Source organism: Phalangium opilio, unplaced genomic scaffold, assembly GCF_054372755.1.
Source record: "Phalangium opilio isolate 3A_F unplaced genomic scaffold, DU_Popi_V2 ptg000039l_1, whole genome shotgun sequence".
Lineage (NCBI taxonomy): Eukaryota > Metazoa > Arthropoda > Arachnida > Opiliones > Phalangiidae > Phalangium > Phalangium opilio.
The window spans coordinates 340801-412889 of NW_028324162.1; the positions used below are offsets into that span (position 1 = coordinate 340801).

Below are 72089 nucleotides of genomic sequence, written 5' to 3' on the forward strand. Positions count from 1 at the left end.
AACTAAAAACTAAGCCTTTGCTATGCAAACAATGGGCGGATTGGCTGGCTAAATTTAGGCCAGGGTTTAATGTTAGTGATGTGAAGTATCATACATTCATCTGCTCCAAGCATTTGAGGGCTGAATTTTTTAAAACCCAAGACTGGCTAAATCCAAGAACTCAGGCTCCTGGTGATTATTAAATATTTTATTGACTCTCAACATAATTTGTTACTGATATGTCTTTATTACATTTTAAAAGCTTTGACAATTATGAAACCTTCAGTTTCTATCTTGACAACCCCATTGAGATCGTCATCAGTCACTGAAACACCTATTATGGACACGGGGACCCCAGATTCTCTGCTCATGACTGCGGAAGCATGTCCAACTAACAGTTCAAATATTTTAAATAAAACACCTGTTGCAACTGAAAGAAAATCTCTACCCAGAAAATCAATATTCATGACTCCAGTTTCAAGTCAAACGTTGAACACTTTTCCTTGCTCATTGATGAGATGAAAATTAAAGAAGATTTAATATATAGTAAGAAGATGGGTGATTTAATCGGCTATACAAATGTTACGGATCCCTTCGATAAAATGGCAGCAATTGAAAACGATTTATTTCATACTAAAGTTAAACCTGTTGCAACTCATGCGTTGGTTTTCATGGTTAGGGGTGCTACAACGAATCTGAAATTTGCGTTGGCACATTTTCCTACTCACTGCTTATGTGGTGATGAACTACATTTCCTAGTTTGGCGATGTATAGCTCTTTTGGAGCTAAAAGGATTTAGAATGATATCAGTTATTGGAGATGGTGCTTCTACAAATAGAAAAGTGTTTACCAAACACCAAGGTGCAGATGGTTCTCATCGCTGCATTAATGTACATGCTATGGATGAAGAGCGCTACATATATTTCATTTTTGATCCTCCGCATTTAATAAAAACGGTGCGAAACTGCCTTCTAAACAGCCGAGATGGTTGTAGCTTTAGGTTAATGTATAAAAATGGCCAGGATTTGGTTTGGACTACAATTATCAAATTGTTGGAAGTGGAACGGAGTAGGTCAACGTTACGAAAAGCTTACAAATTAACTGATGATCATGTGTATCCTACGCCTCAGGCTAAGATGAAAGTAAAACTTGCTACTCAAGTACTTAGTGGTTCAGTTGCGAATGCAGTTGAGGAGGAGTTTGGTGCATCTGTGTCCGAAACAACGCTATTCCTATTCGACTGCATGAATGTTACCAATTTTAAAGAAGGATACTTTACAAGAAATTCTAGAGGGCCGGTAGGCCCTTCTAGATAAGATCCCACACCCTCCCGTAATGTTAAATGAAAATTCACAGATTTTCGCCGATTTTCCCATAGGAATAACATGGGGTTTTTGGTGCTCCTGTACATCGAATCATTTAAAAACTACATGGAAGTTAGCTTTCGGAATACTTTCAAATTAACAAGTTACTATTCAAGGTGTGCCTTTTTCAAGTTTCATCAAATTTAATTAAGTCTAAGTATGTTAATTTAATTAAAAATGTAAGTACCTCAAAAGATTATTCTACAGCAGACGACGCTAATTGTTCGTTACTCTACAGATAGACGACGCTAATTTGCCATTTCACCGCCTTGAAACTTTAACTTGATATTTTTCAATAAATATAACACAATATTTATTAAAAACTTCTCTGGCGGGTCTAATTTTCGTTTAATTATGTGTCTCGGTTGAAATTCTATACTTAAGATACCTTTTTAGCCATATCGTAGTATACGATAGGCTCTTAGTTTGACCCGAGCCGTCGTAGTAGTAGTAGTAGTGGCCGGGGTTGTCGCTTCGTTATCGTCAGATTTTAGCTTAAAAGGAACTTTATATTACCACAACCCACCCATGGGGGTTACTGGGCTCGGTTAGAGATTTAATTATAATTAAAATTTTTTCAGGTCAGACCCGGGAATCGAACCCGGGTCTCTGTCGCAATGGGCAGTTATTCTACCAACTGAACCATAGAGAGTTGATAGAAACCTCGAGTTTTTTATTATTTATTCTTATCTCTAAAATGTCGGGTTGATGTGGGGTGGGGTACCTCTTAATCTGTGGGGTCGGAAACTTTTGAATTTTTATCTGTGGGGTCGGATACTTATGAATTTGTATGTTTGGGGTTTTTATATTTATTTTCTTTTTATGTATGTGCTAATTAAATAGATAACGATTTTCCCCGTTTCCTACCGCGCTCCTCATGTGTTTCGTTCTCGTTCGGTAGCTATCGTCAACTATGTTATGTTTGACTGAAACGTTTTGGCGGATAATTCAAATGTGGGTTTAGATAGAGCTAACATAGTGTTAAATGAGCGTTATGCGTTTGATCATTTTAGCATTGCTAAAGGTAATTCGAGGGGATAATCACTAAAATGCGTAATCACTATAACTAAACTATCTCTTTCAAAAGTTTCTGGGCATAAGTCCTTGTTAGAAATTTATAAGATGCGATAAGTGTGCATCGGCATAAGTCTATGTTGTAAACTCATCGAGGGGATTATCACTAAAAACTATCTGTTCTTCGATTCGCCGGAATATTAGAATTACAGTAAATTTATACGGTTATAATTTAATCACTGTTTAGAGTAGGGAATCGAGGGGCTATTCACTTTGATTTTATGCACGGTAAATCATTTAAGCATTGAAAAAGATAGCGCTATTCACTCATTAGGGTAAGTTATAGAGGGGTTATCCACTCATTAGGGTAGGGTATAGAGGGGCTATTCACTCGTACGATATGGCTACTATTACGAGCCCTTGGGCCGTCTTGTTAATTTATATTTTAGATGTTAGTTTCGACCAAGGCTTAAGTTGCCTTACTTAGGCCATGGATTTATAATAGAAGCTTACGCTTCATGGATATTTCCCTGTAGCCTTCAGTAAGGCATTTTGATTTTAAACACATTTATGTCACAAAATTTCGCGCGGGTGGGGACTGGGGGCTGATGACGTAGAAATTGAGGCAAACTTTTTTCTTTTGGCGCGCGTGCGCGCGCGCTATTCAAAATTACAACTCGATCACGTGAAAAACTTCAACCCCCCTCTGAATTTGCCTCAAATTCTACGTCAAAAACGCGCGTGCCAGGCTGGTACTATTTCAGACGAGGAATAAATTTTGTGCGCGTTTTAAGGTGAGTGAAATATCCAGGAAGCGTAAGCTTCTATTATAAATCCATGCTTCGGCAGACTATTGAGTGAGTCTATGCAATGGGTGATTGTAAAAGCTGGAAGGATAGATGGATCAGTGTTGGAAATAAGGATATTTTTAAAACTGGACCTGTGGCCTAGGTATTTTATTTAAAATAACTGTCCACGGTGCCAATCACTGTAAACGTACAAGGGCAGTGCACGCAATGTCATGGATAATTGCAATCGTAAAGTGGACTGTAAAAGATACGACTTTGATAGTTTAAAATCGTGGCAGGTTTGTTTTGAAGTTGACTATAAAGCTCGGGTTCTAAAACGAATTGTGAGCCGTATCATATAAGAATTAGAAGAAGTGTAGAACCATTTTTAACCTCGTCCTAGAAGTGAAAAATTTCGCATTTCAGGCAAATATTATTTTATAATAGATTAATACAAATAAAGACTGAAGGAACAGATATTATATAAAAAAGGACTTGGTTTGCCCAAGCCTAAAAAACAAAACGATAAGAGTTTTTTCCAGTTGACTGAAGCACGGATATTTTATTTTTCTATATAATTTTAAAGACAATCTGTATTTTACTACTCTTTAATTCAATCTCCTGACTTAACTGGTAATGGATTTATTTCCTATAAATTAATTGAAATTAAAAATTACTTATCTCAGATTTTTCATGATAAAATTTTTACGAAAATGGAATTGTTGTTGAAAAATCTGAGATAAGATATTTTATTTCAATTAATTTATAGGAAATAAATCCATTACCAGTAAAATCAGGAGATTGAATTAAAGAGTAGTAAAATACAGATTGTCTTTAAAATTATATAGAAAAATAAAATATCCGCGCTTCAGTCAACTGGAAAAAACTCTTATCGTTTTGTTTTTTAGGCTTGGGCAAACCAAGTCCTTTTTTATATAATATAATTGGGTGAACTCTTACCGAACCCCAAATGATTTTAGGCTGAAGGTAATTTTAGAAAATACTAATATAAAATGAAATCATAGTTGAGCATTTTCATTTCTTACAGTGGCTCAGAGAAGACTTCATGCAATACCTCACTGACTGGGAAGAGGATGTGCGTCAAAAAAAAACATTCGAAGGAAAACCTTTCTCAAATGAGGCAAGAAAGAAGATGTTACTGAGTCAGGAGACATTATCAGGATTAAAACAGACAAGTGAGGGTTTAAAACTAAAAACCTAACAGGGTTGCCACGGAATTTTAAGATTCAAATTCCCTGACTTTTTGGCCGAATGCCAGACTTTTCAGGTATAGCCTGACCTGTGGTAACTTTGCCTAATATTATTAATGAAAAATAATTATATTGGTTCAAATGATATTTTTATAGCCAAAGCTATGGTGTAAGTTATTCCATTTTTGCTTTCTAAAGGCGCCAAGTTTGTATTGTCGGAAAACTTCAATCAAGATCCGTTGGAAAATGAATTTAGTAGACACAGACAAGCCTGTGGTTCTGGACAAAATCCAACTTAGCAACAGGTGTGCACTAATGGTCCTAAACTAGTAGCAATCAAGAGTGGGAATATAAAAATTAAAGCTATGGGAAGGAATTGTAAATAGATGTGTTTTTATAATTATGAATCTTAGTCATTGTATGAAATTTTATTTTTTAATCTGCTTAAAATAAAAGCAATTTCATTTTGTCACTCCTAACTTAGGAACTTTCATTTAACAACAAACAGAACAAAATAAATATTACAGAGCGGGGGAGGGGAATCACATTTTATTAGAGGCGCAGTTGCTAATATCGGAAAGTTGTTGCCGTAAAGCTTTCTTTGATCTAGCTTCAGCATTTTTATGACGTTGTTCCTCCTTCATGTCATCTTTTTCATTTTTTACGTGTCCATTGGCCACCGTATTAATAAATTTAGAAAGCATTTTGTCAAACAACTTTGTTTGAAGCTCATTTGAAATATGACAAGAATCACAAATTTGTTTCCAATGTGACTGAATAGCTTCGTCCCTTATGATCAGATCTTTCACTTTTCTCGTCCTATCTAACTGCTGCTTATTTTTCTTACAAAACAGATCCGTAACAATATTATGAATTTTCGAGAAGAATTCGAAGCTATCTTTCCTTGCGTAGATTAGGGCTCCCCGATCTTGCATCTCAGTCCATTTCTTAATTGGGCATACTACACAATCCTTATCATCTTTATCACAGGACATTGCTTCGAATGTTGCACAGCCTTCTTGTGTTTTTTGAAAGGACCTCAAAAGTGTTCCCACAACGTAGAATAAGGCTCCGTCATTTCCTTTTTTATCGTGCAGCGGAACTTGAGGAGCAGCCTCACCAAACCTCAAACCTTTTTCTAAGATGTGTATAAGGAAAAAATGGACTGCTCTGGTCTTTAGAAAATCAGATATTTGCGGTTCCTGTTTATATTTGCAAAAGTAGTTATTACTATTAGATCTCTGGGGGTTCGTATAGACGTATTAAGATAAAGTACCCGCTAGACTTACAGTTACACTTGACATTGTGGACAAAATATCATTCATGAATGTTAGAGATGATTTTATGTCTTCACTTTTTTGAACATATCGCTCTTCCGGTGTCTTGGTGAATAGCTCCTTTAGATGCGACTTTAGAGCAAATATAGTTTCATTGTTTTTTAATTTTAACGCCCATAGTAAAACTGTGGAACTATTATCTTCCACTTCCATTTCATCAATAGCAGTTCGTACTGCTCCGATTGCATAATTAACAACATAATCAAACATTAGTTCATAGTCCTCTAAACCAACGATTGTGGCGTTTAATCTCTTCGGTACTTTGATAGCAGCTTCTTCTTCTTTATCACATTTAATTTTTTTCACCGTTTTCTTCTTTGGTTTTGTTTGTTTCGGTGGGGTAATTTCATTACATTGACTTGGCCCTGGTTTCATATTGTCTTCATCCATAAAATTGTCATCAAAAAGTTTATCACAAGCTGCTATTAAATCATCACAGGCGCTATCTGATTCTGAATCTGTTGAAAACAAGCGGTTTCTAATTAGATAATAAGCTTTGTGATGAGATAATCGAATTAAAATGTGAACCTCACCTGCGTCAATAACACGGGGATGATGTTTAATCCCCAAAGTTGAAAAGGTATTAAGACTAAACATTCTAAAATAAACAATTTTTATTGTTTACAAGCGTTTAATATCTTAAATTAAAAGTTAATACTCACTTTATTTTTAATTAAATTTGCATGATACTTCTCGGCTGAGCGTGACAGTCTGACAGAGTGACTGAAGTAATCAGCTCAGCTGCTCTTAGGCCTTGTCACACTCGCGCATGCGCTGAAGTTGGAATTATAATTTCCGGATTTTTGAGCCACGTGATTTGACCACAAAGAGTGACGAAGTTCCGCTTTCCGATAAATTGAGCCGATAGATCGCGCAACTAGTGGCCGTTTTTTCCGTTGGACGCCTTTTCGCGACCCTGCCTAGTCCTCTTACTATTCTTGGCCCATGATGCGATGAAGAAACTATTTCCGTCATCAAACCCATTGATTACGAAATATACAATATATATCTTTATATAATCATTTAAAAATAATGTTTTATAGCGTAGATTTTTCTCGTTTTCTTTCCCTTGGAACACGAACTTTAAGAAGCAAATACGGACGCTTTTTTCGATTTTTTAAAAAAATTCATATTTCTTTTGTTTAAATCGTTTCATTAAAATTTGATAAATATTTTAAAATGTTTAGAATTTTTTTTTAATTTACTTGAAAGTAATTTTTCTCAATACAATTCTAAATTTTCATTTTCCTCCGAATCTTCTTTTTCTTCTTCAACTTTTTCTTCATATTTTATAATTATTTTATTTACTTCATTTTACTGATAATTTGGATCATATTCTCTAAAAATCTAAATCATTCGGACGAAGATGCAAATCTAAATATTTGGATCGCTTCCATTTGGACAGGGCGCTTAAAACTGTATTCTTTAAATAGACATTTGGATCTCCCGCGAAACCTTTACCCAACCAAATGTACATCACTTTCTCTTTCATTATTAATTTTACTTCATGTTGTTTAGTCAATTCTTTTGAGCGGCTATATATATAAATAAAATGTTTTTAAGCCTTGGATTTTTTCATGTTATTTCGAAATTATTTTGTAGATTCAGCAATCGGAAAATGATTATATTGAAATTTTAAAGCCAATATAAATTTTAAGCATAAATTTCACTAAGGTAGTAAATTATCTAGGGTCAACTAATTAGCCCATATATTTAAAGTTAGAATTAAACTCATTTCAAAACTAATTAAAAAGTATTAATATTTGGTAAATATTTCAAACGTTACTCGCAAATTTCGCTTACTATTTTCCAATTGATATTCAGCTAAAAATCTGGTATTACTTGTATATAAACCAATTGTATTGACTAATAAATAAGAAGAAAATTTTAGTAATGAAAAAGGTAGTGACGCTAGATTTTTAGAGAATAAAGTTCTAGAACAAAATTGAAGTGGAAAAAAGCGGTATTTATTTCTTAAAATTAAAAAAAAGAACTGTTAAAATGAAATACATTTCCATATTAATTACATTCTTAATTACATTATCCGGCAATTCAGCAATATCGCCTACAATATTGTTGAAATAATTTTTTGCCCTTTTTGTGACTAAATGAGCGTATTTTGTTGGCGCTGGTAATGAAATTGCGTGCGTGCATCTGAAACCAAAATTATAAGTTGAACAAACAAACTTCTTTCAAAACATCGAGGATTGTAATATTACCTATCAAAAGTGTTGCACAAATAACAACTCAATTTTTCAATTTCATCTTTAACGCATTGAGTCCTAAGATCCAGTATAGTTTCGACCATTTGTTTGATTTGGCCGTAGTTGGTATTGCGTCCTAAGACGACAACGCTCAAGTTGACGTCGGGCAGCTAAGAGTAAAAACCAAAACCGAGGTTTAGATTTAATTTCGAGAAACATTTTCTCGATGAAGACTCCGCTACTGGGGTCTAACTCTTCGTTATCTTCCAGACCCGATACTTTCGTTTATACGTCGTTAAGTGATTAGTCTGAATTTGCAGATTTTCGAACTCCCCATTCAACATTTTGATTTGGTTACCGTTTAAATGACCAATGTCATCGCTACCAATTTTCAAAATGGAAGAAATAAAATCGATAATCGGTCCGTTTGGAACGAAAAGGACACGTATTTATCAACGTTCAACATGGGCTTCCATTGCCTTGGTAACAGTTTGTTGGTAACCAAACCATGTTTCTTGGCCAGACAAAATTCGTTTGTCGGTGTTTTGTACTTGCCCTAATGTAATTTAAACGAATTAACGAAATTCAATTAAACTACTATAAATGTTGATCATACCCTTACCCGAATGCATATTTCGTTGTGAAAAAGTCTTGGATCTTTTGGGGCTGGTGTAAGACTAACGGAAGTTAGGTACAATATAAAAAAAGCAAATGGGCTGGTGTAAGACTGGCGGAAGTAAGGTACATTATAGGTAAATAAAAAAAGCGAAATTATTCACTTCTAGGACGACTTTAAAAATGATTCTACACTTCTACAAATGATTCTACACTTCTACAAACTCTTATGAGGTACGTTTCACAACTTCTTATAGAACCCCAGCTAGCTACTGATCTTCAAAACTATCCCCGTGCCAAAATTTTTGAGATATCGAATCAATCGCTTTTACCAGTCCCCCTTTATGTATCAAATATCTATGGCATTGCTTCCACTGCCTGCATTATACTAAATAACTAACTGGGAGTCAGCGCATTCCTCCGTTGGTGGTAATTACATAACCACACAGAGTTCATGGTATCGTTTGAAGGTAACGCGTCGAGGGACTTCTCAATTAAAACTTTAAAAGGGACTGGAAATAAGGGCTATTTAGATTTTCCGGATATTAATTTTAGCGCTGGAATGTAAAGGCAACTTGACGAGGGGCTGTTCACACAAATTTTCGCCACGCTTGTTAAGTAAGGTACGATGCGACCGTTATTGCGAGCCTAAACCGGGGGGGGGAGGTCATCTTGTTTTTATTTTATAAATTCATATTGCGAATATTAAGTCTAAAGAAGAGTCTTCTAGAAATTATTCGAGCAGTGGAAGGAAAGATATTAAAAATATGACTTACCAAAGAGAGAGAGCGAACATTTTTAATCAACATTAGCGGATCTTCGTTTCTTTTATAGTCCCTAATGGTAAATTGGAAATATTTCTTATCTTTTATAGTCTCTAATGGTAAATTGGACATGTTTCTTATCTTAACGTTTTGACTACATAATAAAATTTGCCTTTTTTGCATTTTTCTAAACCGGTTTTAAATTTACATGCACTTAAAAATAAATTTCGAGTGTACTTGTTTCATTAAATATGGTAATTTTAATATATATTAATAAGATTAAACTAATAGTTTTTAAAATTATGATCTGTAATTGAAAGAGGACGATGTATTTTATCTCGAATCAATACATTTTTTCAATTACCACTTCTAACCTTTACTCACACTTAAAAATTAATTTCGAGTGTACTTCTTTGATCAAATACGGTGAATTTTATATATATATTTACACAGCAACTGAGTATGTTGGCAGTGGAGAGTGGACCCAACTAATTATCAATGGGAAGATAGTATCAGTTTCATTTTGTTCATGTCAAACGCGCTCGCCAAGCCCAATAACGAATCTCTGGCTAATAACATTAATAGGGGCTGATACATTATAGTAATGAATTTAACAATTTAAAATTAAATATAGTTTCATTCCACCTACCAAAAGCCAACCCAGAAATTTGATTTCAATACCGTAAAAAATAGATTTTCCAATCTCATGCCAGTGTGATAAAACCGAGGGGTCGGGCGTTTAGGAAAAAGTGTACGGGATTTCGAAATCCAATTTGATTTCGTCGGATTTCATTTGATTTCATAGGATTTCATTTGATTTCATCGGATTTCGTTTGATTTCATCGGATTTTGTTTGATTTCAGAATTCGATAAAATCCAATGGATATGGATTTCATCGAATTTTGAGATTTTTCCCGTGATTCCGTCGGATTTTGCTATTTTTACCATGATTTCGACTGATTTTGCGATATTTTCCTTGATTTCGTTGGATTTTTAGGTTTTTCGCGTGATTTCCTCGGATTTTGAGATTTTTCCCCGTGATTTCGTCGGATTTTGGATTTCGTGAATTTTGGAATGGATTTCACGATTTCTTTACTGATTTTGTGATTTCGCTTCTGATTTCGTGATTTCTTTGCTGATTTTGTGATTTCTTTACTGATTTTGTGATTTCATTGCTGATTTCAGATTTTTTATTTGATTTCGAAATCAACATTGACTTCGGATATCTTAAATTGGATTTCACGGGTAGCGTACGGGATTTCATGAATGACCGACCCTTCGGATAAAACACAGTACAAAAATTCTCCAAGCCCGTGGGAAATATATATGGTTAAGTTATGGTTAATAAACTAGATGGCGTAAAGCACTTAAACATTTATTGTAAAGGTTATTGCACTGACCTCACACAGTTCATTGTTCATGAAAAAGTAAACTGAACTGAACCAGATTGTTTTCTTCCTCATATCAACATCGAATCACAACCTTTAAGGTCAATCTGCTCATAACTGCCATCGCCAATGAAAAGCCTTAATCTTGATTTGGATTGACCAATGAAGGAGCGTAGGAGTGGTAGGTGGAGATTTCTTCGGCAGCTGAATCCGGACACTAATCTATACGCATCAACTAACATGAAAATTAAAAACTATTCTTTAGCACACTATACTGGCATAAAATAGATGTTAGTGGTAAAATTGGGGCACTCTAGTTTCACTAATCCAGCAGACATGAAATGGTCAGTTCTCTTTTAAATATCAAATCTAATGAAACGCGAAGTAGAACTGCTAGAATTTATAATTAATTATAAAGTTAATTGTAAGTGAAGTGAAGCTTCAGTCATTTAATCTCTCCGAGAACACATCAAGCGCACAATCTAATTAATAATTAAATACAATAATAGGCTCTAAACTAAAATTGTGAATATAAAACCATTTTTATTCTGTACTGTGAGAAATAATAATTCAACAAATTTACTTCATTAGTTAAAACTTCTATATTTTCAGCCCCCGTCTCTAAAAGTAATTCCAATCGGAAATTTTCCACTGAAAATAACCTTATCAGCTCTTATGGAAATATTCAACGACACAATCCGGTGCAAAGAGCAGCTGATGAATAGTAAATTTTATTGCGACTCTCTTGTAGGAGAGCCAAACCAAATTTAAAGAAATTTACAATAGGGTAGCGAGGGCTTGTCCCTTTGTGGAACGCGGATCTCAGCCGGCTTCGGAAATACACGCGCAGGCTCTTTAACAAAGCCAAGCGCACGGGTGAATGGACTGGATACAGGAAGTCCCTTAACACCTACAACAGGGCCATTAGAGCTGCTAAGAAGGACTCCTGGCGGACCTTCTGTGAGCAAGTCTCCAATGTCCCTGCTACGGCCAGGGTCATGAAGATTCTAGCGCACGAAAGCACACATCGACTTAATACTATTAAGCTGCGGGAGGGTGTGTACACTAAGTCTGGGGTTGAGACTCTCAAGCACATGCTGGAGGTCCAATTTCCTGACTCTACTTTAATCAATCCAACAAACCCTGAATCTCTCTACCCTGTCCTGCACAGGGCTAAGAGGGAAGACTGGCTTGTAGCCAGACAGGTTGTCACTATTCTTAAGCTTCGGTGGGCTGTCAACTGTTTTGAGCCCTACAAGTCTCCGGGTCCCGATGGGGTCTTCCTTCTTCTTTTGCAGGAGGGCTTAGTCCACATCGCCTCTCCGCTATGCAAGATCTATAGACTTTGCATTGCTCTCGGTCACATACCTTGTGACTGGAAGCGCTCCAGGGTCATCTTTATTCCCAAGCCCGGGAAGGCTTCCTATCTCGAGGCGAAGGCATTTAGGCCCATATGTCTGACCTCCTTCTTCCTCAAAATTCTGGAGAAGCTGGTGGACAGGTACATTAGAGACGAGGTACTTTCGGTAACTCCTCTCTCTTCTTCATAACTCGCTTACCAAAAAGGCAAATCCACTGAGACGGCCCTTCATGGCCTTACGAATTGCCTGGATAGGGCATTCGAGTTTAAGGAATTTTAAGTGGCCATTTTCCTCGATATCGAGGGGGCCTTTGATAAGGTCTCTAGCTCGGTTATTACTGAAGCTGTTAAGAGATTTGGCATCAGCGACACTCTTGGCCGCTGGATCAAGTCCATGCTTACCGACCGCAAGGTGTCGGCGTCCCTCCTTGGGGACTCTCTAGGGGTGACTACCAGCAGGGGCTGCCCTCAGGGTGGAGTGCTCTCCCCCCTGTTTTGGTGCCTGGTGGTGGACGAACTCTTGGAGGGGCTCGGGGGTGCTGGGGGCTGTAGCTGCTTCGGGTATGCGGACGATGTAGCGATAGTCTTTAACGGGAAGTTCCCGGATACTGTTACCGCACTCATAAGATCTGCTCTCTCTAGCGTGGAGCAATGGTGTCAGGCGGTTAACCTCACTGTTAATCCTGATAAAACTGTCCTTGTTCCTTTAACGAGGAAGAATACTAAGGATCTGTTCAATAATATCTCTTTCTTTGGCCAAGTCCTCCGAGGTGAAATACCTAGGGATGACCTTTGATTGCAGACTCACATGGAAGCCGTATCTTGATAGGTTCATCAAGAAGGCCAAGATGCTTTTCTGGAGGACCAGGAGCTCTGTCTTCCAGACTTGGGGCCTCAACCCCAAGGCTGTACACTGGCTCTATACTGGGATCATCAGACCCATACTATCCTACGGGGCACTTGTCTGGTGGACAAGGGTCCGGCTCGAGACGGTGCAGGCTGCCCTGTGCAAGCTTCAAAGGCTTGCCTGCATTGAAGTTACGAGGGCCATGAGATAGACCCCAACTGCTTCCCTGGAGGTGCTCCTTGACATGCATCCTCTTCATTTCTTCATTGAGGAGGAGGCTGTCATGGGGCCTACAGGCTCAACATTAATGGCTGTTGGGTTCCAATACTCTGGGATTACAGCCATACGAAGCTCTTTCGGGAGAACGCCGCACTTGAGCCGTCGTTAACGATGTGCTCTGACAAAACCGTTACCAGTTTTGATTTCACTAAGCCATTCAGCATCCACTTCCCCAGTCGAGCAGAGTGGACTAACCTACTGCCTCTTGGCACTGGGGTGAAACTATTTGGTTCACCGATGGTTCCAAGACTGATTCCGGCGCTGGCGCCGGCTATTACTGCCAAACCACAAGGGTCGGCTTTTCTGCTTGCCTGGGCACCTTTGCTAGTGTGTTCCAGGCGGAAATTGCCGCGATCTGTTATTGCGCAGATTACTGCATTAACAAAGGGTATACCGGACGGACTGTGGGAATTTATTCTGACAGTCAAGCCGCCCTGAACGCGCTGAACCAGTGTCAGATTACTTCACAACTGGTGCGCAGCTGCCTTGATCTGCGAGCGCGGCTGGCGTCCTGCAACAGGGTTCTGTTGTACTGGGTGCCAGGGCATAGCGGATAATATGGCAATGAGCAAGCCGATAGTTTTGCGAAAAGGGGCGCGGAGGCCAAGCTCTTGGGGCCGGAGCCGGCCGTCCCCATCCCCTACGGGCACGTCAAACGGAGTCTGCAAGACAGGTTGACTGTCATACAAAACCAGCTCTGGCATAACATGGAGGGCCAGAGACAGACAAAACAGTTAGTCAATGGTCCCTGCAGGTCTCGTGCTAGAGACCTAATTTCGCTCAGCAGATGGGATATTAGGTTGGCCACCGGTCTTCTGACCGGGCACTGTCGGCTTAATAGGCACCTCCATCTGATGGGTTTTGCCGACGACCCTCTTTGTAGGTCGTGTCAGGAGAAGGAAGAAACATCCGCTCACGTACTTTGCGAGTGCGACTGCTTCGCATCGCTTAGACTAGAATATTTTCATTCACATGCATTGGAACCCTCGAGGGTCTCCTCTATTACGGTGGAGCGAATTCTTCGCTACGCTGCAGCTACGGGCCTATTCAAGGCCTGAATATGAGGATGCACAATATGCCTTTGGCATCGGTGCTAGGGCGCGTGCCCTCCTCAACAACAACAATAATAATAATCTCCCCGTAGAAGGCACAGAAAAACGTACTTTCCGCTGGATATCATAATACATCACGCTCTTGTATTGTTGGATTATTACAGAAAACGCATCTCATCTCTGTTAATCTCATCCTTTTTTCTAGAGATTTCCAATGAATTTTATCTCGGTTTTCTAGTGGAAGATTGAAAATGTTGCTTTCAACAATATTTTCCGAATTTTGCTCAACTTGACATTTCGGGCATTTGGTAACGTTTCGCGACTTTGACCAAAAATATCTTTTAGAGCCTAAAGCCTGGTTCCCACTTGGCGAAAACAGGACGAAAATTGAGCGCGAAATGATCAACGCGATAAAATTGAGCGAATTTTTCATATTCGCCGACAAAAAATCACTTTCGCGAAACGGAGCGACTGACTTGTTCTATTTTTCTAGTCAAGGCGAAAAAGGAAAAAAAATTCGTCCTTGAAACAACCAATCAAAACCTAGATCCCTCCCTGTCCTCTCTCTTGAACTCTTGTGGTGTCGTCTGCTCGATCGTTTCGGGTTTTGTTTTAGGCCTAATTCTCGCTGTCTCGGTTTGTTCTACCTTTAAGGTTTAACAGTTTGCTCAATCGAACCCTCGGAGAGTAATTTACAATTTATATAATAAAAATGGAGTCGCAACCGCGGAAGATAAAAAGCACAGAGAAAAAATTTCCCTAAATACTGAATTATTTGTGGAAGAGGTTAGGAAAACTCCGTATTTTTATGACCCTATCGAGTCTGATTATAAGGATATAAGAAAGAAGGACAATCGCTGGGACGTCATCGCAGAAAAATTCAATATAGCAAGTAAGATCTGAGAGTTTAATTAAATTCGTTTCTGATTTCAACCTGTTTGTTTATATAATCATTTTAATGCATGGTGGTTGACAATCGCTCAATTCATGTCAATGCTTTGCGTGGTGTAATAATATGTAAACACAAATTTCCATAGGAGTAGTAGCCAAGAAAAAATGGAAAGGTTTGAGATATACTTACATGAAACTAAAACGGGAAAAAGAGATTAGTACTAGGTGTGGAGCTGGTACTATTGAGATAAAAAATCCCTAATGGAGAATGTACAGCATTTTAGAGAGTGTTTTGTGCGAGTCTTTGCAGCGTAAAGAGTAAGTTGTATTTTGGATTATAATCTCAATAATTAATTTAAAGCAAACATTTTTTATATAGTTCATCATCAAACTGTGATTTGGAATTAATAAGGGACAATATTTCCACTGAACAAAAAGCTAATAAAGCAGCTTACAAAGAAAAAAGCCAATTAGCTAACCAATTATTGAATCAAATGAAAAATGTCTGTGACTATAGTGATCTCAGCAAAAATGAGGATTACCTGGAAAATATTAGCGCCGTTATGTCTGCAGATACTTTGGGGTTTGAGTTTTTTCACAATCTTTGTGCAGTCTGTCCTTTCCTACTATGGAGAGTTAATTATGCGCTTCTGTATGGTACTTCATTATCGCATACGTTTCTAATTATGTTTTTCCTTTAGGGTTACTATTGATATAGATTCAAACGTATCAGTAAATAACGCAAATGAAAATAGAAATGAGAACACAACACCTGATTATCACCAACGAAGAAACGAAACTTGCTTATCTGAAAGTGAGAAGCGCAAGATATATGATGCCCCTAAAAGTTCCACCAACAAGCGCAAGATAGCTTCGGAAATGAGTTCACTCATTTAAATTGCAAAGGAGAACATAGAGAATTTGCTCCAGTTTCACAGCCTGTGTGTTCAAAAGATGAAATAACCTTATATTTCTCCAGTCTGGCTGAAAGATTTCGACGTTTACCAACGAAAAAACAAAGGACTCTTCCAATGAAAGTGGAAACTATATTTTTTGAAGAAGAAGCGGAAGAAGAGTGACATTCATCTTAAAGAAACTATGTAGCCAAGCGATAATATTTATTTATTTTAAACATAATAACAATAAAAACAAATAGAGCTGAGCTCCTTATAAATTGTTTTTGTTTTTATGCGTTGTACATAAATTTATTAAAATTCTTACGAAAATTCTTGTGGATCTCATTTCTGGTAACTTTAGATAGCCCCTCGTCGAACGTAGGCATCTTGCCAAGGAACTTTACTATCTTGTACGAGGTATTCTGCTAATAGGTCTCGTATTTGGCCGGCAGTTTTCTTGTACCTGTTTGGTCCAGGTTGACGAACATTATTATGCAAGACATCACCAGCAACTATATCTCTCCACATCCCATTTATCACATTTCCATCCGCATCCTCAGTGTCAGCAAATCCAGGAGGCGCGTACATTCGATGATGTGTGGGCTTGCCAAAATCATCAGACAACATGAAATTATGCAAGACAACGCAAGCCTTTATGATCTCATCAATATTTTTTGGGCTACCTTTAATAGGGGTTTTGAATATTCTCCATCTGGCTACCATTATTCCAAAGGTGTTCTCTATAACACGACGAGCCCGGCATATTCTGAAATTGTACAATTTCTTCGCGTAGTTCAAATATTTTCCTGGATATGGGCGCATAAGGTTTTCCATAAGAGGGAAAGCTTCATCTCCAACAAAAAAATAAGGTAGTACAAGATCCGAATTGGGCATTACGCTTTCTTTTCGTAGATTTAGTTTCTTATTGCGTAGCGTAATTCCGAAATTAGAAAGGAAAAATACCCCCCCATCACTCTGCCTTCCGAAATTGCCGATATCAACCATTTTGAACCGATAATGGGAGTCGCATAAGCCCATGAGAATTATGCTGAATGTGCCCTTGTAATTGAAAAATTTCGAGCCAGTTTTAGCTGGACATTCGATTTGTACTTGTTTTCTATCTATTGCTCCCAGGCAATGTCGTAAATCCCATCTATTTTCAAAACCAGATGCTATCTCGAGCCACTCATTAATTGACTTAGGCAAATGTAATTATGTAGGAGAAAGAACCTCCCACATTCCTTGACAGGTTTCTTTTATAATTTTGCATAACGTAGATCTTCCTAGCCGAAAACCAAAGGAGAAGCTAACTTGCGTATCACCGCTAGCTAGAAACCTAATGACAGAATTACGTGTATAACTTACAGCTTAGCTAAAATTTACAATTACCCACAACTACCGTAGGGTGAGAGCCAGTCTTTCATTAGCAGAAACAGCTTCTCGGAACCTAGTATTCTTTTTTCTGTCTTTGGCTTTATCAAGCTTAATATAGTATCGAACTGCTCAGGTGACATCCTAAAAAATGTATTCAAAAATAAAACTTTATAGAATCCGAATTGAAGTTCTGATAATTCATTATTTCTTACCTGAAGAAGCTTTCACGGTGAACTTCTCTCATTTCCCGAATGAGATTTTTGAAATAACCTTGCTCAGGCCTTTTTTGAAATATGTCCCTAACCCAAAAGCATCTAACTTTCGAAGCGATGAATTTGTTATAAACAGTGTAAAATAACATAACGTTAATAAGCGTTAAATTCAACCTTCCAGCATTTTCATAATTTATGTTTTCCATTTTAAGCCGTACGAAAAGAATAATAGGCTTAACGTTAGCCTAAAATAAATCTCGCGCGCGCGATCTATCGATTCAAAATTCCCGGCAAATGGGAACGGAGGCTCCGGCGAATAAATTATCGCCAAGAAATTTCGCCCAGCGATAAATTATTTCGCGTTCTTTTATTTGCCAATTGGGATCCAGGCTTATTGCGGTTCTCTTTCACGACACCGCCGCCGCCGCCGCCGCCAACAACAGGCGAGGTCAAACTATGACCCACGATGTGGCTAAAAATACCTCCGACCTCATTAAATTGGATTTAAAAAGGTGCGTTTTAAATAAACATTGCTCATTAATATTATCAGGGATAAATGTAATTTTACAAGCAGGAATGGAGAACGGTTAGTATTTACTTCAGTGCGACTCATAGAGCCTTTCTCCCTCCAAAACGTAACAAAAATATTAAATTATCTTATTGTCTCACTTAAACTAAGTTATGATGACGTTGCTAACGGGTACGACGAAAAATACATAGTTTCCTTTTTACCTCTGTCGTTATGACCCTCCCGCCTTTGGGCTATGAGTCGGAATAACTGAAGTAAGGGTTAACCGTTCTCCATTCCCGTTTCTAAAATGACACGGATTCCTGTTTATGGTAATTTATTTTGTTCGCGTGTATATAGATATAGTATATTAAGGCAAGTCGAATTGTGCTCCCTGTTTTTAATTAGTTTATGCGCTTTAAAGAGAGGGTGAACTAATAGGAAATTGAGGGATAGGATCATTTCTTTTGTCTCTGGCAGTGCTAGTACACTATAAAAGAAAGGCATATTCAAAGACATCTCCTCCCTTCACATCCATCCAGGGTTATTAATTAGAGAAGTTACGAGGGTCCCCGTCGCTCCTTCAAATCTCGTACACCCACCTAGGCAAATTCAAATCATACAAATGACGTATGTAATCACTTCAAAAATCAAGCCAACCACGAAAATCGCTATGAAATCAATCAAATCCCTGCACAAATTCCCGCGCGCAACTCAGTGTGAAATCACTAGTAAATCATTCAAATCACTATAAAAATCACTGAGGATCGATTAAAATCAATGTAATCATTAAAATTGTCACTCGAATTCCTACCAGATCATTCGAAACACTCCCAAATCAGGGATTGACTAATCTGCTGAACGTCTGAACTGCTGAAAAAAGGAGAATTCCGAATATCAAATCCTCCCATCGTACCAAACCCTAAACACACTGAACCTTTTCGACTATTTTACCGAAATGCCGAATTCAGAACCGTGAACATTAGAAACCGCGACGGATAAATAAATACCGCGACGGAATATAAATACGGTGACGGAAAAATAAATACCGGGACGGAAAATAAATACCGCGACGGGAAAAACCTGAATTGAATACTAGTCATTTTTAAAAATAATTAATTTCGTCTAATTAATGACGTTATTAATTGAGAAATTAAATTGAGATTAAAGTTAACGAGGCGTAATTATAAACCTTAAGTGTTAAATATTGTTAAGTGATATTTGCAGCGGCCAGCCTAGGGCTCTATTTTATATCGACGATATATTAACGTATAGTAATGGCACCTGAATTAAAACCAGGCTGGAAAATAATACGTGTTGCCGTGGCTATATCGTTGTTAATACAAAATTTCAATATTTTTAGACGAAAATGTAATTGTGGCGTTAATAATGTAACTAGAGACTTTATATATATTTATACGTTGTTGGTGAATTATTTTCTATACACGTGATTATAGCTTTTAGCAGCGAGATTGTCACGTGACGTCACGTTTTGTAAAACCCCCGTCTGTTATAGCACATAGCTCACTCGATCACGCGCTCGCAGCTCGCGTGATCGAAAGTGCTGTGGTGGTAATAGCAGTTAACTTCTACCTAGAGCCATATTAAGGAAGCGTTTATCTAGAGTTCAGCAAAATACAATATCAGTCAAAATTAACGATATCAGCGAGGACAGAACACTATATCAGTCGACCTTAAAGGGATTCTGAAGTGAAAAATGATCAAGGTCGTAAGATTTCTTTTTAAAATTAATTTATTATCATGGTTTTCCAATTGATTTTGGAGCCTCCAATTTTTTTCAAGGGACACTTTAACGAACAATAGCCAGCCCGTTGTAATGTCCCTTTAATCGCACAGTTTTTCATAACTCATTTCCTTGCAATTTCCGCAAATAAAACATTTTTTATTTTCTCGTTGATTAATAAATTATAAAAGGCCGAAACTTAGGCTTGTGTCTCATTGGACCGGACCCTCCAGGTTGGACCGAATACAGCCAAAATGTCACGTTTTTCAATGCTATTTAACGACATATTTATTTGCAACTCAGTCTTTACAAACGGAATCGAAAAATTATGCATCTATTACTTTTTATATTGAACAAAAAATTCTTTTGAATTCTTACACTTTTCTGTATCGATAGTGATATCGGATGAGGGACAAATCGCAAGTTTAATAGCGAGCCTCCCTGTATTGTAGCGTAGGCGAACATGTACTGTTGCAAATTGAATCCTCGTTTAGGCCAAAAATATTTCACTCTACTTCGTTCCTATAGCAGCGAAATGGCAACGGTAGAAATTCAATAGAGTCAAAGTCCCATTTCTAGCGTTTCCTTTCCCCCACGATTACACTGACATAGACCTAATGTAAATTAACAAGCTAAAAAAACCATACATTTAAACATCTGCCTGTTTTTCAATGTATTATGGCTTGAATTTTCTCTTCTTAATTTTAAATCATCGCAATTTTCTTTTTTAGTTTAAAGTTTAAAATCTTTTAATTTTTTCGTATGTTAGGCATACTGTTGTGCACATATTATTTAATGTTAAAAGACTTTCATCGCGATAATACGCAATAAAATTTAGTTAATGTTTTATATCTATGGACATTGATCACGGCTCAGTGAAATAATTATCATTCTCGTAGTCGAGTCACCAAAAAGTTGCCTTGAAAATTTAAATATGTTGTGGTTTTAACCAAGGTGTTTCGATTATTTAGTATTTATTAAACTTTTTTGAACAGTAATGAGTGATAATATTATGAAACTTTTAAGTTGTGAGAGGTGTACGTATTTTAGCCAAAAATACTCGTTGCTGTTGAATCATATTCTACTGAAACATAAGAATGAATCAAATTTTCAGATAAAGTGTGGTGTAGTTCGTGTGGTCGAGTTCACATAAATTATTGTACTTTCGCCGACATCTAAGGAAAAAATACCCAACAGCTTTACAGGAAAACAACGGCCCTGACACGGAAGATCTTTCTGACGATAATCAAAACTATACAGATGATAATAGCGGAAATTATGAGTTTAACAGTTTTATGGATCAAGATCTGGAAAATAAGGATAATGCGTCTGATCCATTAAATTTTAAAAATTCTATTTGGTTAATTTTACTTAAATACAGTGAGCAGCACAGGTTAGCTTATTCTGTTATTCAAGATTTATTAAATGACTTAATTAGTTTGTATTAACAGCTCAAGCTAAAAAGGTTTTCAACAAAGATGATAATCTAGATAAAAGTGACCAGAGGGAAATAGTTTACAGTGACATCGAGACTTTGAGTGCTGCGTTTGATTTTCTAAATTACATTCACAAAATTAAGAGGATATGCATATTGGAGATGGGAATGGTAGAACCAATTCAAGTAAAATTTGCTCAATCCGCTGGAATGGATGAAAACAACATTTCCGTTACGTACTATTGTTACGTACCATCGCGAATATCTTCAAGCAAAGCGATTAATTTCGTTATCATGAAAAGGTCAAAAAGGGAATTAGATATACAAGTTGTTTCTCATTTTCTAAACAGTTCATTTTGTATGAAATTTGATCAAACTATCTGCTAAAACCATACATTTCCAAATATATTGGGATGAGTTTGAGATCGTCAATCCATTAGGCTCAAAACGAAGAGTGCACAAAACATTAGGATGCTATTTTTCCATTTTAAACCGAAAATACAAGTATCGGTCAAAATTAGAAGATATACACTTAATTTCCCCAGCAAATTCTAATGATGTCGAAAATTACGGGTGGTCCGAAATTCTCAAACCTCCTGGAAATTTTGGCGAGTCACTGGGGACTACGTATCAATTATTAGTGGTGATAACCTTGATCAGCATAAAATTGGTGGTTTTGTGCCGTATTTCTCCTCTGGTAGGATATGCAGGTTTTGCATGACAGATTATTCAGAAATAGGAGTAAGAAAATGGGAAAAAGACACGGTTTTGAGGTCTTTGGATTGATCATTGTCGTTTATCGAAAATATTCCAAACGAATTGACTCTGTACGGTGTTAAAACCCCTTAACGAATATGTCCTACTTTGATTTAACTCAACAGTTAGTACCTGATATCATGCATGATTTACTTGGTGTTATTCCGTTTTTATTGAAACAACTTTTATGTCGTTTAGTATCAGAAATAAAGTAACTCTCAAGGAAATTAATAAAATAATAGATTAATTTCCTTATGAAAAATATGAGATAAACAAATCTAAAACTCAAACTAAAAATGCAATTACTGGGAAGAGTAGCTTAAAAAGTTCGGCAAGCGAGATTTTTGGTCTTTTCTGACTTTTTCCATTAATGCTGCACGACTTCGTTAACGTATGCACAGAAGATTGGAAAGTTTACTTGAAATTACGTGATATTTGCGAAATTTTATTTGCTGAAAAAATTCCCTTGCAACAAATAGACGAATTAGAAATAATGATTCCCGATTTTCTCGAAATAATTGTGGAAAGATATGGTGCAGAAAGTTTAACACCAAAATGTCACTATTTGATTCACTACCCTAATTTTATCAGACAATTTGCACAGTTAAAAATAATGGTGCTCAAAGGGTTTATATAGGGTTTATGATTTTCTCAGCAACCACTAAGGGTTTTACAGCACCAACTAAATGGTTTAAAGGGGTCGCCTTCAAAAACAGCAAACTATTACTAGTTTAAAACAACTTTGATAAACCGTTTCTGGTTTTTGAAAAGAAATGCCAGGGATCTTTGAAAAAATGGTTTCAATGTAGTCCCTTTTAAGATAACTCCTTGATGGTTTAAAAAATGGTAATGCTAAAAACAGCAAGGTTTGCATAGGTTGAACAAACAGCGTAAACCTCTGAGTTAAAAAAGAAGCAAGAGGGTCTTCTTTCGATTTTAAAAAAACATATAATACGTATGTGCTGAATACAAACCCTTTTACTTCTGAAAAAAGAACCTTGAAAGATGGTAATGCTGGAATTTCAAAAACCTATGAGTTCCCGAAACTTTTAACAATTTAGCTATCCCATTAAAAATACTAATAATAAATTCATAAGAAAATAATATATGGCACCCTATAATTATGAAACGTAGAATATTTTCATACTACAACATTTGCTTTCAGATTTAGCTCGCTTACACTTTTGCACCCTGTGGTAGGAGTTTTGGTACTACAATAGGTGGGCACAAAACCAGCACCGCCGCCTAAGGGGTTCGCGAAAAGCACGATGCGCCGGAAAATATGGATGAAAATGCTGTTAAGAGTTTCATACTTACAGGGAGCTATGAGCTATTTTCTTATGATAAACTAAAATAGACTACTCCAAGTCGAGACGAAATTAAGAGGTTTTTCTCATAATCAAATAAATATAATTGATAATTATTATATTAATCGTAATTAACTTACCTTAATATTAGTTAAATAGTTTCAAGAAACTTTATTCCTAAAATCATTTAAAACATTGCTATTGTTGACGTTTGAATACAAGTGTATGCCTCTTTAACAATTTTTGGAAATTTGGGGTATATAAGGCGCTTTGATTCACATTATATCATAAATTATAAGAAAAATTGTTACTGCGTGCATCTTTGGTGAAATGATGGGAATAGAAGCCAAAAATTGCTTTCTGTGAACGCGTTTGCTCCAATTTTTTATGTGCGAACGCGCTGACAGGCAGGTCCGATGTAATACCTCTCCGTACCGTCATCTTCACTCGGAGAGGTAAAAAATCCAGAAACCCATTTTAAATTTAATATTAAAATTCAAGGTCTTAGTATTCAAAATTAGGTTATATGCGAAAGATGCCCATATGCAGCTTCTGGTTTATGCCAGCACAATTTTAGCCAAAAGATGACGCAATTTTTTTAAATACAAGTTTTATTGTGTGATTGACTTAAAATACCGAGGAGATTGTAACTCAGTGCTTCCTTCAAAGCTTTATGCAATTGCGCTGTCATTTACATCATTGGAATTCGTAATCTTTATATACTACCGATTTGCGTATGGCGAAACAACCGGCGTATGCTTCATTTCAAACGTCAATATTAGTCCAGTCTCTCAAGAGTGTTTAATTGTTCTTTCTCAAAACGATGTAATGCGCAATAAGATGAAATATTAACGACGAAAATATATAATATTAATTACCTTTACTTTGATATTTTAAGATACTCTTATTTCTTAGCTCAATTTTTATACAGAAGGAGTAATAAAGTCGTCTATCTGTGTGTCTGTAAGCGTCCGTTGTGACATTAGTGCACCACTTTAGCAGTTTCCCTTGTGTTGGTGTGTGAAGAAATACAACAAAATTATAATTACCTTTTTTTTTACAATATAAAACGAAAATTTTTTGGAAATGCGATGCCTTTACTAGCTTTGTAGCACTAATGCTCCGTTTCATTACGATATTTCAAGAACATCTTTTGATATTAATATTTGAAATGGGTGTTTACATTTTAGTTAAACTATACTACATTTATGTATATGCAAACCACTAGTTTTTGCAGTTCAAAGTAAGTAAGAAAGTATTATTGAATGGCGTGTGAAACGATTCGAAATAGTTTCAGACTAAACTTAACTGAGGTTGGCGACTTAAAATTAACAACACTAAACGTCGATATAAACTTAATGAAAAAACAACTTTATTTGAAGCGAAAAACACGTCCTTTCGGGTTTACAAAAAGTTTACAACTACCCTCTCTATAGAAAGGGTACAGTATCTTAAAAATAGGAGGCCTCTCTCGTACCAAGAACGCGTGAATCACCAAATTTTCCACTAGTGTCCATGCTGCTCACAATAGGTGTTTTTATCTAGGTAGATAAGGGTAGGCAAAAGGCCGCTTATCAACTTATCAAGGCGAACCATCTTCTTTAACGTTTTTGGTACGAAAGGGGATTTTTCGCGACGATATTTTTCCTCGGGCTCTGTCATGAGCAAATAAAACTTAGAACGGTTAACTATATAAAAAAATCATGTTTTCGTTACACTCCCCCCAAATGAGGGTTCTTTGAATCCTTATTTTTACAATCAATTTTTTTTTAAACTTAATGACAAAAAGAAAAAACTACTTTTAAACTTCTAATGGGTACAAAAGTTGTACTGGACGCTTTATGATGAATGAACTTTTCTTAATTGAAACAGACCGACATATTCCATCTCGTCCTAGATGGAGTTCCAATACCTTTCCTAATTTCCAAAGATGTCTTGGCAACTTATCATCCTTTATTAAAATATGTCGTCTACTTTAATCTGAGCTGACCATTTGGTTCCATTTTTAATTATCTGAGCTGTTCTGAGCTCTAGCAGGTATTCTTTCCGCCACCTAACCCAAAATCTGTTTACTAACTCTTGACGGTGTTTCCATCTACTTGTTAGATCATGTCTTCTGTGTTCTAACTCCTACAATTTAAATTTCCGTGGGGGAAGAGCGTCAAGTCTCTTTCCAATAAGGAAATGGGATGGAGTAAGGGGTGAAGGCTCGTTATGGTCACTAGCGGTAAAGGTAATAGGGCGAGAATTAACTACTGATTCAACTTCTATCAAAACCGTTTCGAACTCTTCGTAAGACAATAGAGCTGTGCCTAAAACCTTCTTTAAACAGTCCTTCACTGCCCTTACCATCCTTTCCCATATTCCTCCCCACCATGGGGCATAATCTACAATAAATTTCCACTCAATTTTATTTTCTCCGAAATATTGTTTAGTTTCTGGTGTGAGGACCGAGTTCCAAAGTTTTGACAATTCCATTTCTGGTCTTTTAAATGTTTTTGAATTGTCCGACAAGAAAAGTCTACATACGCCTCGACGACCGACAAACCGTTTGAGAGCCAATATAAAATTTTCAGTGCTCAAATCCGAAACCAATTCGAGATGCACTGCCCGAGTTATTGCGCAAGTGAAAAGCGCGATGTAACTTTTAGTTTTCGATTGAATGAACTTTGCTTCCTTTTCGTCATAACATCTAACATAGACCGGACCTGCAAAGTCTACTCCTGTCGTTTCGAAAGCCGGACTCGCGTTGATACGTTCTGGAGGTAAAGGCGCGGTTTCGCGAACGAACGGACGCGATTTCATTCTCTTGCATGTTACACAACCGGCCAATTGTTTCTTCACGATCTGCCGTCCTCGCGAAATCCAGTACCTTCCTCTAAGACTCGAAAGAGTTGCGGTGACGCTCATGTGCATTACATTTTTGTGTTGCTTCTGGATTAGAAGGTAGGTATAATGATGTTCGGTTGGCAGGATAATTGGATGTCTTTCATCAAATGTCATGTTTGCGAAGCCAAGTCTACCTCCTATTCTACATAAACCGTCTTGGTCTAAGAAGGGCTTCAATTCTGACAGTAATGAACCTTGATGAATCTCCCGTTTTTCCTTAAGAGCCTTTATTTCTCTTAGAGAGGTTTCCTGTTGCGCCATTTTAATCCAATAAATTTCGCTTTGGTCGATTTCTTCTGTGCTTAATTCTCCTTTAATTTTCTTGGTTGGATTCTTACAGTTGAAAATAAACCTTCTTATCCAAGACTCTTAAGACTCTCGAATGACTACTGTAGTTCTCTAGTTTAAATACAGGTTCAATCCTTTTGGTTGACATTTCGCTCGCGTATAAGACAATGGAGGGTCTGTACTTAGGCCTTTTTTCTGCTTCAGCTTCATCTGATTTGATATATCTGGCAGGTTGAACAGGCCATTCTGATTCAGGCTTCTTTAAAAACTCTGGTCCTGTCCACCAGGTATCGTTCGCTTTAAGTCCATCTATTGTTAGGCCACGCGTGAGAAAGTCGGCTGGATTCTGTTTGGTAGGAACGTATTTCCATTGTACTGGTTCCGTTAGTTCCTGGATTTCGCAAACGCGGTTCTCTACGAAAGGCTTCCACTCTGTGGCGTTACTTTTGATCCAGGAAATGAATGATTGGTTGTCGCACCAAAAATGTAAAATGGGTTTCTCCTTTTCGAAATTAGATTTAATTGTTTTCATCAATCTGGATCCAATTATAGCTCCCATAAGCTCTAGTTTAGGAACTGCCAGTTTCTTCAAAGGCGAAACACGACTCTTAGACGCCACTAATAGTACTTTGGGAGTGCCATTTTCTTCTATTGATCGAATATAGACAACGGCTCCGAATGCCCTCTCGCTGGCATCAGTGAAGCAATGTAGCTGAAGTTTTCCAAAGTTAGAACCGTAATGTCTTGGAATTTCTAATTCAGACATGTGCTGCAATTCCAGGCACCATTTGTTCCAATTTTCAGTTAAATCTGGATCTATTTCTTGGTCCCAATCAGTGCCACGTTTCCATAATTCTTGGTAGACGCACTTGATTCTAACTGTGAATGGTGATATCAACCCAATTGGATCAAAAATACGTGAGGATGCTTGCAAAATAAATCGCTTCGTATTTCTTTTGTCTTTGATAAACGTTAGAAGGTTCGAGACATCAAAACAAAATACGTCCGCTTCTGGTTTCCAAGAGATACCCAATACTTTCATGAGGGTGCTTTCTGGTTTACTGGTAATTTCCTTTGATTCTTGATTACTTTGTTCTTCTGACAGTTGGTCTTTTAGCCATGTCGAGTTTGACTGGAATTTGCGTAAAGGCATTGCCGCGGTGCTTAAGATGCCTTTAGCTTCTTTAGCTAGATCCAGCGCTTTCTGTTCTTCTTGAGCTCCTCCCACGAGGTCATCAACATATAAAAATCTCTTAACAGTTCGTAGGCTTCCGGTAATTCTTCTTTGTACTTTTCGATATGAAATCGAATGGTTGCCGCGAGTAAATAAGGGCTTGACGTCAGTCCAAATGAAACTCGGGTCATTCTGAGTACTTCGAATTCAAGTTTATCCGGGTTTAATTCTCTGTTTTTAATCCATAAGAATCTCGTCACATCTCGATCGCTTTCGGACAGTCCCACTTGGAGAAACGCTTTTTCTATGTCCGCGGTGAAGGCGATTTTATTCTTTCTGAATTTGACGAGAAGACCTAATAGATCTACATTCAAAGCTGGTCCTGAGTGGAGACAGTCGTTAATTGACGGAAAGTTTGGAGAGTGAGAAGAGCCATCGAAAACCACTCTGAGCTTGGTTGTGCTTCTTTCTTCCTTGATGACTTCTCTGTGTGGAAGGTAAAATGTCTTGTTGGTTTCACCTTCGCCTTTTACTTTCTCAACGATTCCATTTTCTATGTACGTTTCTATGACGTCAGCATACTTGTCAAATAACTCAGGGTTTTGTCTAAACTTCCTTAATTGACCTTGAAATCATCTTTTAGCTTGAATGTAGTTGTTGTTCAAAGGTTTTCTCTCTTCTTTCCACGGAAGACATACACTGTAACGGTTTCCGTCATAGGTAATCTTTGAATCGAATTCTTTTTTAATGGTTTTTTGGCTCATTAACTCTTCGTCGCTTTTGTCAACAATTCCAAGTGAATCTAATTTCCAAAAGGCTTTCAAGTTATCCGAAATGAGTTCATCTTCGCTTGTTTCTTGATTGACTAGTGCTTTGAAGACGCAAATATTATAAGTGCTAGTTGAGGGCTTCTCTTCTTCGGAGTCTTCGTCTCTACCATGGATAGTCCATCCAAGAATAGTGTCATGCGCCATGAGTGATGTACCAATTCTTTCTGTTTTACCACTTGAAACCTTCCAATAATAATCGGCTCCCAGTAACATGGTTATTTCTTCTGAGCTGGAGAGTGATTCTGGAGGTGGCGTGTCTGCTAAATTCCACCTCTTTTCTTTGGATAGTTTTATCAAATCCTTTCTTGGAACTCCTGGTATATTTCCACTTAGCTTAGGAGAGACCATGGCTTCTATAGTTATGCTCTGAGAATCGAAGAGACTTCCTAGGGTTAGTTGTACTCTCTCACGTTCTATTTTCTTATTCTTCCCTTCAAATACGGTTAGGTTCAAGGATTCTTTGCCGACGACTGGTAAATTCATCTTCTGGCATTATTCGGACGAAACATAGGTACAGTGACTCCCGTCATCTAACAAGCATCGTACTTTCACTTCTTTTCCGTCATGACATATTTTAGCCCAAGCAGTAAGGAGATAAATCGGTGGTGAAACACTGTCCTTCTTAGAGGTGATAGTGGACATACTTGATGTTTCACTTCCTTGACCTTCATTCGTCTCTTAACCTTGATTAACCTCTGGATATTTTTCTTCGCACACCATGTGTGAGTGACATCTATTGCAAAATTTACATGAAACTTCTCTTTTCCTCTTACAAAATCTAGCCATGTGTCTTCCTTGGGCGCATATAAAGCAGAGGAACTTTTTCTTGAAAATTTCCTTTCTTTCTTTCGCGGTTAGTGCGGTACAGTCTTCCATCCTGTGTGAACCTTTACAAAAACCACATGGGCTTTCTTGGGCTACTGTTGCCTTGAAGGAAGATGTTGACGCAATCTTCGGTTTATTGAAGGTAGAGCTTCTATTGAAGGCGTTTTCTGGTTTTCTCTCAACGGAGATGACGCTTTTCTTCAAATTACACGCTTGCTCTCTACTTTCAATGTCTTCTTTTAGGAAATCTATCAACTTATATATCGATAACGCGTCTGCTCTTTTGTTCTTCTGGGTAAAACTGAGGACTATATCTTCTGGCAACAATTCAGTGATTATAGGTATTAAAATACCACCGTATTTCGTTTTAACATTTAGTGCTTCAAGACCCATTACGCTAATGTTCAGGCTGTCGAAGAAACTTCTTAAACTTTTTATATCTGAAGATTTTCTGACGGCTTCTAGTTTTCTGATTTTTTCAACGTGAGCCTTTTCTACTAGATCATCTCTTCCAAATCTATCTTGAAGAGTGATAATTGCGTTAGCATAGGTCATGGAAATTGCGCTAATGCTAGTTAAAGCTGTGCCGCCTAGGTAACTCTTCAGATAAACAAGTTTTCCAGAATCGGGTAACGAAGAATTGTGGATAGTTGTTTCAAACGACGTCCAAAATTCTTGCCATTTACTGATATCTCCGTAATATTTTTCGATGACAATTCGCGGTAATTTCGTGGTTGCAAGTTGCGCGCTATTAAATGATAAAGGAGATGGGTTTGGGCTTACTATTTGCGTGGTATTCGATGCTCCTGACCGTTGGTTTGCTGATTGTAGATCATGTTGAACGTCCAGGCATTTTGCTTTTAAATCTATTATTTTACTTTGAATCAGTTCACAGTCATGTAAGTCCTTTTCTAACTCAGGTTCCGTGTTAAAGCCTTCTTGCACCTTTTCATTTAAGTCACTTATATTAGATTCGATTTTTTCTAATTGTAGAATGTACTTTGTTAAAATGGCGTTGGTTACACTTAGAGACGTTGCTCCTAACACTTGAGATATTTCATTGTCCAATCGCGTTAAAGTTCCTCTCGCGTATCCTCTTTTGCTAATGTTTCTTTTGTGTGGATCCATAATTAAAACGATCTGCTTCTCGATTTAAAACCTCGCTAATATCCTTTGAAAGTTCAAGAAATTCGCGTACTCGGAACAGGTTTCTTTGAACGGTCTCACGGTTTTAAAAGTCTCGTTGAAATTAACTTTAACTTCTTGGAAAGTTCACGAAATTCTATTATCCATACAGGTTTCGTTGAAAATTCACATACTTTTTAACGGCTATAAACTTCTCGCAAGTCTCGACTTCAGTTTTTCTCACTTTTTCTAATTACTAAATAAGTGTTTAGTTATAATTTCTAAATTTTAATCAATCCCGGATTTTTTCGGCACCATGAAACGATTCGAAATAGTTTCAGACTAAACTTAACTTACGTTGGCGAATTAAAATTAACAACACTAAACGTCGATATAAACTTAATGAAAAAAACAACTTTATTTGAAGCGAAAAACACGTCCTTTCTGGTTTACAACAAGTTGGGAAAACCAAAATATTACCTCTCCGTGTCAAGAAGATTATATAAACTTAAGTATCCAATAAAAACGTTATTATGTTTCTGAGTTGGGGTTTCCCATTTTTGTTGTTGTTTTGAAAAATATATCGCAATGCACGGGCCTTGATAGATATAGGAGGCAATGAATGAAATATATCACAATGCACGGGCCTTGATAGATATAGGAGGCAACGAAGGAAATATATCGCATGCACGGGCCTTGGTAGATATAGGAGGCAATGATAATCTCTCTCTTTGCACGAGAGGTTTATCTTTAATATTTAAATAAATATAATTATTTTTAATTATTTTTAATTATTTTAATCTTCAATAATTAACATTAATAATAGTTAAATCGTTTAAAATAAAGTTATACCTATTATCTTCTCAAACTTTGCTAATATTGACGTTTAAAGTGAAGGGTACCCCTCTTGCCCGCTTTTTTCAAATTTGGGGTATATATACGATTCGTTTCCATTATAATAGTAAGGAAAAAGCGCAATTGCGAAAACCTTTGGTGGCGATCCCACCTTAGGGAGGCTAGACGTTTCTCGTAACCCTAGCTGATCGCCGCGTATATCCTAAAACCAAACGATGATAATGGAGTAGAAGCCAATGATACAGATTGGTATCTATGTGGAATAGACGGAAGACCAGTGGATGGTGGTGTTAGAAGCCAGTGTAAGTGCAGACTGGTGTCAATGTTGGGATTGACAAAGAACAGAAGATGGTGGTGATTAGAAGCCAGTAAGAACAGACTGGTGTCCGTGTGGGTTGGACGAAGACCAGAAGATGGTGGTGTGAGAACTCAAGTAGAGGAGCCATTTCCGTGACTGTGAAAGCAGTTCGGAAATGGCGAACACGTTTGCTCCGATACGCAAACTGCGAACGCGGTCACGTGGGTGTAACAACGGACAGACAGACACACAGACACACAGACAGACACGGCCGTTACAGAACCTCTCCTGGACTACGTCACACGGAGAGGTAAAAAGTTTGCAACTACCCTCTGTATAGAAAGGGTACAGTATCTTAAAAATAGGGGCCTCTCTCGTACCAAGAACGCGTGAATCACCAAATTTTCCACTACTGTCCATGCTGCTCACAATAGGTGTTTTTTATCTAGGTAGATAAGGGTAGGCCAAAGGCCGCTTATCAACTTATCAAGGCGCACTATCTTCTTTAACGTTTTTGGTACGAAAGGGGATTTTTCGCGACGATATTTTAAGAACACGCGGGGGTTAGAATAATAACACGCGGGGGTTATAATAATAACAGGCGGGGTATTAGAATACGAACAAGCGGAGTTTTAGAATAAAAACAAGCGGGGGTTAGCATAAGAACAAGCGGGGGTTAGAATAAGAACTGGCTGCGGTTTGAATAAGGAGTCGTGGGGTTTAGCGGAGTTTTCAAACAAGGAAATTTTGAAGTGTCCCCAAGTGAAACCTTTTTTTCCAACAGTTTTCTAGGTTTAAAAAAGGATCTTTAAACAACACTTAATGGTAGAATATACCACCATTTCGGTTTTAAACATGGTTGTTCTATAATCAAAAAATGGTTTTGAATAACGACGCAAGTGGTTTGAGAAAGGTTGAGACGCTAACCACTAATGGAAAAGAAATGTACCAAATAAAGTCGAATATACCACCTGTAAGGGTTTAAAAACGGTAGAAATGAATAACAATTAGAGATGTAAAATGGTTTGAACAAAGGTGTTATTTGGATAGGAAAAATCCGTTTATGGTTACCAAACAAACCACTTTGGTACTGGTTTTCTGACAAAAGTGCAAAAAAAAAGGGTTTAATCTAAGACCATTATTTTTTACTGTGTGTATAATTGAATCGCCAAAATGAATTATATAATGACCTTAACATAACTTCACGAGTGTTCATAAACTGAATTATATTTGTCTCTGAGAGATAGATGAGATTACAATTAAAGAATTCTTCATATGTTGAAAAAACTGAAAAACTCGAAGTTTTCCAGTTTTCTCAGAACCATTATGTCAAAGTCAAAGAAGCGCCTTAAGGCGATTCTTTCTCGCTCGCCCCCAATTAATAGTCGTTTAATGAAGTACAAAGTATGGAATTTACCTCATGTTCAGGGATCGTTTTAAACAATCCGCCATTATTTCGAAGTGGGTTTTTGCGTTCCATTTTTCCTGATAAGATATAAAAGTGAAATTGTCGGCTCTGCCCCATTGGACCGAATCGCATTCGGCCGAAACCAGTCCCAATCAACCGAAAAACCCGCACTTTTGGCGGATTCGGTCCAATGGGACAGTTCCATTGGAGCGAAAACCCGCACTTCTCCGGGTTTCGGTTCGGTCCATTGGGACAAGAATGCATGCGCATATACACCCGTTGGAACTAAAATGAATTTAATTCCCGGGAGCGCAAAGATTGCATCTTTGCAAGCAAACAATTTCTTTGACTTGTAATAAAATAATGGTCAAAGAAATTGAGCACCATACGCGATCATTCTGTAAAATATTAAGCACCTATTTTAGTATAGAAGAACCAAATACTTTCAGATCCCCGAAAATTTACTTTTTAAAGGGAATTGTAGATTTTTTTTATTATTTTAAGTCATATTTATCACGTTACATGGATTGGCTGCAGTTTTAGAGTATTAACTAGACATTTTCGAATATTGGTTTTTTAGATATGAAAACCATAACCGTTAAAAAACCTATTCGTTCCCAAAGATATATATATATATATATAGTATATAACTGCCGAAATACCTAACTTAACCAAACCAAACCTTACCTAACATAACAGTAATGTTTTGGAAAAGGCATATTATTTGAGAAGTCAAAGAAGCTAAACATAAATATTTTGGAAAAGGCGTAACATTATCAAGTGATTTAAAAAATATTACTAACCTAACTTAACCAAACCAAACCTAACCTAACCTAACATAACATAACATAACATAACAGTAATGTTTTGGAATAGGCATATTATTTGAGAAGTCAATGAAGCTAAACATTAATATATTTTGGAAAAGGCGTTCCATAGTTAAATGATTTATAAAATATTAGTAACCTAACCTAACCAAAGCAAACCTAACCTAACCAAACCAAACCTATAACCTATCAATAAACCAATTACAACCAAACCTAACCTGAACTTTAAAAATGTTATAAAATATTCCACCTCAATTGAAACCCGCCGTTGGGCTAGATTTTGAAATTCTAGCCAAACATTTTCTGTCGAATGCGATTCTGTCCAATGAGATTCGGTTGAATGGGAACCCCCCAAATTGTCATCAAGAAAATCAATCTTAATTTCGAGAGATTTTTCAAGTCTCGCTTCAATAACGCGAACGAGTGATTATAAACTCACTTCAGCTGTCCAGTAGGTTATTTCAGTCTCATTGGCGAACCTATTGATCCATTTATCAAGGATAAATAACATTTTCTATTTTGAAAATGCAAATTCTATACCTGTATTTGAAATATCGATTATTTCCCAGAAATTCCATTTCGTTCAGCGCCATTTTGGAGCCCAGGTAAATTCTAGCATCTACAATCCGAAATCTTCAAAGACTGTAAATTGTTCCTGATAGATTTTCGATTGTTAATTATTAATGAGATTGTTAATAGTGCTTAGGGAGTATAATTAAACAGAATTATAAGAATATTTTGTACTTGGCGTTGAATAGTATTTTGGAATCTGGGTATTTCCCGCTATACCCCACATGGTTCTTGAGCTTTTGGAGCTAAAAGCGTAAGTGCGTAATTGAAATAAATCTCGAAGCTTGACTCAATTTGGAAGTTAATTGTTTTAATTATCCTTTGCGTGGCGTCTTAAACCCAGAGAAGGTGGTCAATATTCCTGGTAATTTAATAACTCCAAGATTAGAAGAGTTACTGTTGGAAAGCTTAGGCGTAGAAGGGAACGGGTTGCCCCCCTTCTAAGACTGAATTCTGCTATAGACAGGCTCGTGTTACGTACTATTTAAAGACCATTACGTTTGGTCGGTTTTTCTTCAAACTCGAGGAAAGCGTTCTCGTAATTTACAGTTCGTGACAAAATAATAAGTTTTGGCTTTAATTATTACGCGGTTTTGATCGAGGGAGGGTGAAAAGTAAAATCAATGGATTTATTTCATCGATTCTTCTATTATTATAATAAAACCATTCTGCATAATGAAACATACGGGAAATTATACCTCCGAATGATTTTAAAATTCAAATTACGTTCAGATTTCTTTGATTATTAATTGAAATTAGCAAATCAAACTAATCGCATAACGCCCTGCCTTCTTGTTAAGATTATGATTAAAGTGTTCTTCTTTTAGTCTAAAATCACTACCCAATTGACGCTTTTTTAAAATCAGGGATCAATAAAATTTCCGATTTGAAAATGCAAATTATATACCTGTATTTCAAATATCGATTATTTCCCAGAAATTGCATTTTGTTCAGCGCCATTTTGGGGTCCACTTGTGACTTAAATCATAACGTATTAAATCTGAAAGGCGAAGACACAAAGTAAAACAGTCCAACAATTTAATATAATTTTATGACAATTTAGTAATCTCCTTTGAATACCGATGTGGCTTGTAAGATATGCCTATAGTATCGTAAAGGACAGTGTTTGCGTATAATGAAACTGAAGTATAATTTTAACTGCTAGGTCTATTTTGTTTGCTAATGTTTCAGTTGCCACGGTAACTGAAATGAAAATGTTGAATTAATTTATAGAAAACAATAGTTTTGTTATAAATAAAGACCAGACTGGAAACGATACATACCGTTTAAATACCATTACTCTGCCTAACAAGGTCAATTCAACTCGAGGCAGTTGTTTCTCGCAATACAGTTCGTGGAAAATAAATAAATTAAATTGTTGGTTTAATTATATTCTGTTTTAAAGGGAGGGTGAAAAGGAAAATGAATAAATTTTTATCGATTCTTCTACTAATTATAAGGTAAATCTGCGTGTGAAATATTCAAATATTTCTTTGTATTTTTTTTATTTTTTTCTTTCTTAACTATCAAACTCTAAATTCAAAATCTTAAAAAACACCTGTATAAATAAACTACCAAACTCTTTTTTTATACTGTATCTAATCCTATTTTTTGTAAAACCTAAAAATACCTTTGTGAAGCAAGAGAGTTGGGGTCCAGGGATTTACCAGTGATGCACGTGTGAGATAACCATCTTTGACGTCATGGAAAAAATGGGTGTCACTTGGTAAACCCCTGGCCCACGCTCTCTAGCTATAAAAAAACCCTTTGTACAGGTCCCAGGACCGAGAGATTGTAAAATGCTTTTTAAAAATAAAATCAGAATGCTTGCACGAGTCAACAAGGATAGTCGCTCTCAAGTTTTCTCAACCCTCTCCCAAATGGAGAAAAACACAAATTAATTAAAATTAAACAAAGAAAAATTAAACGTATTTTTCAGTCGGTACGTTTATTAAATAATTAAGTCTCTCCCAAGAACAAAAAAGAATACCCTAGAAATCCCAACTAAAAGTATAAGGATTTTCTATATGGTGCCGAAACCCGGGAAAAACACTCGGTATTTAAAAAACAAAGGACTAAAATTGGACAAAATCCAAAAACGCGTTAACAAGCCCAAAAGGATTGAAACGCGAGCGCGTACCCAAAAGGATTAATTTAAACGCGTGAAACAAAAGTGCAAGTGAACTCGTTTACGGACCCAAATGGACCCAAAACGGTAAAGTTACAAATTTAAAAATTAAACAATAAACAATTATGGCGGTAAATCAAACGCCAGAAGAAATCGCGAAAGCCTTAGCTGACGCTACTGAATTAAAGAAACAAAGAGCATCGCGAAAGACTGTTCGCGCTAACACTACAACGGCTATAAATCAGCTTCAAAAATTAATTAAAGGCACGGTAATTAATTCTGACGATATTGAGAATCAATTAGCTATCCTGGAATTAAAAGAATCAGCTCTGGAAAATCTAAACGCCGTAATTTATTCGCTCGCGGACGGTTGTGATGAAACGGAACTCGCCAGTGAATTTGACTTAGTCGAAAAATACAGAACTGAAATCAAACTCATCAAACACCAAGTGACGAGGGCCTTAAAAAAGGCGGGAATTGTTCTCGACGACCAACTATCCATTGCATCATCGTCAACGGCTACCAATCCAGCGTCCTCAGCCACTCAACAGGATTTAATCACCTTACTACAAGCGACTCAAGAAGCCAGGCTGGCACCCTTGACTGTCGAAAAATTCTACGGGGACCCCACGGAATGGACAGGATTTTGGAGCAACTTCGAAAGCGTCGTCGACTCCAAGACCAACATGAAAAAGGTACAGAAATTCAGCTACTTAAAGTCCTATCTCGGAGGCAAAGCATTAAGAAAAATATCGGAAATGAAACCTTCAGATCAAAGCTATGACGAAGCCGTAAGAATATTAAAAAACCAATTCGGTATAGACGAACTGGTCTCGCATAGCCACATGAAGGTTTTATTCTCTTTAAAACCTGTAGAAAGCTCTAAGGATTTGGTCGCTTTAGAAAATTGATATAATATCGCGGACACGCATGTTAGAAGTTTAAAATCTGTAGGAATTCATAAATCTGAAAACGGCTTATACTTATGTCCAAAATTATTAAGTTATATACCCGAAGATATGAGGTTAGAATTTACAAAAGAAAAGGGTGTGGCGGCCGAATGAGACGCGGAAGCAATCCTTGAATTTTTGGGGTCAGAGGTTGAATCTAGGCTAACATGTCTCTTATTGGGTAGTATGTATGGCGACTCTGTGAAGCCAACCGTGCATGAAAATTCAAAACCAAAACCAAAATACGAAAATAAGCCAAATAGGGCTAGAGCGTCAGTGCTTACGTCACAAATTAAAAGCAACTCCTCGGGCAACGCCTCACGAAACAGAGGCTAGTATTGCATATTTTGCAAAGAGCAAACGCATCACACGTCAAACTGCACCAACTTCGGGTTGGAGGAAAAAATAAAGCTCATTAAAGATAATGAGCGCCGTGAAATTTGTTTAAGATTCGGGCACCCAACAAAAGATTGCACTTCGTCCTACAAAACGTGCAAAATCTGTAACAATTCGAATCATAACGCGGCCTTGTGCGAGAAAAACAACGCGAATAAGAAAAATAATAGCAAGCAAGACGTATAGCCCAGGACTTTTAGGGTTTGACCTAGAACATTTGAACATAAAGATGAAAATTGGTACATGTGTTATTTTCGACTCAACAAAAAATATACTAAAAGTCCCCTGCTGTAGAGCGCAAGCTTTCGCCGCCATCTTGGAAAATGGCCGCCGGGAATGCCAGCTACAATGTATTCCACGTTCTTCTTCAAAAAATATGAAAATTGGTACACATTATTATTGGAACCACTTGAACATCATGGCAAAATTTTATAGCTCTGTGTTCAATAGTTTGGCCGCCATATTGGAAAATGGCCGCCGTTAATGCTAGGTACAGTATATTTCACCATGTTGTTGGAAAATTATGAAAATTGATAGGTATTACAATCAGAGCTTTGTGAACCTCATAGTAAAATATTGAAGCCATTAATTGGATAGTTTGGCCGCCATGTTGGAAAATGGCCGCCATCAATGTCATATAGATACAGTATATGTTTCAAAAATTATGAAAATTGGTAATAATTATGTTGAAGACCGTCTAAGCATCATACTTGACTATTGAAGACGTGCTACTGATAGTTTGGGCGCCATCTTCGAAAATGACTGCTGGAAATGCTAAATATATTTCAAATATATAAATCTTTTTGAAATTCCTTTTTTGAATAGATGATTTTCATTAACGTAATAAACAACAAAAAATGGATATCTCGAAGTCGAAATTATCGACGCCATCTTTAAAAATGGCCACATGAAAATCATAGCCCTAAATTCTGAAAGAAAGAAAAGTTATTCTAAGCTGTTATTCTCAACATGTTGATTAGAGAATATGATTTAATATGCGGTTTATACATTCTACTGTTGTTTAAGATTAGAATTTAGACAGATCTCTAGCATTTCATACATATTCATCGTCATCCTGAAGATTTTTTATAATAATTGCATGTCACAACCCTTGAATAGGCGCTACACATAGCTGGGGGCCTTAACAGCGCCCCTCCCCATCATATTCCAAATTGAACCTGCGGAACCGCCGTCATGGCACACGAGATCGGCCAGTGGGACCGACAAACGCCACTTGAGCAAGTGACAGAAGCTGGACACCGTCAGCGGCGAGCCCAGTCAGAGGGTGGTGGGTGACAGGGAAGGATTAAAGCAGCAGAAGGCTCGAGGGGACGGGGGAGTTCTCTCCAAGCACAAAAGTGCCCTACGGCCCAAACAAATAGAGTATCCGCGACCCCTAGAGGCTTGCCAATAGCGGGGGCGAGCCAAGGCAGCACCTGGGTGGGGCCGAAACGGCCCAGCAAAACCTTTACGGAATGGGGCAAGGAACGGTCTGAACCAAGGGTGAACCCAAGGAACTCCCGAACCGTCACACCAAACTCGGGCCCCCTCCGCCACGACAAGTCCTTTGAATTAAAACGGTTAAGAGAACACTTCTTTCATTTACGTGCTGTAATTGGGTGTGGTTATGATAAGGCGTGGTTTAAAGTAATGACAGATAATCAACATATTACAAATTTGTTGCGTTTTTATAATGACCATATTGCATCTAGGGAAGCCATAGCTGCTGCCGAAGAGAGATTTCTTTTCGCTTTTTTTAGGGTGATAATTGGCACGTCACGCTTTATTTATGTAGATATTACACGTATAATGGAACCGTTGCCACATATACTGTCAAGTCCTCATTTGATCTCGCTAAGCTTCATCCAACGACCGACACCGCAAAACTACATTCTTTCCGAGCGTATCTTCAAGTCCAACAACAGCTAGAAAACGATTTAATCCCGAACAGTGGGGATTGGTTCGCGATCATGAAAGTCGAAGACCCATTCACACCATTCTCCTTCCGGCATCAGATGAACTTATTCCACTCATTATTTGTACCTACAGTCTGCAGAACATCTTGTATAAAGAACTGTGAATGTAGACGATCTGTATTAGCTTGCTGGGCAATGTGTGGTCATTTTCAAGGTATAAGCCGTAATAAAGAATCTTCAGGTGGACGAGAAATATGAACGAAATGTAAAAAATGTGTCTTAAAACTAATCCTTAACGACACTAGAATGTAAATACCACATATAAAACGGTTTTTCATAACCAAAATCCGAGTAATATGGCTTTCCTTTTCTTTTTTCCAGATTTTAGGATAGTAATATTTCAGGGACCATTTTTGAAGATGGGTCGATAATTTAGACTCGAAAATATTTATTTTTATGGCGTTTTATACGTTCATGAAAATCATCTACTCAATAAAAAAATATAGAAAAAATTTATATATCGGTAATATATTTGGCACTTTGAGCAGTCATTTTCGAAGATGGCGCCCAAACTATCAGTAGCACGTCTTCAATATTCATGTATGATATTTAGACGGTCTTTAACATAATTATTACCAATTTTCATAATTTTTGAACCATATACTGTATCTAAATGGCATTGATGGCGGCCATTTTCCAACATGGCGGCCAAACTATCTGACTAATGGCTTCAGTATTTTACTATGAGGTTCACACAGCTCTGATTATAATACCTATCAGTTTTCATAATTTTCCAACAACATGGTGAAATATACTGTACCTAGCATTCACGGCGGCCATTTTCCAATATGGCGACCAAACTATTGAACACAGAGTTGTAAAATTTTGCCATGATGTTCATGTGGTTCCAATCATAATGTGTACCAATTTTCATAATTTTTGACGAAGAACGTGGAATACATTGTAGCTGTAATTCCCGGCGGCCATTTTCCAAGATGGCGGCGAAAGCTCGCGCTCTACAGCAGGGGACTTTTAGTATATTTTTTGTTGGGTCAAAAACAACACATGTACCAATTTTCATCTTTATGTTCAAATGTTCTAGGTCAAGCCCTTTTTTGGCCTATCTGTCCTGGCCTAGTAGAAAAGTAAGTTGTGAACAGCAATTCGGTCACGTGTGAAAGATCGGTTTTACTTCAAACGGCCCAAGCGGTGGCTGGAAATGCGTCAACCCACCGGGAAACGCGAGTTCGCTGTCTTCTTGATAATCAGCCTCACCTCTACCATATGTAAGGTCATGGCAAAGTGTATTCGCTCCGCTCTTTTGCTGCACGTCCACCCTTTTATAAGTGTTTTCCAAAATGGCTTTTTCAGCAATAGATTGGTGGAGACCAATCTTCTCTCTGCCCTTCATTGTTGGTTGGAGGCCTTTGATGCCGGTAGGCAGGTTGACGTGATTTATCTGGACGTCGTGAAAGCACTTGATTCGGTTCCTCATGAACGTCTTCTGGCTAAGCTTCGATTGATTGATGTCTCTAACAACATCTTCAACTGGTTTTAGAGCTACTTACGTAATAGGTCCCAAGCTGTGAGAGTTGGGTCTGTCCTGGGAGACGTTGTTAACAAAGAATATCAATTGTTTGTTCTTTTACTTAATTTGTAGAGTGTGTAAATCAATTAATTCCATAGTTTAAAATGTATTTGTTCTTTTTGGATAATTCCTTTTTTAGAACCAAATTAGTATAAGATACGAATTTAAAAGATAAACCATATTCAGAGTATCCTTAAAGCAAAGAATTCTTAAAAGATAAAGGACTGAAGCATCATTAAAATTCTATTACTATAAGCATCCCATTTTCAAGAGTTGGTTAACTATAAATACAGAGTAGCAACCCTTTTGCAAGTCAGTTCCCATTAGGCATCAAGAAGGATAGGTGCCAAGAAGTTAGTACAAATAGGTGCCAAGAAGCTAGTACAAATAGGTGCCAAGAAGTTAGTACAAAAGGAACCACTCTGAGCCCTTAAGAAAACCTTCTGTTCAGTTTTATGATTAAGGAAAGTATGAAATAAAATTGTTTTGTTTTAAGTAAAGGTCTCGAGTCTGATATTTAGTTAGTTAAAGTTAGTTAGCTTAATTGTACTATAATTCAAAAGAAAGCAAGGAATGTATATTTTTAAGTTGGTATGCATCCATTAGTGTATAAGCTCTCCCACAAGACAAGCTAGCGACATTGAAAGGTATTAGCCAGATGACCTTCCAGTCTTGAGTGGCGTTCCCCAGGGCAGGTTTCTTGGTCCTCTCCTCTTTGTTCTCTACATTAATGACCTGCCCTCTGTTGCTTCCTCCCCCATTCGCCTCTTTGCTGACGATATCAAGCTCAACCGTGAAATTAACTCTTTTGACGATGTTTCTGTGCTGCAGAGAGACCTCAAAGCGATCGGAGCTTGGACCCATACTGACGGCCTAGCCTTTAACGCTAGGAAATTGGTGGTCTTGGCCATCCAACCCCTGAAGTTGGATATTAACTGCTCCTCTCCTTTTATTTTAACGGCCAAGCTAGTAAGCGAGTTATTGAATGTATAGATCTGGGGGTCCATCTTACCCACAATTTAACATTTGACGTGTACATGTCTCGTGCTTGCGGAAGTGCTAATAGCCCTTTCACTGTAAAATTTCTGAAACTATCACCACATCTTCTGACCCACCTCGACAGTTGCTACGTTTGCCTAATTCTCGACTTTGTTGTCAGGTTGCTGTAAAGGCATAATTTTTCTCGGAAACTTTAAGTGCAGAAATTCTCTAAATATACGCGGTTTCAGTCATAGAGAACGGGGAAATCTCTTAGGAAAGAAATTATCGTCACTGAATTCGAATTGAAACAGAGTATAATCAAGAAGGAATTTACTATAAGAAGGCTTAAAAAGGCGTCCGGTGCGCGCGTGATAGTCGACAATCCCCCCTCATGGGTGGGGGGGAGGCTGGAAACCAAGGTGGGACTTAATATTTTATTTTACTCTATGTTTTCCACAATCTATCTCTTTTACCTTTTCGTTTAGACTTGGTTTGGTTTTTTGGAACTCACGAAATCATAACTGTAGTACACTTGAGAGAGTATATACTGCCGTATACGCAGATACATGTTTATGTAATGTGCTTAATCAGCTTGTAATTAGCAATATAGGTCTAGAAGTAAGCTTTTTTTGAATTTGTATGTATTTTGTATTTTGCATGTATTCATTGATTGATGATACGGTGTCGGCATCTGATGAGCATTTTCCAAATCAAAAATGATTAATCGTGTTTTGAGTATTTAAAGGATGATCCCTTAAAATTAACACGTGAAACTGAAAGACAATGCTAATTTCATTAAGGTGTGGTAAAACACTCCAATCATAACTTGAAAACGGTGGCCGGATGGCAAATGTCATAGAACATCTTAGGCTCAAAATCGCCCATAGAATATCCCCCATAATTTGTTCCATACCTTTCATTTACACCCTGTATATTTTTTTAAACGCCTCATGTTATGATATCACGTTTCGTTTCGAGCTATTGGAAAAATAAACTATACCTATACTCGAAGAATCAACCATCAAAAAATGCTGCATTTTTATGGTTGGATTTTCCATTGATTTGATATGATATGCCACAGGGTTGGCAAGTTTTAAACAAATTGTTTTAAACTTTGGTTTAAAACTTGTTTTAAACAGCCATGAAAAAAAACTTTAATTTGTTTAAAACGTTTTAAACAAAAAGTTTAAAACATGTTTTTTATGGAGAAAAATTTCGGTTTTTTTTAACTCTTTTTTATTTGAAAATGAGCGAAAAGATTAAATAATAGAAATAATAAGCTCCAGTCAAAACCTTCCTTTATTCGACTGTTTCAAATGTGTTTTTAATTGTTTGGAGACCCTACCAGTTGTTTTATCCATTACCAATCTGTATTGGAGGCTGTTATTCATAAATATGATTAAGGATAACTTATTTTGTCATCTACTTAAAGCAAAGCAATAACATTTTTCCTATGTGGTTTCTCTACACTGTTGGTACATTTTACTGTTCTAAAAATATTACGCGTAATCTATAAAGCCAGGCCTTTGACAGTGCTAAAATTAATACGCCTAATCCGAAAACGGAAAACATGAGCGCCTACAAATAAGTAAGGGGTGGTGAAGTTTCAATTGTATGATGAGTTCTGACCAAGAAACGGAAGCGAAAATGACTGAATAGTGGCCACAAAAGAAATCAGGCATTTAGACATTAGGGGTGAAATGTACAAATTTACACATCACACTCATTTTGTATCCGCTATTATAAAAATTATATTTTCCTTTTGAAAAGATCGTTTGCTCTTTTTTAAACAGTCAGTAGGATTTTTCAAATATTCAATATTGTATCCTCAACACGTACTCCCTTTTAAATAATTAATTTCATGATAAAATGTTTTCCGAAAATCTAACTTTAAATCGTGTTATAAACAATAAAAACACAAATTTTTTAACTAAGTTTTTGCCAACCCTGACAAGGACCCTTTCTTACACCTTCAAATTCTAAATTTTAGGAGCTCTTGATTTTCCTGTTTGACTTTGCAGTACATGTTCGTTGTACGTTGGTCTAGGGGTATGATACTCGCGCTGGTTGCGAGTGGTACCAGGTTAAATCCCGGAAGGTCGCGTCTTAGAGCTTCATATTATAAATTTAGGAGTATTTTTATTTTCGTGTTTTACTTCTCAATACGTTTCGTGGTCCGTTGGTCTAGGTGTATAATAATTGCTTTGGGTTCAAGTGGTCCCTGGTTCTAATTCCACACGGACAATTTCTTACACCTTGAAATTCTAAATTTATTCAATATTGAACGCTCAAAATAATTAATATCATAAAATAATTTCAGAAAATCTAATTTGTTCTTGAAAATGCGTAAATTTGTAGTTTTTTCAATCAATTTGGAGGGAATAAATCGACTAATGTTAAATCAGTTGATTGAATTAAATATTGATTAAGGATTAAATTAATATAAATAAAGAAAAATTGCAAAATCGGGACTTCAGTCAATTGATAAACGTCACTCTTATCGTTTGTTTTTTCTGTCTTGGTCCAAACCAAGACCTTTTTTTAATCAAGTAGGTTATGAAAATAAGCGCCTTGCGCTAGCGGGAGTAGTGGCTTAAATGGAGAGCCGCGATATAGACTATTAGATTTGGAAGAGTGATTTAAACATGTTTAAAACTAGTTTTTTTGTGTTTTTTTACTGTTTTTTTCTACTTGTTTAAAAAACAGTTTAAAACAAAAAATCGTGTTTTAAACAATAATAAACACAACTTTTGTTTTTTTTAAAAAAAACTTAATTTTTGCCAACCCTGATATGCCATGAATCGAATTCTCCGGTCAGTGCTCCGGTTCATGATCGTAGTGACCCTGCTCTTCACAGTCTAACGACTTAGTAACAAGTTTGATTCAGTTGGGAATGGGGAGAGAAAAACTACTAGATTATTATAGAAACTAATGCCCAGAAATAAACTATTGTTGTTAAGATGCAATTAATTGCCATTAATGTTTGTTCTTAACGTTATTATCGGTATTGTTAAAAGGCTAGTATATGGATAATAAAATTGAAATTTTTACTAAGACTTAGTTACCTGACAGTCCTCTAGAGGAAAAGATCCAAACAAAAGTGTTGGCTACCATTTTTTATTGTCGAATGACTTCCACAAATGTTATTATCATGATTTTTAATTTCTTTAAAGGAGAGTGTGTTACAATTATTACTGAATAATTTTACAAAAGTATAACCATCGGTTGACTTGGTTCAACCCTAATCATTGGTGGATTGTTAATATTTGGGGTAAACCCTGGCACTCAAAAACTGCAGAGTGGCAAAGCTATTTGAGGAGGACCAATAGCATCTATCGTTCTCGAAATCGTAAGCCTTGGCTATAAAGAACCAGCAGTGACTGCTTCTTGTTTAAACCCGGGGAAAGAAATTTCAACACGAAACTGATGTCACCGTTGATTGAGTCTCACCCAAATCTTATACAGAGATTAGACGGTTATGGACGATATAAATTCATATTATACGTGGTGAAATTTCTCTCCCCAAGCTTATATGATTTTGCGAACGATATATCCATTATACACGCTATTGAACTTCTTAAAATACCTACGACACTCTAGTATTCGAGTGCCATGGTGCACCCCAATATTAAAAATGAAAATTCGCCAATATATATATGGCATGTATATGTTACAATGTTAGCCCCTATGCCACAGCTAACCTACAGCGCCCTGTACTATTACCGTTAACCTCTGTAAGTTTTGATGAAAAGGAGAAAGCGGGTTAGACCGCGGAGGAAAACTCCTTTTAACAAGTGGGGAGAGAACTTGAACCAAGTCAACCTATGGTTATGTTATTGTTAAATTATTTTGGGTTGCCTCCAACATCTATCTTCTTAAAGACCTTCTCTATTCCGTGCTTAGTGAACCTATTTTTATCGGGGCTCCTTTTCGCAGGGAGAGAGCTAATAGTTAGGGACCAGTTTTTTCACTAATTTTCTATGGTGTGCTCGTTTTGTTTTGGTGAAGAAGGTTTTTCGTCTTTAAGGCTCGATAACATAGAAGTTGACGGTTTACATATTACGCTTTAAAATTACAACAATAGTTTAGAGTAATATTTTTCTCATCGAAAAGGTAAAGAGATGTTATGAAACAGTGAAAGTTCGTGACAATGATTTCTAGGGCTATGATTATTTCAGTGCTCAGTTTCTTGGCTATTTTTATCGTGGTTATTACCTCTGTTAATGACAATGATTTCTAGGGCTAGGAATATTTTGTTAGTAATTATTTTTAGTTTATTCTTTAAAGTTTAAAGTGTTCAGTGCCCAGTTTTTTAGCATTGTGGCCGGTTATATTTTAGAAATATTCCGAGGTAAAACCTTATTTTTTTAGTTTTAATTACATTTTTCAAGAGTTGTCATTTTAGTTGTTTTTTTTTCGGGCTAAATTTTAGGTAGCCACTTTTAATCACTAATTTATAAACCATAATGTGATCTGCGCAGTTGCATTTAGTATCGTGAAAATGTTTCTGAAGTTTATTTGTTATGTTTTTAAAATATTTGAGTATTTTCTTTAATTCTAATACACAAGCTGGTTTTAATTGACATTTTGAAATTGGATAAATAAGTTACTCATCTGCTTGTCAGAAAATCAGCGGGTGTAATTAGTGGTCATTATAACCAAAACTTACGAGACGAGAATTTATTGAGGCTCCTGTCTCTGTTAATGCTGTCTCCATTTTGGTAAAATTTCATAAGTTTTTTTCAGTGCTAATTTAGTGGATTTTACTAGAATGTTTTTTATATATGAATTTTTTTAGGGTTTTTTTTAAATTACTTTTTACGGTTCTTAGCACATCGTTCCAATTTTAAATAGGCATTAATTTATATGCAGTAAAAAAACTGTAACCTTTCGTCAATATTTATACAAGGGGGTTTGATGTATTTCTTACGTAATTAAGGGATCTGGGGTCTTCTTTTTCGTACAAAGCTATTTCAAAATGGGAAGCTTTTTGCGATACATAATTTGTGAACTGCCCCAACATTCTTAAATGAGTAAGATTAAGATGTGTTTTATTATTATCTTTTGATTTAGCGCAATTATACGTATCATTTCTATCCCTACCATAATATTCTAAAATTAGTTAAATTACTATTTAATCAGACACGTATTTTTATTAGTTTTGGTTGTTGAATGTCACCAGCATGGCCAAGTATTTTTCTTCTCAAAACTAGTGCATAATATATTTGTCTGATGACTTGAACGAGTGAATGGGATCAGTCACCCAAAACTAATTTCCTGCAAACTCTTCCTCCATTTTTTTCCCAAAACTTTCTTCCTGGCATGAGAACGACGACAATTATCTTTAAAATGTGCAATAATTATTTCTACTACGAGTGCCACTGTTGCTACTGCCAGTCCTACAAAGTATAGCTTTGATGCTTCATAAATAATTTGTATGCCAAGTGGACTCCAAGTGTCAGTTTGCGCTGGCTGCTCAAACACCTTTCTTCGATGAAAATTCCCCTTACGTATAACAGGGGTGTCCTGACTAGTTTCGTGGAAGAGAAGAGCTCTGAAATACAAAATTGCTTGCGTTTAGCTGATGAAAACAGTATTTACCACCATTTTAGCTTGGCACGAAACTTGTATAATTCTTATATGAAGACATTCTGGCTGGCACTGGCAGGTTGTTATGAGTTAGAAGGCAAAGTACTGTTCAAGGAGAATTATTGTCGAAAATGATGTACCTTGTACAACGGTCAACGGTATATGCTAGTATTATTTGATCTTAGTTTTAGCATAAGTAAACGTTTCTGCATAAATGTCACATGACTTTTTTTCACAACGATGAAGTCATTATGGGAACCGACGTCTTTTAACTGACTATTTACTTGGAAGATATTGCTACTAAAGATGTATAATACTTAAATCACCAAATGTAGATTAAATCATTTGATTTTGCAATTTGTACCGAAAGTAATTACCACACGGTGATTACTTGTTATTGAATTGTATAATGTATGGGTATGTACCTAAATATTTGGGCAAAAATAGCAAAGACTGAGTGAAATTTTAAGAAAATATATACGTACACTGTAATGAATTTTTCCTTCAAATGAGAATTTGCCCCACGTTTGAATATAATTCCAAATGGTATGTCGTTTAAAGGCTCTCCAATACGAACGTAATAATGTTTTTTCTTTGTAAAAAGCTGGTCCTTAATTTCATCCAGTAAGAAAACGATACTTGAGTAGTATCCCACAAGAATCATTTGCTCATACACGAAATGTTTAATAAATATTTGAAAATCTTCACGTCTTTTGTAGAATTTTCTTTCTAAGAAAGTCATCTCCATATTTTCAAAACATTTGCACTCCTCAATGGGCTAAAAAAGTATTGTATTTAGTCCTTTAATATTTTACATATGATATGGATAAAAGAGTTTAGAAGTACATTACCGGACAAAAAAAACGCTATGAACAATGGTCTAAAACTTAGCATACTTTTAAAGTCCGAATACTCCATAAATTGCATGTATACATATCTACGAACATGATAAATTGCATGCAAACATATCTATGAACATGAAAAATTGGATGCAAACATGTGTACGAACGTGATAAATTAAATGCATAAATATCAAGGAACTTGATAAATAGCTCGCATACATATCTACGGAGACTACGGACATGATAAGTTGCATACTAAAATAACTCCAACGGGGTCAATATCGCAAGCAAACAGCATTTGTTTTGAATTTACCCTATAGCCTCCACGTCCTGAATAACAAGTTGATCCCAAGCCATCGCCCAACCAAAGTAGAAGTTTGGAATTTGGGTAAGATTTCAGGTCCGAAATGCCGTTGATCAAGTACTTAATTGCGGGGAAGAAGTTGGTTTTAACACCACAGCAGAAAAGAGTTGATAAAAAGAAGCAAGACCAAACAATATTCTGTTTCATGAAACGAGAGGATATTCCGAACTTCGTAGTGCCGAATTCAGGAACATCTATATTGGGATAAATGAAATACTAATGTAAAGATTTTTTCAAATGTTTGTCCAATTATTAAAAACTCCAGGGTGAACACGATACCAGTAGTTTATTGATGCTGTCATGAGGACCGATATTAATACCATTCAAAATTGGTTCGTTAATACTAGAGATAGGCACAACATGCATAGAAATAGGTTTTGGCCCTTCGGGAATGATATTAAAGGGTTTGCACTGGGGATAAAGGATTTGGCTACAAGCAAGAAAATAACTCCTTACAAGATGGACTAATACTTAATTAGTAATTTTACAAGGCTCATATGGCTTCCCATATAGTTGAACTACCTGAGGTATTATTAAAAAAATGGTACAATTAAATGTTAAAAACATTTCTGAAAAACAATCGGGTATCTCCACTAACTTACTGAAACGAAATTGGGCACCCCACTAAAGCATAATTTTAAAAAACCATACGAGTCAAATAATGTATATACAACAAAATTATAGATCCCCTAAACCAGAAGGAAAAATAGCCGAAAAGCGCTCCCTTTACTTTACGAAACTTAACCTAACCGTCCATCATAATCTGATTATCACACGCACAATGTGCATGCAAAATTTTATGTTGTTTCCTTCACTCAAAAAGCCCGCGAAATTTGAAAAACCTTTCTTTAATATCTCTCCTCCCCGATCGAGACGCCAAATCTCTGTCTTCCCCCTTCACTTCTTTTAACTCGCTCCAGTATACAGTTTGGACGAGATCAGAGCAACAGCTTATTTAGTGGACAGCCCCCAATACTGCCAACGTATGACGACACTATAAACCTCAAATACAGCGTGTACGTAAATGCGTTTTTGACTTCAGATTTTAATGTATGCACATGAGAAGGTACAACAAGAATATTGGCGAATATGCCTGAATGCAACAAAATATTTTAAAACACAGTCCTACGATTAACCTTAGAACTTAGGCCTCAAATTACAACCTTTAATCCGTTTTGTAAACACCTCAACGAAAATGATCGATGTATCTATCATCGTAGTCGAGGCACTCTTCAAGACGAGTATTCATGACCAAGGAAGCCCAAGTAAATGCCCGAAGTGAGTTTTTCATCAGAGAAGAAGGGTCCAATATTTCGGTTTTCTGAGAATGACTACCCAAACATTTACCTTCCATCTCAATTCATGGTAATGTTGTCGTAAATAGTTGGAATAGGCAGGCATTTTTCTAAGACACGAGACTAACTACTGTAATATATGAACTTAGCCGCTACGCTACAGATCTTGTGTTTCTAAAGGGCTGATCGTTGAGTGTACAAAGATTGGAGGCTTGAGTAGGTCATACTGTTTATTGTGATGAAGATCGCTTTTCAAAATCGACACTTGGCATCACAGGATGTTTGGACCTCGGTTGACGTCCTAGTTTTAAGCTGAACGTTGTGGTATTGCTGGTCTCCATAGAAATACAAGGTCTGTAGTCATGCAATTGTAACAATATTCTTGTTAAAACGACTCAAATACTGTAAAAAAGTCATAGCATATAATAGTAGCCAATATTAAAACACCCCTTACCTAGTTCTTTGTACTAAATAAGGAATACATACGAGGTTTCTTTAGAAAGAACTTTGAACTAGAAGATCAGAGTTTTCTGTGGTACCGAAAAATATTCTAGTTGTTTAATCTAACGTGTTTGTTGTTACGTGGCAGCTAAGGTAAAATAACGGTAGTTTGTCTTGTGTCTTAGCAAAATTCTAACTAATCCAAGCAGGAAAAATTATACATGATGTTCATTTTGGGTGAATGTCGCGGTAACTTTCGACAAGTGACTGTGCTTTATGCCGCAAGCTTTCCATGACATCCGGTGCAAAGTACCTTTACCAACATTAGAGACAACCTTCGTGATTTCGGTAGTTTCGTCGTGCACGACTGTGAACACAGAAGAGACCGTATAGTCGGTAATGTTAATAGAGAAATGGACATCCTAGCACGTTTTGAAGCCAATCCTCATAGCAGAGCGGTTAGACTAGAAGTTGGAATAAAGCCATTCTACATTTCCTGCCATTTTACAAAGGCATAACTTCATGCTCTATCATTTTCACCTCCACCCAGCCTTAACGGACTAACTAAACAGCAATACCTTTGTCTTACCACGTGTGAGTTTATTGAAGCCAATTCATTATTTTTGAGAAAGGTACTATTTTCGGACAAGGCTACATTTCACAGGGATGGTTCGGTAAACCGGCATAATGTACATTACTGGATCCAACACAATCCTCACTGGTAACGACACCATTAACATCAAATACAGTGGTAAGTTAATGTTTTGTTCAAAACCGAATTATTGGACTCTTCTTGCTGGAGAACAGCACTGCAGATACTTACTTGGATTTCCTGCGTCATGAGTATAGTGAAGCGATAAACGAATTGCCGTTAGCACTGATTCGAGACCTTTGATTCCAGCTGGATGGGGAGTCATTAATTTTAAGAATTTGAAACCAGGTGGTGGCGCGATCTAATACACAACCGTGTCGTCAGTTTTTTGGGATGTTTTGACTGTGGTTTTTATTTTATTTTATGTCCGGATTGATGAAGACCCACGGGTCGCCAGTTCTCATTGTTACTTTAAGAAGACCGTAAACGCTCAATAATTTGCGCAAAAAAACGTTGGGCCCGTTGTTTTTGTTTCAAAGTATAAGCAAAACGTTATCCAGACTAACATTTGTGCAAAGTTCCAATATAATGCTACAATCTGTTTGGGAAATGGAATATCATTTGCGGTAAGTTTTTGACAATATCTGCGTAAAAAACTGAACATATGTATTGAGTAAGTGTTTTATTGCTCAGTATGTTATCTAAACAATTGAACAATATTTCGCATTCGAATCAGTCTTAGAAATAGCACAGGTCCAGAGGTCCAAAACCACTTTATTAATTCTTTGGACCAATTTTTCTTTTATCGAAATTGAGAGGTTACTGGTCCTTGGGACCAGTTCATTAATTGAGAACTTTTATGTAAATTGAGGAGGGCCCAGTTTAAAAATTCAAGTCAATAAAAATTTCAACTCCACGAATATAGACTCCTAGCCTTGACTTGGTTCTCATTTTTGCCTTCGTTGCCCACTCGATCACGCTTTGGCTTCACACACTATAAAAGCCACTCCGAACAATTTTTTTTCCTATGCAAAATTGCTTATTATCGGGAATTTTGGAATTTTTCGCTCGAAAAAGACGGAGCCAACTTTAACACAGGTTTTTAGCCCTAATTTTGAAACTACTGGTTCAAATCTCTTGAAATTTTAATGAGATGTGCAAAACAACGGTTGCCATTTTTGTGTAAAAATTTACTCCTTTGTAGCTCATTTTGGTAAAATATTCAGACGAAAATTAGCCATAATTTAAGGGCGTAGTCTTCAAACGGTTTAATAAGTTTCTTCGGTTTCTCTTGATCGGATCTTTAGAAATTTTAACGAGAGACATATTGAAGGGTTTTAAATTGCAAAAGTTTTCAAACAAACGATTCATTTACTAAAAATAAATTAATTTTTTTGTTCATAATCCTACAACTTATTTAGTCGATTAGGTAATTTTTAAGAAAATAACTATTCGTTTTATTACTTTGAAACTTTGCACGATCAATTTAAACCTTTTAATATGCCTCTCACTAAAATTTTAAGAAATTCGAAACAGTGAAACTGAGGGAAACAAATTTAAACCGTTTGAAACTAAGCCCTTAAATTATGGTTAATTCTCGTTTAAATGTTTTTATAAAAATCTATGAAAGAGAAACATTTGAATTTGCACAAAATTAGGAAACGTGATTTTGCAAATCCCATTATAATTTCAAGAGATTTCAACCAGGATTTTCAAAATTAGGACTAAAGAACGGTATTCCTCCCATTGATGGCAATGTTAAGAACTTGTATAGCCCATGACACCAAAGAGCCATAGACATCGAGTGGGCTGTGCATCAACGAAATACTTTCTTCATATTTTAATAGGATTAGTAAAAAATAAAAGGAATAGGGTCACTGGTCCCAAAACCAGTTTTATATTGAAGACGCTGGGGGTAACTGGTCCCAAGGACTAGTTTAAAAACAAGATGTGCCCGGTTGGGCACAGGTTATACTTTTGCACGGCACCGGTCGAGTTACAATTATTACTATTAAAAAATTCCCCTTTTAAAAACTGCATTTATACGCAATCCTTGGCGACAATTTTTCAAACCTACAAAGGGCCAGAAATAAGTTATAATATGTATTGCAATCTGAAATTAAGATTAATCGATATGAGAAATTTGGTTTCAATTGCGAAGTTGAAATATTTTTTATTTTTCTAAATTTTATAACAAAAACGGGTTGGAAAATTTAGACTGGATTTTCTTAATTATTCTTAGGTGTCAAAAACCTTGAACGAAGATCGGTGGATGTCTCGCGAATTCTCCTCGTGCTAATAGAAAACAAGATGTGCAAGTAAAAATTTTACCTTTTTTAATATAAATTAGGGTTGTAAATTTTCCGGAAAAATAAAACACGGTAAATTTTCCGCTAATCGGAAAAATATAAAACTAGCAATTAAATGAGCTTTGAGATGAAAAGTGGCGTTTCATCCGCCTTGTGTTATTTGCATAACATTGTTTACAATATATACATTCTTCAGTTATTTTGCCATCTTTAGTTGATTTATTAAAGTATATCCAAATATAAGTGGTTGATTTTCCCATAATTTGTGACTTTAAACAGGGTTAACAAACTTAATAACATTAACAATATAACACCTCGTTTCCCTTACAATGACGCTGACGATCGCTATCCTTTATGCCTGATAACTTTTAGTTCCACTTGGGTCTCTGACTCTCTAACGCCTTCTACCGTCATAAGAGCAAACAGTAACCCTATGCATGCAATGAGTGAGCTTTTGCTATAGAGAATAGGGGTCACTAGACTCTGTGCCCTTGGACAATTGTTTCCCCCTCCGAATTCACCGAAAACAAAATAATGAATGTTTTGAAAAGAAAGGCAATTGAAAAATTTTAAAGTTTTAACATTTTAATTGAGAAACCGGTAGCGGAAAAATACGGAAAATTATCCGGAAAAATATAGCTCGGTCATTTTCCGGAAAATTTTCCGACTTACAACCCTAATATAAATCAAGAGATAACTTATCAACCAGTTTAATTCTTTCGTAGAGTTATCACTCTCGTGAATGTTAAATACGGTAAAATTTTAATTTTCCCACCTTGTTTTTATTGGTACGAGGGGAATTCACGAGATATCCGCCACCTTTCGATCAAGGTGTGATGACACCTATGACTATTCACCTATTTATATATCTCGCTCTCATAGAACGCACAAGCTGTAATTAGAGATCTTCAGGATGATGATAATATGAAGCATACTTGGGGTGCGTTTGCATTACTATACTTATGAGGACCGCGACGAGAAAACACACCAATCCTGTGGGGACCGTAGTCACTTATGGGGACGCACACCCCGGTCCCCATTAAACCCAAAAAAAACATATGCTCAAATTAATTATTTTTTGATTTTAATTGCTTAAAATTAGTTTTTAAGGTGGTCCCCACAAAGGCGGTAAATTACACATTGCCGATTTTGTGTCACACACGGACTGATAATAGCGCCCCCTTATCGGTCCTCGCAAGAACTAAAAAGCACACACTACTACTTCCGGTATGAGTGAAGGCCCCATAAAAGTGGTATTTTAACAATGATCATAAAAATTAAACACAAACGCACCGTTTTCTTTATTTTGAGAAGATAAGCACATGAATACTTGCTATCTTAACTAGCTCTTATATAAAACGACTAAACAATATTAGATACGACAACTTACGAAGTTTACTATTATTCATTTATATGAAAAATAATAATACAACGTTAAGAAAAGGGTCCCCATAGCGGATGTAGTAATTCAAATTGAAACACAAAATGTGATTTATTTCAAATTTCAATTTAACAGAAAGACATCAAAAACACGAAGATATTTCTACTTCTTAATACGATATCTAATTAAATCGCATTATTTTCACCAAAAGCAAAAAACATGAAAAACCGTTGGCTCAAAGGTCCCCATAAAGGATTTAAAAATACAAAATTAGACACAAAATGGTTTAAATTATAAATTTCAAGAAAAAGGTTTTTTTAAAATAATTTTATACACGACAACCTTCGAAGTTAACTTTAATTCATCTATATGAAAGATAATAAAAAAACGTTGGGAATGGGGTCCCCATAGCGGATGTAGTAATTCAAATTTAAACACAAAATGTGATTTATTACAAATTTCAATTTAACAGAAAGACATCAAAAACACGAAGATATTTCTACTTCGTTATACGATATCTAGATAAATCGAATTATTTTCACCAAAAGCAAAAAACATGAAAAACCGTTGGCTCAAAGGTCCCCGTAAAGGATTAAAAAGTCCAAAATTAGACACAGAATGGTGTAAATTAGAAATTTCAAGTAAAAGGTTTTTTTGAATAATAATATACACGACAGCCTTCGAAGTTAACTTAACTTTTATTCATCCATATGATTGATAATAAAACAACGTTGGGAATGGGGTCCCAATAGCGGAAGTAGTAATTCAAATTTAAACACAAAATGTGATTTATTATAAATTTCAATTTAACAGAAATACATCAAAAACACGCAGATTTTTCTATTTGGTTATACGATATCTAGATAAATCGCAATATTTTCACCAAAAGCAAAAAACATGAAAAACCGTTGGCTCAAAGGTCCCCGTAAAGGACTTAAAAATGCAAAATTAGACACAAAATGGTGTAAATTGTAAATTTCATTTATAAAGGTTTTTTAAATAATTTTAGATACGACAACTTACGAAGTTTACTATTATTCATTTATATGAAAAATAATAATACAACGTTAAGAAAAGGGTGCCCATAACGGATGTAGTAATTAAAATTTAAACACAAAATGTGATTTATTACAAATTTCAATTTAACAGTAAAACATCAAAAGCACGAAGATATTTCTACTTCGTTATACGATATCTAGATAAATCGCATTATTTTCACCAAAAGCAAAAAACATGAAAAACCGTTGCGTCAAAGGTCGCCGTAGAGGGTTTAAAAATCCAAAATTAGACACAAAATGGTGGAAATTTTAAATTTCAAGTAAAAGGTTTTTTTTTAAATCATTTTATGCACGACAACCTTCGAAGTTTACTATTATTCATCCATATGAGAAATTATAAAAAAACGTCGGAAAAAGGATCCTCATAGCAGATGTGGTTAGTGAAATTTAAACACTAACTTGAAATTATTACGAATCGGCAATCTAGCTTAATTACCCTCCATCGGTAATCTAGCTTGATTTTCTGCAATCGGTAATCTAGCTTAACTTCCTTTAATCAGTAATCTAGCTTAACTTCCTTTAATCAGTAATCTAGCTTAACTTCCTTTAATCAGTAATCTAGTTTAATGATAATAATAATAATAATGATAATAATAATAATATTAATAATAATAGGCTTTTATTTAGGATATTCCTTTAAGAATTTTCTTATTTACAAAAGTGTCCTGCTTTTAAGTTAAGATTTTAAAATTAAAGAGAGAAAAGCTCTAATTTTTCTGCTATTACTCAAGACAGAATTTAATGACTTCTTATCCTGGATAAGAAGTCATAAACTTCTGCTTAAGACTAGTAAGATTGTTCAAATAATTGTTTATCTTATCTATAACAAGTTTATAATATTGTTTTTGTTTGATGTCCATTGGGAGTCTATTCTCGAGCTCTATACCCTTATGCTTCAAGCTTTTATTTCTATATCTGGAGAAGTTTTCCGTATAGAAGTTATTTGTTGTGCCAAGAGTTTTTACGTTATTATTTGTTGTTTGAAACCATCCTTGAATAAAGTCAGGGTAATAACTAATTGTTTTTCTGTACATGAATTTCAGCATTTCTAGGTAAATTTTATGTTAATGAAAACCACCCTTGGCAAATTGACTTTTTATAAAATAAACTATTAGATGGATCTCTTCGAAATTTTAACCACATATTGTGAGTCCGGGTTGTTGTTCTATAGATTTTTTTCAAAACAGTAAGAATAATACGAAAAAGGTTAAAACCAATCAAAAAACACCTCATTAATCATTAAAGGCTGTATGAAGCCTTATGTAAGGGAGGTACCACTCTACTAGAATTATAATAAGTTTCAGATAATTGAATGACAATCAAAAACTGCATAAAGCCAATGCTACGGTACTTAACAATTATAGACCGATATCAAAAGGGGCGTCAAAGGGGCCGCTATCCTCAGTAGACTGATAGAGAGATAGATCCGGTGGGAAAGGGGGTGCTACGTCAGCGGAAACGGGTACGCTCTGCCTGCTCAACCCCCCCCCCCCCCTTTTTAAATCGGTCTGCGGAAGATATTTTTAAAACGTCGCGCTTGCGCCTAGAGAAACTTAAACGAGCTTCAGTCTCAACTCAGAAGGTCGGGACGGAGGGGGGGGAGGCGGAAGGGCTATAAACTCGTCTTGTTTGCTCACCGTTACGAGCGCTGGAGAAAAAATGAATTTTGGAAGCTAAAAATTGGCAATTTTTCTCATCCAAAGAGAAATATCATTCCAGCCTGAATCCATTTTCACTCCCGCATTAATATTTTGAATTTTTCTATAGCCAAAAATGTCCAAATTAGGCAACTCACAGCATTTTTCTGGATATTATATAATATAGCTTAATGGGTTGAGAGGAAATAATTCGGTTCGATATTTTAATCAAGATTTAAATCTTTCCAGAACAATTATTTAAAAGAAAGGTTTTTTATGCATATCCACAATAAAATAGGTTCTAGCACGTAGTAAAAGTATTTGAATATTTTCTATTTATACTGAATTCGAAATCGTTATGTTAATCTCTATGGAGCTTAACATTACGAGGTGGATAATAGTTTGCGGGTTAAACGTTTCTGTTGTAAAATTTCGAATCATAGCAAATGTTTGAACCCCCCAATTAAAACCAAATTTCTCGAATTCATAAAACTGAATTTCAAATTGTAATACATGTAATAGTTTCCATTTTCTGGGCCTTTGTGAGTTTAAAAAACGGTGGCCAATGATTGTCTATATGTGAAGTTTTTTAAGCACTGCGAAGAAAAACTCGTTTTTGTATAATATACTGTATTTCAATATTTATAGTCTAATACACTCTAAAGAATGACAAAGGTTAGAAGGATATATTTACGAATAGCATCGTCAATTAAACCTAGAATAGCGTTTTTAATAACTTCCTCTTTTATCAAAATATTTTCAATGCTCATTTTTTACTGCAAAGTGTTCCAATGGTTTTTCATTTTTTATTTTTCGCGCTCTTTAGAGCTGAAAAGTATTGTTCCGATCTCTGTTGGCTGGACGGCTGGACGGCTGGTCGGCAGGTCGGCTGGCTGGACTTTGGTGTGACCTGATGAGATTCGTCATAAATAAACTTTTTGAATTTCAAATTTCCCGCGAATTTTCGACTCGTAATTCACCCGTAGTTCACGTTACACCTCATAGGTGGCGTAACGTATTTAATTTCAATTGAAATTATTTTCCTGTCGGCGCCGGGTCTCGAACCTGCAATGTCCCAATCCATACGAGACGTCAGTGAAGACGCCCGGCCGCGCGCTCTACCACGAAGCCACGCTTGCTTGTAATATAGAGCGAGATAAATTATAGTCAAGAGAAGAGCAAGGTAGAACGATATGGACCCCCCCCCCGACCTCCCCGACGCCCGCCACGAGACGAGAGAGAGCTGTCTGGCTTTGGATATGGACCCCCCCTCCACCTCCCCGACTCGCGCCACTGGATGCTGTCGAATATATATTGTATCGCGCTAGAGGAGGAGAGACAGTTGCTTGCAATTTTTTTTGCAATTTATAATTATTATATATCTTTTTAATCCTAGGCAAGATTAGATTTCTACTTGGGAACTTAAACATTACAATTAATATTATTATATTAATCAAAAAAGAAATTAAAGTTCTCCCCGACAGAAGGCGCGCTAAGCAGAGAGTTTTCTAATTTTTTTGAAGACTCGTCTGCTTAAAAGTTAGGGAGGTTGATTTACTAATAAAATTAAATGTATTAACAAAATGAAACTCGAGTCAGCGTTTTAAAACTATAACTAGTTTGGGACGGAGGTACCATTGCTCACTATTTGTTTGGCAAGTTTAAAATTAAATGATCACTTAACGGAACTGACATAAAATAATAGGTAGATTTTTGCAGAATTAAATTGCAGATTCTTTGCAAAATTAACTAATCATTTTGGCAGTTTCCGCTCTCGCTGGGTTCATCTACTAATAATAGTTACGTAAGTGATAATTATAAAAATAAAATCAACAACTCAAAGATATAAAATGAAATTTATGATCAAATTGAAACTAATTTCAATCAACGACAAACGGAATCAACTAATCATTTTGGCAGTTTCCACTCTCGCTGGGTTCATCTACTAATAACAGTTACGTAAGTGATAATTATAAAAATAAAATCAACAATCTCATAAAATCAACAACTCAAAATATAAAATGATATTTATGATCAAAATGAATCTAATTTCAATCAACGACAAACGGAATCAACGTGTTCATCTCTCCATCCACGGAAATATGAAATTTCTACATGAAACATGAAAGTGCTATCAACCTAACAATTTTTAGAAATGTAATTTTAATCAATGAAACATACTCATTTAAAGTTAACTAATTATAAGTCGCTAATTTGATTATTATATTTAAAAAATTATATTATTTAAGTAATAAATTTAACGATGGTGTTGATAGTACCAATAGAGTATTCAAGGATTGATTACGTTAATATCAACGTATCAAACAAAAAGTATTTAATTATAATTTGGAATTTCAATTTAAATTTATACAGTTTTTTAAATGCCCATTGAGATTCAGAGTCTGTCACTGAATGTTGAAGATCTCCAGTCTCTGCCAAGTGATTTAAATTTTCAGACCCTCTCTGTGGGAAAGGGGGAATTAAATTAACGAGACTTACAAACTGACATCATCCTTAAATTAAATAAGGATTATAAATTAAAATTTAAATCAAGGTATTGAAGGTTTAATTAACGTTACTTTGAAAGTATCAAATTAAAAATTTACAATTTAAGCTCATCAATAAAAAGAACATTAAGATAATTATTAATAGGCCTTCCCTATTATGGGGGTAGCAAAACTGTACCAGTCCAGAAAGAACATATAATTTTGTTTAAGAATGGACTAGCAATAATTTCCTATTTTGTCTTCCTTAAACTTTGTATTTTGGCAGCTCTGTTGCCAAGAGTTTTTTGTTAGTTTGGCAACCTAGGCCATCGTCACCAAAGCAATGTTTTTTCCTAACCTCAGGCTCATACTCCGAAGTGTGTACCTTATTCTAATGTTAGGAAAGGATTTTAAAATATCCATGCGGTGGCATAACTAGATAAATATCAGCAACAGTTGAAAAACCTTGGCCTAACTTTTAGGGTGGTCTGCTACAGTATAAGGTACAATTCGTTCAGTAATATAAATCGGTTACATAATAATAAAAATATAAATTTAAATAAGATTTGCAAACGCTTCAGAAACTCCCGTTTCTCGGACCCCGAGTCCCAGTCTCCCCGATACACTAAAGACCGAGGCTTAAACCTCGTAGCTCGCGGCCATCTTTATTGTTTACATCATGGGCTCGTCACTACAGGGTAGGAAATAAGACAGGTTTACAAGTCCCAAACCAGTTTATTAATTGCTCGGACCAGTTTATTTATTCCAAAAGTTGGGGTCAGTGGTATCAGGGAGCACTTTATTAATTATGGTTTTTGGAAAAAATAGACGGTGGGACCAGTTTATAAATTCGGGGTTCCTTATTAGAATTTTTCTAGCTCAACACATTTTCTACCAATTCTACTCATAGGTAGTTAGTACTCCTTGGCTACAACTTCCCTACAAGGTTTTGTATTCTATTGACTATTGATCTTGTCTAGCGTCTATACTCTAGAATGAGTCTCTTGTAGTCGACAGTCTAGACCATAGCCAGTACTAGTTGTCAGTAGTCGTATTTCTCAGTAGTGTATGGTCACATTACTAGATTTTGATTTGGCTTACTGATAGCGAGAGAAGATATTGCCACCGAATTTATGTAAAATGCAATAAGGAATAAGGAGAGTTCAGAAAAGGATTAAGAACTTCAAATATCATTAGACATGTTGATTGATATTTAGTGGCAACTAGTTGAAAAATTGTGATAAGAAATAAAAGTTAACTGTTATGGATTGTTATATGCTACTTTTTCCTACAGTAAAAATTCAAATTCAATTAGAATTTTCAGCTTCTTTACTTTTGTGTCTTTACGTGCTTTTTATTCTCACCATTTTAGAAATTTAATTTATAGTGGGACCGGTAAAATAATAATTAATGCGAGGGTCACTGGTCCCAAGGACCACCACCACATCCGCGACACCAATTCGCCGCCGCCATGGATTAAATATACCTTACAGGGATAGTTATGTCCCCCAACATTTTAGTATATCACGAGTTGAACACGTTTGTTTCAAACAAGGCAGCCAGATATTTCCGCCGTTCCCCAAATTTACTGATTCATCCGGAAGTAGATTCTTGATATGTCGCCATCTCGCGTCGACCGCGTGAGATGATAAAACCGTTAAATCGCGTGTTTTCGAAAAAATCGGGCGTTTTCAAACATGTTGCAAAGAATTTGTCAATTAGATGATTTAATTCATGTTAATTTTAGGGATTGTAGCATTACTACTTGAACTAAATACAGTAAGTAACCTTTTCACATATTTGTATTATATAACCCCGTGCATCAGTATTTTTGAAACTTCCGGTCTTTGACAATAGTGACCGACAGGGGCGCCTGGAACAAATATTTTACCCCTGTAAGGTATATTTAATCCATGCCGCCGCCCACTCCGAAACAGACGAGCGCCTGAAAGGCTCAACCTATGAGACAGCAGCTAAACCAAGTTTTCACCATAATAACAATAACCTCATGAAGGACAGTATAAATAATAAGTTTAAACAAACTTTTCACCATAATAACAATAACCTCATAAAGGACAGTATAAATAATGACTTTAAACAAACTTTTCACCACAATAACAATAACCTCATAAAGGACAGTATAAAATAGTGAGTTAAACGAAGTTAAATCTGAATTACAATCTACCTCATTAAGCTCAACCAAACTGTAACAAATGCATAGCGCAATATTACAAGTTGCCAATGATCTTCGAATTTTATTGTTAAACCCTCACATTATCTTAAGACTCATACAGTCACTGGGTTTTAATCTCACGGGAGAGTATTGCTATATTCGTAATTCCCGCCTATTCCAAACACAACCTAGATGGCGCCCCATCCTCAGATATCGATTGATTGTAACCCCCATTTTCTAAGCATGAGATATAGGAGAGAACATTCCTCACTTCTTTATCCGCACTCAAGCGGCATCCTTGCCACCCAATGTAACGAATGACCATAATCATATGGTAGAATAAATCTTGGATACTGATTAGTATATCTCGCCTAATTAATCCGCCAAGACTTGAACACTACAGTTTATTACTTATTTAATTAAACTGTAAACCAAATTCTTACTAGATTGGTTTTATTCATAATCGGAATGCTATTTTATAAACAATGGAAAAAAACCTGAAAATTTTAAATTTGTCGGGGTCAATGAATTTAGTAATACTAATTCTTGTCACTAGAGGGCGCGAAAAGTGTAATCTGGCCGGGGCCATCTTGTTATTTTTGCACTTAAAAAATAATCATTAATTTGATAAATACCTGTTTAGTTGATATTGAGAGTAAATTCTATTTTGTGTTTCATTTGACTTAATACATCTATAATACTTTTGAAACAACAATTTTTCACTTTCTTTGCTTTAAAGGGAAATTTGAAGAATTTATGATTCATCTTGAGTTTAACTGTGAAATTTTTATACCCAAGATGGCGATTTTACGTCTTTTTTCTTTTAATGAATATTAAAAAACTTCCTCAACCAAACGCACGAAAAATGATTACAATTTTTGATGTAAACCTGTTTAAATGAAATGTTAATAAAATCCCGTATTGTGTCTAATTGTGACTATTTACACATGTTATATGGACCCTTCTTCCAATGGGTTTTTATGTTTTTGCTTTAGATAAAAACTGGATAATTTCCGAAGGTATCGTATAAGACATTAAAAGAGTCTCGAATATTTGATATCTACCTGTCCTGTTTCATTGAAATGCATAATACATCTCATTTTTGTTCAATTTTGAACTCTTATATCCACTATGGGGAGCCTTTTTCAAGCGTTATTTCATTATGTTTCTAGTTAGTAGTCTTTGTAAGTAAATAAAATCAATTTTCGATATATTCCCGTTGAATTGTAATTTTAATATCACCCATTTTACACTATTTTTCAGGTGAATAGTAAACTTCGTAAGGTGTCGTATCTAAAATTTTTAATATATACTTTTTTAAATGAAATTTATAATTTACACCATTTTGTGTCTAATTTTGGATTTTCACTCCCTTTGTGGGGACCCTTGACCCAACGGTTTTTTATTTTTTTACATTAGGTGGAAATAATACCATTCCTTAAGGTTTCGTATAACGCAGTAGCAAGAGCTTTGTATTTTTGATATCTACCTGTTTAATTTAAATTTGTGATAAATAAAATTTGAGTTTAAAATTGACTTACTACATCCGCTGTGGGGACCCTTTTTCCAACGGTTCTTTATTATTTTCCTTGTGGATGAATAATAGTAAACTTCGTAAGGTATGGTGTCTAAAAGTTTTGATACCAACGGTTCTTTATTATTTTCCTTGTGGATGAATAATAGTAAACCTCGTAAGGTATGGTGTCTAAAAGTTTTGATATATACCTTTTTAATTGAATATTATAATTTACACCATTTTGTGTCTAATATTGGATTTTAAGCCCTTTACGGGGACCTTTGACCCAACGGTTTTTCATGTTTTTTGCTTTAGGTGAAAATAATGCGAGTTTTTGAGATATCGTATAACGAAGTTGAAATAGCTTCGTATTTTTGATATCTTCCTGTTTAATTGATATTTGTAATAAATAAAATTTTCTGTTTAAATTTGACTTACTACATCCGCCATGAGAACCTTTTTAACGCTATTTCATTATTTTTCTTTTGATTGAATAATAGTAAACTTGGTTAGGTGTCGTAACTAAGATTTTTGATATATAATGTACTATATATAAGGGCTGTGCGAGTCTTGATTTTTTGGTTTCGAGTCGAGTCTCCCGCCTCTCTTTTTTCGGTTTTCGAGCTTCGAGCCGAGTCTCGAGTTTCTTATCCAGCATCGAGCCTTTAGCTGCATGTTGAAAATCTGGTTTCGGGCTTTTATCGCGCATTAAATTTCTATGGCAAGCCTTAAGGACTTTCAATTTTAGCTCTTAATTTTCAATGCTACTGTTTTATACATTTAATTACTTTTCTTAGGAAAGAACACTATTAAGTCGTAAATATAACAGATATACTTTTTGACTATAAATATACTTGAATCCTATTATCACTTTTGTAATTCCCTTTAAACAGAGAAAAAAGACACATGAAAATGGTTAATGAATTAGATGTAAAAGTGACAAATTAAACATAAAATTGGATTTATTAATAATAATAATAATTTTAGAATACCTCAAAAAATCGAGCGGTTTTAAGTGTAATAGGAGATAGCTCGTGAATGTTTCCACTAAAAAAATGTATAACCGTTAAAACAAGGGTCCTCATAACGCGTATAAACAGTCAAAATTAAACACAAAAAGTGATTAATTCTCAATTTGAAAAATAGAGGTATTTTTTTTTTTTTTTTTTTTTTTGCTCCATTTATTTGACGAGCTAGAACCCTATCAGAAGGTCATACAGCTCCATAGGGAAAAAAAAGAAAATATACAGAAATATACAAAAATACAAAATAGAAATGCAAATTTACAGGTTAAGGTACAGTTTTAGTTTATGTTTAAATTCTGGGACTGACGTGACTGAGACCACGTCCTCGGGTAGAGCATTCCACAATTTAATGGTCCTGCGAAAAAAGGAATCTCGCAGTATATTGGTACGAGATGGGTGGGAAAAAACTCGACGACTGTGGCCCCTTGTGCCCTTGCAATTATCGTGCCAGGTAAAGTAGGATTGATTGGGCTGACTTAAGATTTTGAAAACGCTAATAAGGTCCAGATAGGTACGACGAAGGGAGAGAGGCTTCCAGCCTAGGGTGGATAACCGGGTATCGCGGGGTTTGTTTCGTAGTGAGGGAGGGATTCGACTTGCACGGCCTAGAACATTCTCAATCATGTCAATATCCCCAAGTGTGTGTGGACTCCAAAGCTGAGTTCCAAATTCCAAGACAGGACGGACATAACATTGGAACAGGCGCGTTAATAAGGAGTGAGAGATGCCCGGGAAGTTCGCCTTAATCACGGAGATGAGACCATTGGCGCGCTTGCAAGACCGCTTAACATGTGCCTTAGAGGATAAGTTATGAGTCACGATCAGGCCTAAATCCCGACATTCATTAACCCGTCGAATGTTAAGACCATTAAGGTGATATGGAGATGGAGTCCGAGTGTCGATCGGACGGCGTTGTAAAGTCAGGACAAGAGATTTTTCGCTATTAAAAATCAAACCATTAACACTGGCCCAGGATTCAAGGGTTTTAAGGTCTCGCTGTAGGATAGCTACATCATCATAAGAGGTGATTACACGGAAAATTTTTAAATCATCCGCGTATAAGCGTGGATGGGAAGATAAGAACTGGGGTAGGTCATTGATATATAAAATAAACAACAAGGGACCTAGAACACTTCCTTGAGGCACCCCACTTAAAACTGGGAGAAAGTCGCTTAATGCGTGACCAACCCTGACAGCCTGGGTTCGTTGCGTCAGATAACTGGCAACCCAGCCAAGCACTGATTGTGAAAGACCATAATTTTTTAGCTTGGTGAGGAGGCGAGAATGGGGAACCGAGTCAAAAGCCTTAGCTATGTCGAGATAAATAATATCAACTCTCTTACCGGAATCGAGGGCATGGGTCCACGTATGGAAGGCCGACAAAAGGTTAGTTTCCACAGATCGACTATGTAAAAAACCGTGTTGATAGGAACTAAGATATGGGGTGACATGGTGAGTGATAGCTGTTCGAAGACATTTTTCAAGAACCTTGCAAACCGTGCAGGTCAAGCTGATGGGCCTAAAATTCTTGGGATCAGACTTAGCACCTTTACCCTTATAAATTGGAGTAACATGTGCCAGTTTCCATTCACTGGGGACCGATCGTTCCCTTAGCGATAGTGTAAATAATTTAAGTAGCGGTAAAGCTAAAGATTTAGCCTATTTTAAGTACACCATTGGGCAGCTATTTAGTTAATCTTAAAACATATGAAAACCCTTGGAACAACGATCAGCATAACGGACGTAAACAGTTAGAGACGAGATGGGACATTTCTGGATTTCAAGTAAATAAGATATTGAAAATACAACGCTATATTAAATGTTATATACCTTTGAAACAAAAGTTCAAATTTCTGTGCATAGCATTATGAAAACACTAAAAACCGTTGATTCTGGAGGTAAAAATCAAAGTTAAAAACAGATCCAGATTTATTCTAGATTTCAATTAAACATTATATCTAAATTTTGATTCTAATTTACTGCATGATTCAGAATCTTAAGAAATTATCTACTTTCATCCAAATTCTAATAGATTTCATATGGAATTATTTTAAATTTCAATTTAATATGTTTATATATTAAATTCGAGGCTATTTTCAGTGCGTTGTACCTTAGGAGATTTAATAATTTTCAATTTTCAACAAAAAAAAAAATAAAAATCATGAAGAAAAAGGTCCCAAAATTGAATGTAAAACCTCAACACCAAAAACATTTTCGATTGATTTTTAAGTCTAATGAATTTGGAAGATAGAAGAAATACCTGGCTTGATTAAGTGTGATATTCATCTTAAGCAAGACCACGAAAACCTGTAGGAAAAAAGGTCCCCATATCAAATGTAAAAACTAAAATAAAACACAAAGTAAGATTTATTCTCAATTTAGAAAAACATATGTATATCTGGATTACGATTCTTACGTAGTGCATTACTTGAAAACTTAAGAAATTATCTAGATTAATAGAAACTAAAAAAACATGAAAAATCTTTGGAACTAGGGTTGCCACTGCGGATTTAAAAAGCCAAAATTGAATTTTCTATTTATTTCAAAGAAAATTATATATATCAAAAATGATAGGTAAATTTTAGTGCGTTGTACGACACCTTAATAAGAAATATAATGAAAAACCGTTAGAAAAGAGGTCCTAATACCGGATGAAGAAAGTCAAAATGAAACAAAAATTGTATGTATTTTTAAATTTTAATTAAATAGGTAGATATCAAAAATTCAACGTACTTGCGATACCCTAAACCTTACGAAGCTCACGTATTTTAATCGAAAAAAATTATGGAAAAACGTTAGAACGAGGGGCCACATAGCAGATGTAAAAATTGAAAATTACATACAATATGGGATGAATTATACATTTCAATTATAAAGGTATATATATCAAAAACTCGAGTCTATAGAAAATTCTTTTAAATCGAACTTATTGTTTAGGTTTAAGTTGAACCTGGTCCTTGGTCACCCTCAAAACATCCCTCATTTTTATAATGGGCACCATAGTGTCAGCCTATTGTCCAATTCTGAGATTGCCTATACCTTTGATGGCTCGTTTGACGTGCGTTTGTAAGTTTCGATAGAAATGTATCCCTTAACATCTTCGGGTGGGACTACACTCTTAATTTGAAGCGGTTCCTCGGAATCCACACAAGCAATAAACTTCCTCATCAATAGTAATATTGTCAATTTTTCTTTCCCAATTTTGCATAATTTCGATCATGGACTCCAGAAAGTAATGTTTGTTGAGTAATTTCATCAGAGAGTTCAACATCTCCATTTGGAATTTTAAGAATTTTCATCAAACGCAAAAAAACTTCCAAAGTCATTAAAAAAAAGGGTTCCAAAATTGAATTTAAAAACTCACACCAAAAACATATTGGATTGATTTTTAAGTCAAATGAATTAGGAAGATGCAAAAAAATACGTATTTTGTATGTATATGTATTATTATGTATAATCTTCATTTAAAGCAAAGACCACAAAAAGCTCAAGGAAGTGAAATAAAACACAAAATGCGATATATTCTCTATTACAAATAAATGAACCTCTGATTACGATTCTAATTTATAATCATTTAATACGTTAAAAAATTATCTAGACTCATTGAAACTAAAAAACATGAAAAACCAGGTATATATCAAAAGTATGAGGTTACTTTTTGTGCGTTATGCGATACCTTACGAATATGACTAATTTGAATCAAAAACAAAGGTTATGGAAAACCGTTCCCGAACATAAATTGGGGCTGTGTGTATAGTTGTAAACTATAGCTGTTTTTAGAATAGTTGGCTGAACCTTCTCTGAACCTAGACTACATTTGACTGCAGACTCATCCCGCAAATTATTTAGCTAAAATCGATCTGCATTTTTCTGCTAAAGTTGATTAAGAGCTGCACTACAGCTGCTAGTTCAGCTTAACTGACTTAAATCTTGCTGCAAAAGTAGCCATATAGCTGCAGGTATTAAAATTCTGTAAATTGAATGTTTCTTTGGACCATTTTCAAGTTACCCCTGTTAGATGGTTGGAAAAGCTTTGCAAATAAGTCAAATTGATGATACTACAACATGACTGAAATCAAACTGTAATGGTAGCCCATGAGATATGCCTTAATATAGATGCACTCAAGCTTAGTAGGAAGGAGTTTGCAAATCTCATTGACTGGAATAACAACAAATACATCTGTAATAAAAATAACATAAATTAAAATAAGATGCTGTATCTTAAAAACAGACTTTATGAAGCTGTGCTAAATTTCTGCACGTAATATCTGTCAGCCAATAAAAATGATCGGTATAGGGGCAAAAATAGGTTAAATTACATAAGTTTTTTTAATTAAAGCTTATCACTATAAAAACACTTTTATGTGATCTTGCGTCTTTTCGTTTACATGAGGGCCCTGAAAGGGATAGAATAACTATAACGGTGCTTCCAATGGGGCTTCAGTGATTAGCTGTAAGTGAGTTGCAAAAGGGCTGTAAGTAGACTGCAGTTTGGGTGGAGATTCCTGTCAGTGGTCTTGAGCCGCTTTGGTTTATTGCATGTTTAAGTGCACTTGTGCCAACGTGTATTATTTAATGTAATTCATTGTTACATGGAATACTCCAGTGCCGTAAGAATCCTGCAGAACAGACAAATTTTCATTACATTCGTTCATCCCATCTTAACCGGGCACTGGGTTTATAGTAAGGATTATTCTCCTTAAGTGAACGGGCAGTAGAAAGAGCTTCGGGGTGTTACACCTTATTAGAAAGCTGTCATAGGTGCTGTTTGAACGTTTAAACTTTAATTCCGATATCAGAATAGTAATTTTTCATTCTCATTCTAGAACATTTAAACTTAACCTCTATTATTAGGACATTAACAGAATATGATTTAAAGACGGAAAATTAACGAGATATAGTTTAAAATCGGTACATTTCTGAATCTTATTCTAAAAGCAGAACATTAGTTAAAGGGTCTGATAGTAGAACATAACGGTTCCATGTCTAATTCCAGAACATTGTTGGTTTAATCTAGCTTTATGGACAAAACATTTATGGTTAATTTTGACTCAATCGATTTTCAAACCATAATACACCTAAATTTAAACTATAACTGGTATGATGTTTTAGTTTAAACCATGAAGAGACCATTTTTAAACCTCTAGTTTCTACAGTAAGTAGCGAACTGAAAGTGGGCTGGAGCGATCGTTAAGTAGAAAAGTAAATCATATTATAAATTTATGTTAAGAAACTGTATAAATTGTACAATATATACATTGTATAGACTTTCCATTAAGGTATTGTAGAAAACAGTAGAATCACAATTCAAACGCCTTTAAAAGATTTTCTGAAAACATTAATAGAAAATTAGCAAACATCGTATATTAAGTTGTGGAAAATAAGTTAAAATAATTTATAAAATTTCTATAAAATATGCTTATAGAATATAAACATAACACTTACAGAAAAACGCAAGGTTTCTGTTTTATATAAAGTCTATAAAATGAAGATATAAAAGTCTATAAAATGAAGATATAGAAAGTTTATAGATAAGTCTAAATATAAATCAATTGGAATAGAGCCCCTTACGCACTACACTCTATTGAATTTTATATATTTTTATGGAAATTTCATAGAACATTTTCGTACGGGCAATAGTCAGTGAGAGGGCTTCAACTGTACTTCAATTAGCAGAGGCAGCGCTGACCCCGATTCTGCTATATTTTAGCCAGTTGGTTACCGAGTTGCAGTTTTTTTATATATTGGATTCATTGCTGCACTATTACTGCCTGATAGCCTAAGCGCAGCGAACAAGAAAATTATTCTGGTTTTTTTTGGTAAGGCTCGTATCCTTTTTGCAAGCCCACATCTGACTGGTGTAAATATTAGTTCCACTTTTGTGCATAGAAAAAAGTATAAAATAATTGGAGTTTTATTTTTACTTTTACTTTTGGCCCGTTTTGGGTATAGAAAAATACGATTGAATTGAATTATCAATGCGATTGTCAGTTCACGTAAGTACTTTTAATAAGTGATAAAAGGATTCAAGTGTATTTATAGTCTAAAAAGTCTATCTTTTATATTTACGACTTAATAGTGTTCTTTCCTAAGGGAAGTAATTGAATTTATAAAACAGTAGCATTGAAAATTAAGAGCTAAAATTGGAAGTCGTTAAGGCTCGTCATAGAAATGTAAGGCGCGATAAAAGCCCGAAACCATATTTTGAACATGTAGCTCGAAAACCAAAAAATCAAGGCTCGCACTGCCCATATATATAGTGCATTATATATCAAAAATCTTAGTTACGACACCTAACCAAGTTTAACCAAAAGAAAAATAATGAAAAAGCGTAAAAAAAGGTCCTCATAGCGGATGTAGTAAGTCAAATTTAAACAGAAAATTTTAATTATCACAAATATCAATTAAACGGGAAGATATAAAAAACACGAAGCTATTTCAACTTCGTTATACGTTATCTCGAAAAATCGCATTATTTTCACCTAAAGCAAAAAACATGAAAAACCGTTGGGTCAAAGGTCCCCGTAAAGGGCTTAAAATCCAAAATTAGAAACAAAATGGTGTAAATTATAATATTCAATTAAAAAGGTATATATCAAATCTTTCAGACACCATACCTTACGAAGTTTACTATTACTCATCCACAAGGAAAATTATAAAGAACCGTTGGAAAAAGGGTCCCCACAGCGGATGTAGTAACTCAAATTTAAACTCAAATTTTATTTATCACAAATTTCAATTTAACAGGTAGACATCAAAAATACAAAGCTATTGCTACTGCGTTATACGAAAACTTAAGGAATGGTATTATTTCCAACTAATGCAAAAAACATGAAAAACCGTTGGATGTTAAAATCCAAAATTAGACACAAAATGGTGTAAATTATAATTTTCAATTAAAAAAGTATATATTAAAAATTTCAGATACGACACCTTACGAAGTTTACTATTCACCTGAAAAATAGTGTAAAATGGGTGATATTAAAATTACAATTCAACAGGGATATA

General features: G+C 35.8%; 5 protein-coding genes and 3 long non-coding RNA genes across 9 annotated transcripts; 2 read left to right on the top strand and 6 right to left on the bottom strand.

Annotated features, from left to right (window-relative positions):
* Positions 1 to 3992: 3992 nt before the first annotated feature.
* On the top strand, positions 3993 to 4727 carry LOC149680945 (uncharacterized). The gene is made up of 3 exons (XR_016365561.1): positions 3993 to 4132; positions 4194 to 4433; positions 4555 to 4727. It is a non-coding gene; the product is annotated as an uncharacterized LOC149680945 (long non-coding RNA).
* Positions 4728 to 7560: 2833 nt separating this feature from the next.
* On the bottom strand, positions 7561 to 9143 carry LOC149680946 (uncharacterized). The gene is made up of 3 exons (XR_016365563.1): positions 8520 to 9143; positions 7913 to 8453; positions 7561 to 7847 (listed from the first exon to the last, which is right to left on the bottom strand). It is a non-coding gene; the product is annotated as an uncharacterized LOC149680946 (long non-coding RNA).
* A 16312-nt stretch (positions 9144 to 25455) lies between these two features.
* On the bottom strand, positions 25456 to 26475 carry LOC149680947 (uncharacterized). Its single transcript, XM_089834463.1, has one exon. It carries the CDS (start codon positions 26473 to 26475, stop codon positions 25456 to 25458), a length of 1020 nt encoding a protein of 339 aa, XP_089690589.1.
* A 73-nt stretch (positions 26476 to 26548) lies between these two features.
* On the bottom strand, positions 26549 to 27655 carry LOC149680948 (uncharacterized). The gene has a single exon (XM_089834464.1). It carries the CDS (start codon positions 27653 to 27655, stop codon positions 26549 to 26551), a length of 1107 nt encoding a protein of 368 aa, XP_089690590.1.
* A 35-nt stretch (positions 27656 to 27690) lies between these two features.
* LOC149680949 (uncharacterized) lies at positions 27691 to 28989 on the bottom strand. The gene is made up of 2 exons (XM_089834465.1): positions 28375 to 28989; positions 27691 to 28257 (listed from the first exon to the last, which is right to left on the bottom strand). The coding sequence occupies exons 1-2, from the start codon at positions 28987 to 28989 to the stop codon at positions 27691 to 27693; spliced, it is 1182 nt and encodes a 393-aa protein (XP_089690591.1).
* Positions 28990 to 29184: 195 nt separating this feature from the next.
* Positions 29185 to 30459, bottom strand: LOC149680950 (uncharacterized). The gene has a single exon (XM_089834466.1). It carries the CDS (start codon positions 30457 to 30459, stop codon positions 29185 to 29187), a length of 1275 nt encoding a protein of 424 aa, XP_089690592.1.
* Positions 30460 to 59386: 28927 nt separating this feature from the next.
* LOC149680951 (uncharacterized) lies at positions 59387 to 62902 on the top strand. 2 transcript variants are annotated; one of them, XR_016365534.1, is made up of 3 exons: positions 59387 to 59536; positions 59601 to 62146; positions 62225 to 62902. It is a non-coding gene; the product is annotated as an uncharacterized LOC149680951 (long non-coding RNA). The 2 variants fall into 2 exon arrangements; XR_016365533.1 differs by having other exon boundaries at positions 59601 to 61660; positions 61740 to 62902.
* A 3099-nt stretch (positions 62903 to 66001) lies between these two features.
* On the bottom strand, positions 66002 to 67506 carry LOC149680952 (uncharacterized). Its single transcript, XM_089834467.1, has 4 exons — positions 67498 to 67506; positions 67342 to 67424; positions 66425 to 66690; positions 66002 to 66021 (listed from the first exon to the last, which is right to left on the bottom strand). Exons 1-4 carry the CDS (start codon positions 67504 to 67506, stop codon positions 66002 to 66004), a joined length of 378 nt encoding a protein of 125 aa, XP_089690593.1.
* Between the last annotated feature and the right edge of the window lie 4583 nt (positions 67507 to 72089).

Coding starts and splice junctions, on each gene's coding strand:
- LOC149680947 (XM_089834463.1), bottom strand. CDS start 26,475: ATGGCGCAACAGGAAACCTCTCTAAGAGAAATAAAGGCTCTTAAGGAA.
- LOC149680948 (XM_089834464.1), bottom strand. CDS start 27,655: ATGCCTTTACGCAAATTCCAGTCAAACTCGACATGGCTAAAAGACCAA.
- LOC149680949 (XM_089834465.1), bottom strand. CDS start 28,989: ATGAATTTACCAGTCGTCGGCAAAGAATCCTTGAACCTAACCGTATTT. Junction 28,258..28,374: donor ATGACGGAAACCGTTACAGT/GTATGTCTTCCG, acceptor TTATTTGACAAG/TATGCTGACGTCATAGAAAC.
- LOC149680950 (XM_089834466.1), bottom strand. CDS start 30,459: ATGGATCCACACAAAAGAAACATTAGCAAAAGAGGATACGCGAGAGGA.
- LOC149680952 (XM_089834467.1), bottom strand. Junction 66,691..67,341: donor ATCACACTTAATCAAGCCAG/GTATTTCTTCTA, acceptor ACTATCGCTAAG/GGAACGATCGGTCCCCAGTG. Junction 66,022..66,424: donor GACCCATGCCCTCGATTCCG/GTAAGAGAGTTG, acceptor GATTTTTAATAG/CGAAAAATCTCTTGTCCTGA.